We start from the raw sequence: 60,948 nt of genomic DNA on the forward strand, positions 1-60,948 counted from the left end.
GACATAGTTCTCCAGGGTCATCAGCAGGTGAATCTCCTTGGGAAAACACTCGTCACTTGTCACTGCCCTGCCCAGAGACTGACACTGCCTTTAGGATTCAGCCCAACTGTCAGCCTGGTGTTTAGTGCCCCATGAGTCAACTTCTACCCGCCTGGCCCCTCCCTCCTGGACTGTTGGTCTCCATGCCCAAGTCCATGACCACCACAGGCCTTCGGTGACACCCTTGGATTGTTGAGTTCCCATCAGCTCTTGCTTTGCCAAGCTCAACTCCCCTCAAATGCTACAGTGTCCCAGTAGCCCATCCCAGCAGTGAATACCCTGAGGCCTTTGTCTCTGAATCTCCCTGTAGCCAGCACAATGCTCAGAGCCTCAAGGATGCCTGTGAGCACTTGCCTTAGGGAATGGGTGACAGACATCAGCAGACCCAGGGATGGCTGGCCTTGGGCATGTGGTTGGTGGGTGGCTCACCATCCTCGGGGGGGTCTGCAGTCAGGCAGCAGCGTCCAGGCTGAGACCACTTACCCCCACAGGTTTTGCTGACAGGAAAGCCCTGCAGGAACTTTCAGGTGCTGGTGGCCTACAGCATGCTGCAGATGGTGCGTGAGCAGGCACTGCTGGAGAGCATGAGTGGTGACGCCATCCTCCTGGTGAGAGCACCCATGGGCCAGCACCTCCGGAGGCCCCGACACCCTAGGGTCATGGGGCACTGGTCTTCCATGCCACCCTTGCCCTTGTAGGAATAGTGAAGAGACCTGAGCATTGAGCACTGTCCTGAGGGCTTTTGCTGGACTAGCTGGTTTAGGCCTCTCAACAAGCCCAACACAGAGGCGCTGCGATGATCTTATCATCCCTAGTTAGCATGCAAGGATCCTGAGACCTTGAATGGTTTAACTTAGACTCTGCTGCCTTGTAGTTACCCTAGGCCCTGGGCCACTCCTGTGGCAGAAGGACTTAGAGGTTTCCAACACTTCTTAAAAAGTAGAAGTCTTTGAGAAAAAAAAATCCTAGATGTCACCCCAATTATAAACCAAGATCTCCTTAGAAGTGCCTGAGACATTGGAACCCCAGAACTCCCTAGAGCCCTGTTTGAAAGCTGTGTTGACCATTCCCCCGAATCGGGAAATTTCAGGTACTATTCCAGGCAGGTTGGGGGAAAGGTCAGGGGGCCCCTAACAACTACTATGAGGAGTGGCCTTCTTCCCTTGTGCCCAAGAGCACAGGGAGACATGTTTGCCTAGACACAAAGACACACGCACCCCACCCCTGTGCCTCCCTGCAGGCCTGCAACAAACTCATCGACCTTGATGCTGATGAGCTGATCTCTGCCGCCTGCATGGTTTACGCTGAGCTCATCCAAAAAGATGTAAGTTGCCCAATGATGTGTTCACCTCCTCCCCCTCCTCCCCATCCTCCTCCAAGAAGCCTTTTCTGACCTTCCAAACACATTCAGCCTCAGTCTGTGCTACATCCTCTGCCACCAACCCAAGGAAATTGCCCTGCATGGTCTTTTCTCTGTGCCCATGTGTAGCTCCACCTCCCTGGATAGACTGAACTCACCACCTCTATCAGCCATCCCCTGTGTCCATCCCTGTGGGTATGGGCACAGGCCTGGGCATCCAGGGGCTCAGGAGAAGGTCACTGACTGGATGAAATGAAGGAGCGTGACAGACCAATGTCTGTCTCCCTCACCCCTGCTGGAACTCTCCGCTTCTCCAGGTTCCTCAGCCATTGAAGAATTTCTTTCTCTGAGAATACCAACACCCCCAGTGGACAGGTGCCTTCAATGAATAGGACGAAGGTGGTTCTCTGGTCCTGAGGTCAGGATCAAGTCTGACAGGGTGTTGGGTAGGAAGCAGGTAATACAGTCATGATACAAACAGTCTTTGAGTAACGGTTTTTGGTGGTAATATGTCTCCTTTGACTTTAGGAGCTGGGGACACATGGGGTTGCACGATAAGAAGAAGATCTGATGGGTAGACCATTGTGAGGCTAGAGATGTGCTGGGATGAGATTGTGTGGGCCAGCAACGCGTCCCCCACTGAGGGTTTTCCAGGGCTGCAGTGGATCCATATCTGGAAGCAAATGGTTAAGGGTAATGCCAACCCTGAGACACTTCCAGGCACTTGTGGAGGACAATACTGCACATATCTCACAGAGATTAGCCTTCTTCTGGGACTCAGGTCCCAACAAGGCTGACCCCTGCCATTGCCCCCCACCCTGATCATTCCCAACACATCAATCAATCACACAACTAAGTTATTTTCCCAGGCTTCTTCACTGTCAGTGGAAAGACCAGCAGGCAATTTCCCTCCTTGTTTCAAATCCCCTTCATAACTGCACCTTCATTTCTCAGCCTGCACATGTCTCCTCAAGTATTTCTCAGCCTTACTCATTCTTCAGGAGAAAGCAGTCTGCCCTTGCCAGGCAGCCAGTCTCTACCTGGGGCAGAGGCATGTCCCACCTGCTCCCCTAGGCCATCCTATAACCCCAAGCCTCACAGCCCAACCTGTCCCATGCTCTGTCTGGCCACTCTGTGGGGTACCCTGAGGACAGACATGGAGACACGCCAGGAGGGGCTGAACCTGTAAAGGATCTAGGGCTAGCAGGATGCCCCCCAGCTGCTCAGCAACACACATACACACACACACACACACACACACACACACACACACACACATACTCAACTATGCCATGCCGAGGAGGGCTGCTGGATGAACAGGAGGGAGCCTTTGTTTTGCTGCGGACTCTGGTCACTGGGGGTAAGGCATAACCATCCTGATCACGCTCTAGTCAACCACCCCTCCCTCCTGCTCCCATCCTGTCACTTTCAGTGACTGTCATGTGAAAGATATTATGTCCCTAATTATTGTTTGGTCTCCTCAGGTGACACTCTTCCATTCATGGCTGGCTCTGAGTCTCTTAGCTGTTGTCTTTGCTGGGAGGTAGGGGGTGCCAAAGAAGGGGGCCCTGTCCCACCCATGACATCTTCTCTGCGGGATTAAAGAGCTAGCATTAGCTGGGTATGGGTAGCAGGACACATGGGTAAATTCATCTCTCTCTCTCTTAATTTATTTTGAGACAGGGTCTCACTAAATTGCTTAGGATCGGACTAAATTGAGAGGTTGTCCTTGAACTTGCAATCCTCCTGGGGCCTCCTCAGCCTCCTAAATGCTAGAATTACAGGTGTGTGCCACCACACCCAACGGTAAATTCATATCCTGTGTTTTCCTTAGCTTTGGGTTCCCATGACAGTGTCTTTAAATGAGGATTCCTACACAGAATGCAGTTCTTCAAGAATGAATCCATGTTTGCATTTTACCAAAGAACCAGGGAAGCAGAGTAAAAGACATCTTGCTAAACTAGCCTTGGCCTTGGGAAGAGAAGAGTCAATAGAAACATTAGATACACATTTTCTGATGGTTCTTTTACTTGGTGGCATTAGTTGACACGTAATTTTTGGTTGAAGTACATACACAGTGCCAAACATCTATTTAGTTCCAAACTAAAAAGACCCCAAGAACTCACTTCTAGAACAATGGTTTTCCAAGCCTGTTTTTAAAATCACTGGAACTCTATTGGTACATTTGTCTTTCTCAGGAGCCCTGTGGATAGTTTGGGTGGAGATTCCAGAGCCCTCTCCTCTGTGGTCCCCTGTTGAACCTCGAGTCCTTGTGGTACTTGTGGTATTGCCAAAGAACCTCTGGCCAACTAGGGAGCATGTTTGAAAATTTCTGTTAGGTCTTTAAAATGAGGTGGATTGAGTATGGACACTGAAACAATCCGGGTTCAGAAAAATCCCAGGTGAAAAAGTGATGAAGGAAAAGATCTGAGAAGAGCCAACGCATCTGCCCCACTCCCAGCCCAGCAGGTTGTAGACTAAGATCTCCCCTCAGCCTGTGCATAGCCTGAAGCCAGCATGGGTTTTTGCTTACTTAGTTTATCACTTGTATAGTCTGGTGTCATGTTTCTTTTAGTAAGGTCCAGTCAGGGACAGAACCGTGGGAAGCACTGGACTCCTAGAGCCTAAGTTTGCTTCATTATAAAGGTCTAGATAGTTTATTTTAACACACATTTATTGAGTACTGTCTGTTATGTTTATACTGCAGTAACAAAATGTCTTCAACTGAGTAATTCATAAACCAAAATTTCTTACTCGCGGTTCTTCAGGCTGGGAAGTCCAAAATCAAGGCACCAGCAGATTCAGTGTCTGGGGAGGGTTTGCTCTGCTTCGAAAGGGGATTGTTTCAGTATTCTCACATAGCAAAATAGGGGCAAGGTCAATCGCTTTATCCTCTTTTATAAAGTCATTAATTCCATTCAAGTGGGTGGGGCTCTCATGACAATCACCTCTACAGAGACCCATCTCTTAATATTATCACACTGAGTATTCCATCATAAGAATTTGAGGGGGACACCAACATTCAGACTGTAACCAGTACTAACTGAGCTTCCTGCTGTCCTCTCGCTGCATGTCCCATGTGGGTAAGGGAAAGGGTTCCTGTAGGAGGGATGGGCTGGCTGTGAAATAAAAGTTATGAAATTTATTTATCAGAAATAACGACAGAAGACAGAATTATCTTAAAGGCATGATCGATTGAGCTGCCCATAAGGGTCTGGCTATAACAAAGGAAGGAGCCCAAGGTTGGTTTATTTACAGCGGTATAGATCAAAAGGGGACTGGTAGGAGCTTCTTCAAGGAAAAAAAGATAGGGGTAGAGTTAAGCAAGCCATTTGTCTCTGAGGTCATTCCCACATCCAGGGCTTGCATTTGAATTTCAGCGGAGAACCAACACAGGATAGCCACATGACTCAGGCAGTTCCTGAGGCCAGATCCCCCTAACAGCTCAATCAAGCTTGGTTCACATACAAGCCATGGATGGCTCCCCGAACCGTCCAAGTATTGAGATTCAACAGTTTGGACAAAAAAGACACAAGTCAGGTGCAGTGACACAAGCTGTATTCCCAGCTATTCTGGAGGCTGAGGCAGGAGGATTGCAAGTTCAAAGCCAACCTCAGCAATTTAGCAAGGTCCTAAGCAACTGTCTCAAAATAAATAAATAAAAAGGGTTGGGGATGTGGTACAGAGGTTAAGCGCCTCTGGGTTTAATCCCTGGTACCAAAATAAATAAAAAGACACAAGCCCTGTTCCTGTGACACTTGAGATTTGAATGGGGACCAGTTATCACTGCAGTGATGGTCCTGGGGCTGCTCTTACTCTGTCCACCTTTTGACCTGCCCACAGCCTCACTAGAGGTCTGACATCTGACCCATGGTCCATACCCAGTCTGCTCTCTGGTTCTTCAAAGGGCAGACCCTCATCTCACAAGCCACCCTCTTCTTGGCAACTGAGGACTCACAAGTGGACTCACGAGGGCTGGACGATTGGGGGTAGGGCGCATGTTGCAGAGGCTCCATCCTACTCCCTTTATCCCTCGCTAAGCCTGTTAAGTTTCAGGAAGGACAAGATATAGCCATATCCACTACATCTTTTTTTGAAACCAAGTCCAGGTTGCTACATTGGACATTTTTTTTTTTTTTTTAACTTTCCTACTCCAGGATCAAGGTTGGGCTGAGGCTCTGGGGCTACAAGGAAATCAGCCTGCAGGGATGGGAATGAAGGAGCTGAGATTGTCTGGCAGTCCTGGCATGGGAGTGGCAGCAGCAGAGCCTGGGAGACTGGAACAGGCCACGCGTGTGATGGGGAGGTGGGGGCAGCACTGGCTCTGGGAGCTGCACGGAGTTTGCCTCCCTTCCCCGACCCTTCCCTTGCAGCGTCCTCTCTCAACCCGCTTCAGTGGCGGAGAGGTGGGGTGGAGCAAGACCTAGGCAGAGAGAAGGGATTTCCTGATTAGTGCCAAGGGCTGCCTTGCTTCAGGTCGGCCATCAGGCACCTGCCCAGAAGGGAGAAGATTGATTTCTGACACCTCAAACAAGAGCACTTTTCTCCACCTGTCCTTCCAGATGCTAGTGAGCCCATGGTGGGGAAGAGACCAGCAACTGAAAATGACAGGAGCTGGTGACTGGGGTAGGAGGGTAGAGTCTCCAGCAGTAGCTTTTAATCTGGGCTGTACCTGAGAAGCACCAGAGGAGCCTTTTAAAAATAACCAATGCCCAGGACCCACCAATTAAATCAGAATAGCTGGGGGTGGAGCTAGGCTGCTCGTATTTTTTAAAAGCTCCCCAGCTGGTTCTCAAGTGCAGTCATAGATAAGAACCCTTGAGGACAGAGCAAGGAGCTAATGGAAGGAGATTAGTGATCATCTCCTCTGACCTTCCTTCCAAACAGAGGGAATCCCAGGTCCACTTGGGATGGGAAGTGTTTTAATAAGCTATTTCATTGCTGTGACTAAAAGATCTGATCAGAATATTTGTAGAGGAGGAAAGTTTATTTGAGGGTTCATAGTTTCAGAAGTCTCTGTCCATAGAAGGCTGTTTCCATTCCTCACTCAAGGTGAGGCTGAACATCAAGGTGGGAGAGGGTGGTGGAGGGAAGCAGCTCACATCATGGTGATCAGGAAGCAGAGAGAGACTCCACTAGCCAGAAACAAAGATATACCCAAAGCCAAGGCCCAATTCCCACCTCCTCCAACTACACCCTACCACTTCAGTTACCACTCAGTTAATCCCATCAGGGGATTAATTCACTGATTGGTTTAAGACACTTACAACCCAATCATTTCTCCTCTGAACCTTCTTTCATTGTCTCACGTGAACTTTTAGGGAACACCTCACAACCAAACCATAATAGGGAGGCACTTTCCCAAGGTCTCACAGCAAGTGGACTTTTGTGCAGAAAGGACAGGAGTCGCTGTGCAGGGCAAAGAGAAGTAGAGCTGTCTCTGGAGGCACCCCCCCGCCCCTGCTAGTGCCTCCCCTGGACTGCATCAAAGTACCTGCTGCCATCTCCTGGTGGTTCTGGACTGCTCCCCGCAGGTCCCCACCTTAAAGCTTTCAACTGAATAGCTCTAGAATTAAGCATTCCAGGTTCTTTTCAGAACCAGCACATTAAAAAATCTTTAGGGATTAATAAGTGCACAAGTCTCAAAGGCCTGACCCTCACCTGCGGTGATATGCAAATGATACCCAAACACCCACAGTGCAGCATTCAGAAGATAGGAGCAAATGGAATGCAAATGTATGCGATCATTATGCAAACAAGGGCAGCCCCCAATTAGTGGCCGCCATCCTTCAACCAGACAGCAGCTGTCTCTTTAGGTATAAGTATGGAAGACAGGGAGGGCTGAATCCACTCCTGTCAAAAACATCTGAGGAAGGGTCAACTCTCAGGTCAAGAGAGGGATTGTTTGGACACCTGGCTTGCTGATGCTCTGCTCTGAGAAACCTGAGTGGAGGTATCTGTCAGCCATGCAGAGTGTTCTCTGACTGAGCTCCTTGTCCAAGGCCCAGGTTCAATGGTAAGCGCTGAGCTTTGGAGCAGAGAGAATGGTGGTGATAGGGATGGTGGAGGTGGTGGAGGTAATAGGAAAGATAATGGTGGAAATATGGAGTTGGAAATACAGTCCTCAATTTATGATGTTTCAATATACAATTTTTCAACTTCACAATGGTGCAAAAGTGATACACATTCAGTAGTAACTATGCTTTCAAGTTAGAATTTTGATCCCTCTCTGGCTTAGCCATACACAGTACCATACTCTCCTGTGATACGGGGCAGTGGCAGAGAGCTAGGGCTCCCAGTCAGTCATGGACTCTTGAGGGTTAACAACAAATACTCTGCAGTGCAGTGTAGCTAAGGTAAGATGCATGGTAGGTTACATTTATTAGATGCATTTTCAACTTAGGACATTTTCAATTTATGATGAATTTATCCAGATGGAACTCCATCATAATAAGTCAAGGAGAAGTTATATAGTTGAGAAGATGTCAAAGGTAGAGGTGGAGGTAGTGAAGTTTCTGGTAATGGTGGTGATGTGAACAAGAGATAATGGTGACAACGGGTGAAAATGGGCTTGAAGGAGACAGTTATCTTGGTAATGGCAGGGACAGTGCAACTTACCTCAGTAGTGTCATCCTGGTAGTGATGACAGTGATGGAGGAGGTGATATTGGTTGTGATGCTGTGGGTGAAGAGATGACAGAGCAATGTTAATACAGTCATTGTGAAAAGGATGCCAAAGAAGGGGTGAGAGTGGTAGAAGTCATGAGAAGGAAGAGATATATTTCATATATATTTCAGTATATATTAGTTCAGGGTTCTCCAAAGAGACAGAACCAATAGCAATGCATACAAATACATGAGAGGAGATTTATTAGGGGGATTGGCTCATATGATTATGGCAACTGAGAAGTCCCACAGCCCATCTGTAATCTGGAGACCCTGGGATGCTGATAATGTGGCTCAGTTCAGGTCCAAAATTCACAGAACTGGAGTAGTTGATGGTGTATCATTCCAAGGCTGAAAGTCCAAGAACCAGGAGGCTGCTGTTCTAAGTCCTGGGGCCCAAAGACCAGCAAGCCCGGAGTTCTGATGTCCAAAGGCAGCAGAAAAACAGTCTATCCCAGCTCCAAGAAGAGACCAATTTATCTTCTGTATTTGCTTTCTCTGGGTATCAACTAATTAGCTAGTGCCCATCCACTGAAGGTGGAGATCTTTCTCACCTTGTCCACTCAGACTTACATGCTAATCTCCTCTGGAAACACCCTCACAGACACCCAATATTTTATAGGGTTCTAGGTATTCCTTAATGCAGTCAAGTTGACACCTACACTTAATTATCATGGTCAGAAAGACACTGCAGGAGTCAGATGCACCATTATTGTTTATCCTTTAGCCCATGAAGCAGTAGTTGAGGACCTCTCCAGAGCCTGTGACTTCCCACAATCCTAAGATCTAACCCCTAGAATGACTTGCTGCCTCCATCCTATGGAACCTGTATTTTCACATTGTGTACTGCAGAGGGCGCTCCTCTACACTTACACAGAACTCCGCTGGAAGGTGGGGCTGCCCCAGGGAGGAGGCACCCTGCCCAGGTTGTGAGAGTCACTGGGCAATCTCTGTGCTCTGGCTGGGGTGGAGGGGATGAAGGCAAGAAGCCCAACTGTCTGGGCAGGAGCTGTTTTAGGAGACAGGGAGAAAGATTCTGTTCATGACTCTCAGGGATTCCAAGCCTTCCATTCTGGTTGGGAAGGAAGTTTGGGGCTTGGGGAGCCCTGGGGAACCCCTGGAAGTACCTCTTGGCAGCCCCAGAGTCCCGCAGGCAGGTGTGTTGAAGACCATGCCCTTGCCTCCACATCCCCTTTCTTGGCTCAGCTCGGATTCCTCCCCTAACACATACACACAGGTCCAGCATGATTCACTGTGAGTGGCAATAATCACCCAAATAATTTGTGTGATTAGTGGCCCAAATGATGGCCTGTATTTACCCAGGGTGGCCTAAGGAGAGCAAGGCCCTCAGCTGAGTCATCTCTCACTATGGTAATGAGGGTGGCTGGGGAGGGTATGTCCTGGGGTCTCCTCACTGAGCCCACTGGTCATCGCCCACACATACCATGCACAAACATACCCAGGGAGCTGCTGTTCTCACCAGCTGGGGTTCTGCTTGGAGGCACTGGGAACAGCTACTCCTTAGCCATGCCCTCTGGCCACAGGGCAACCATGGGACCAGTGCTGGTCACTGGCCATGGTCAAGGTTCTATGGGGGCTGGAGTCAGAGGCCACCTCTGCATCTCTAGTCAATTTCTAAACATGACCTGCTTCACAGTGTGAAAAGCCATCCAAGGACCTCTCCTATGTCGTCCTACACCCAAGAGCAGTAATGTTCAATAGAAATAAAATGTGAGGTCACCAGGGTGTTTCTAAATATTCGAATAGCCACGTGAAAAAAGTAAAAGCAGCTGAAAAAATATTTAACCCATATATCCATAATATAATTGTTTCAACATGTAATCAATATAAAATATTAATGAGATTTTTACAAATTGGGGTGGGGGCTGCCACTGCCAGTCTTTTCTCTGGGCCAGGCTGCCACCTACACCACTGCTCACCGCTGCTACCTTCTCCCAGAGGTCTTTTCTGTAGAAGCAGCTATTGCCGGCCTGCTGCTGTAGCCCAGAGGTCTTTTCCCTGGGCATGGCTGCTGCCTACACTGCTGCTGCTGAGGTCCCTGTCGTTGACACTGCTGCTGGTCTGAGGTCGTCTGGAGGTGTTCTCTCTGGGTGATGCTGCTCCCGCAGCCAGAGCTACTGCCCCTGCTGCCGCTGCTGATGCCACTGTCCCACTGTAACTGCTGCTGACCTGCCACCCACTGCCACTGACTCCCACCAATATCACTGCCACTACTGCCCAGAGGTCTGCTGCCAGGGAGACTCCAGGTTTGGTAGCATGTGGCCACATCCATCTTGGGACACTGACCAGGACCTGGGGGACCGGGGTGCCAGCAGGTTTGCCATCATCACCATCCCAGGTATAGCCACCTCTGTCTGGGGACTCCAGCCAGGACCTGGAGGTCTAGTGTTAGGGTGCCTACAGCTTTGGCTGCACCTGGGATCTTGCTACTGGGAGTGCTGGTGGCTGCCATCTTGCTGCTGCTTCTCGGGTCACTTCTTTATGTGAGATATCCCTGGTGGTCTCTCTGCAAATTGGAGCAGCAGTGAGATTTTGGGACTGCAATGTGGCCAAGGCTGGGGTATCTGAAGCCCAGATCCGTGGGATAGTGATTAGGTCTGCAAGGGGCAGTCTGGGCCTAGCAATCCCATGGAAAGTCAGAAATAGGGCTGAAAAACTTTTGAACAATGACAGAGTTCACTCTTCCTGTGGATTTCTACTTCTAGCTCTCTCTTCCTCCCTTATGAACATCACGTCCTACACTACTTCTGTTCTCTCATTGTCCATCATTTGAAATTGTAAACCCTTTCAATTTTCTGTCTATATTGTAGACTGTGATTGAACTCATCGTTTCTCTTTATTGCAAGAAAGCAATAGATGCCTTAGTGGGAGTTATTAGGTTTAAGGCTATATATTCTTTACACTGGATGCTATTGATATTGGTCTCCCCCTTAAAGGCAAGGTATTAGAAACCTGGAGGAACAATAAAAGTTTACAGAGTAGAATCTATATTGCCTCAGATCCATACCAGTAGATGTGAAAACACACAAATAACACGAAAAAACGAGAACAAAATGCCTCATACTAACCAAGATGCTCCAATAATAGAACCCACCGACAACACAGTAGAAGAAATGTCTGAGAAAGAGTTTAGAATGCACATAGTTAAACTGAGCTATGAAGTAAAGGATGGTATAAAGAATGAAATCAAAGAGAAAGTATGGGAAGTAAAAGATCACTTTAATAAAGAATTAGAGATTCTAAGGAAAAAAAACAAGCAGAAATCCTTGAAATGAAGAAATCAATAAACCAAATTATAAATTCAGTGGAAAGCATCACCAACAGACTAGCCCACTTGGAAGACAGAACCTATGGCAATGAAGCCCACTTGGAAGACAGAACCTTTGGCAATGAAGACAAAATATAATCTTGAAACTAAGGTTGACCATGCAGAGAAGATGGTAAGAATCCATGAACAGAACTTCCAAGAATTGTGGAATAACATGAAAGACCAAACTTAAGAGTTATCAGGATAGATGAAGGAGCAAAGATACAAACCAAAGGAATGCACAATCTTTTCAATGACATAATATCAGAAAACTTCCCAAATCTAAAGAATGAAATGGAAAATCAACTACAAGAGGCTTACAGAACCCCAAATGTACAAAATTACAGCAGATCCACACCAAAGTACATTATAATGAGAATGACTAAAATACAGACCAAGGATAAAATCTTAAAGGCCGTGAGAGGGAAAAAAAAAATTATGTATAGGGGGAAACCAATTTAGATCTCAACTGATTTCTCAACCCAGACCCTCAAAGCTAAAAGGTCCTGGAATAATATATTTCAAGCTCTGAAAGAAAATGGATGCCAACCAAGAATTTTATATCCAGCAAAATTAAGTTTCAGATTTGAAGATGAAAGAAAAACCTTCCATGATAAACAAAAATTCTTCTAGGCTGTACAGCTGAGGCATAAAGTTGGTTGTATACTATGTTCTGTATAAGTTTGTCTTACCATTTCTCTCCTAAGAGCTCTTTTTAAATGTGGTTTGTTATTGTAGCACTTTTTACAACAAAACTATACTCGAACAGTTCCACACTATACACACTGTATGAAATTGTCCTCTAAATGGGTTTCTTATTTCTATGTGAAATTTTATATCCGACAGTGTCATATAAATAAAGATTAAATTCTACGCTTTTAAAAATAAAAAAATGCTTTTGATAATATGTTTTCAAAATCTGGTATAATACTTTATGCTTTTAGCATGTCTTAATTGGGACCAGCCACATTTCAAATGCTTAGTAGCTGCATGTGACTCCTCTTGGACAGTCACTTGTGCTTGTTATCTTCCGGCAGCCAGTGCTCACTCGTCTGCACAGACTGCCTGCAGGCTGATGGGTCTCCCAGGAGTCCTGCAGTAGCTTTGTTTGAGTGGGTCTCTCTACCTGAGATCTCAGCCCTTAGTTCTTCCAGTGAGGAATTTTCTGGAACCTCCTGGGGAATCAGCCAGTTCCAGGCCCTAGCTCACAGCAGGATGGGCAGTCGGTTACTACATGATGGGAGAGAGGGCTTTCCAGCTCACAGAAAGTTGCCATCTGGCACAGCCAAAGGTCTGCACAAAGAAGTAGGCCAAGGGTGTTGGGGTGGATGGTCAAGATTCCTGGGGCTCCCTCTGTGTTTCTCTTGGAGGGTCTAAGCAGCTCCCACAGAGGGATTTATAGGATTCATTGCTTTTAGAGATAGGACTCTGAATCAGAGGTGGACTTGCTTCTTACTCCCATACACCCCTTGCCACCCCTTCTGTTCTCTGGACACCAGGGTATGAGGACTGAGCTGCAAACCCTGAGCTCCTACAATGCCAGCTCATAATTCCCAGACCTCTGAGAAATGACACAGGGCTTTTATGAACATTAAATAAGGCTGCTCCCTCTGGGAAGATGGTGCCTTTGTGCCAAGCAGAAAGTGCCCAGTGTGGGCTGGATTTCAGTACCCACTTCCCCTCGCTGAAGGACCAGCACACAGACTATATAGCCATACACAGAAGTTCTGCATAATTCCCAGGGTTGAGGTCAAGTCACACTTGAAAACCATAAAGCATCAGTGATGAGACCTTTGTATGAGACACCCCCACTTCCTGTTTCCTCCTCCTCCCCTGACAGAGGCCCAGAGCTCACAGGGGGCTGAATGAAGGACACAAGGCAGGGGCAAACTTGTTGGGCTCAGGGTTTCAGAGAAGAAGACCAGGTCCAGGTACAAAACCTGGGTACAGGTCATCTGTCCTAGGGACCAGTAAATATAGCTCTTAGAGAGGCAGGACAGAGACTAGAGTCTTGTTTTCTAAAAGAAAAATTTTAAAAGACCACTAAGTCCAGAGTGACCTGCTCAAGATCACATAACCAACAGGTAATGGTGGGTGATGGGAAGAAAAGTCAGTGGTCAGTGCTGCATAGGGGCACCAGGCAGGCAGGGGAGTCCTGGCCCTGACCTTGGGCAGTCATTTCACCTTTCTAAGTATTAGTTTTCTAATCCATAAAATGAAAATAATAGCTAGGGCTATTCCTAGAACTAAAGACAGCAGTGTGTGGAAAGTACTTATTGATAATTGTAGAAACTGGAATGAAAACCTAAATTTCTTGCTCAGGAAGCGATGTGGGTACATCACAGAGATCCATGAGGGGGAAACCTAGGATGCTAGAGAGTTGTCAAAATGCTAGGCCTATTGACCAAAGGAAGAAGGCTCAGGGAGAGGCACCTCTGTGGTTCTGAGGGATGCTGAGCTGTAGCACTGGACCCCTTTCAGGACCAGGCTGAGAGTCCTGCCGAGAGCTCAAGGCCTGGTTCCTCCCCATGAGCTGCCCTAGGCCAAAGGGCATCCAAGCCCTCAGCCCCTGCTCAGGAAGCCTATCCAATGATCGTGTGGGTGCATAGGCTAGATTCTCTCTCCTCAATCTGGAGGCAACTCTGTAGGCCACCGCAGCCCCAGGGCTCCACAGGAAATTGATTGCAACTACATAGCTGTCCAGCTGCCCAAGTGCCCACCCTGCTCCTTTACTCCCTACAGGTGAGGGGCACTCCCCAAGAGCACTCCCCACTCAGATTCTTGGGTGCAAATCTTCATTGCAAGCTTCTTCCCAGATCTGTTAGTTTTCTCTGGCTGATGTAACAAATTGCCACTTGATAGTTTACAACAGCATGTATTTATTTTCTTATGGTTCTGGAGGCTAGAAGTCTGAAATCAATTTCACTGGGCTAAGGTTAAGGTGTTGACTGGGCTGGTTCTTTCTGGAAGTTCTTGGGGAGAATCTACTTCCTTGCCTTTTCTGGCTCTGGATATTGCCTGCCCTCCTCAGCCCAGTGCCCCTTTTTCCATCACCCCAACCTCTTGTTGCCTCTGTCATATCTCCTGTTTTCTTCTTTGACCTTCTTGTCTCCCTCTGTATGAGGGCTCTTGTGATTACCTTTAGGACTCCAGGGTAATTTTCCCATTTTAAGATCCCTGACAAACACATCTGCAAAATCCCCTTTGCCATGTAAGGTAACAGGCTCTGGGGATTAGGAGGTGAGGAGGGGGCTGTCATTCCCTCTACTACACCAAGGAACTCAATCGAGCAGTTGGCTATCGACAGTGGGCCTCATCTCCCGCCAAGTGTCTTCTGTTGATACCTCCACCAAGAGGCAGGCTCATTCCATCAAGGACAGTAGGCTGGGTCTGGGCATGCAAACCTACTCTGGAGCCAATGAGCACCCTAGTCCTGAGCAAGTGTGATGTCAGCTTTTAGGAAGGCTTAAGCTGGAAAGCTTCTAGGTCCAGGGATGCCTGGCCCCTCTTCTCCACCTAAAGGCTCTGCTACTCCAAAAGGCTTCCCCACCTAGCTGGAATAGCTGCCTCCTCCCTGGCCTTGCTCACTGCCCGCCCCCCAACCCCTCCACTCAGGGGCACACCCCACAGCCTGCTGTGTGCATCTGTTCTTGCATGTCTACATCTCCCCTAAACTATGAGATTAGGTCTTTCTCATTTTCCTACTCCCTGTGATGCCTAGCATGGGGTCTGCTCCCCTGGAGAGCAGGGCCTTGTCTGCCTCCAATCAATCAAACACTTGCAGAATTGGGTCATGCCAAGCAGATCCACAACTCTGGAGGAGCAAGATGGAAGAGCAAGGTGGCAGCTGAGTGCTCTGGCTGCTCTCTCTGAATCAGTGCAGAATGGGTTGCCCAGGGGGCCCATCTTTGCTCCACCAATCCAGGTCTGGCAGCAGGTGGAGCGACATGCTGCTACTCCTGCAGGGTCACCTGCTTGCTCTCCCCTGCTCAAGGTGACACCATAATCAGTTCTCAGTTTGCCTTTTTCCAGCCCCAGGTTCCCACAGTTCTGTTCTCCTTGCTTTTCACAATAGTCTGTAGTCGCTGTCTCCTTCTCTCCCATTCTCCCCATAACTCCCTTCTCTCTGGCTCCTGCCCTTTTATGCCACTGCAACTGCCCTTCCCAGAGCCACAGACAATACACTGCTGCTCAATCCAGAGGACACCACTCAGTCCCTACCATAGCAGGCTCTCTGCTGTTCCTACCCTGGCACCTATGCCCTCTGGTTTCTTGGGTCTCTCTTTATGAGGGCATTCTCTGGCCTTGGACTGATCTTGGCCCCCATGTGAGTTTTGACTGGTATGTCAAGGATATTAACACCCAGGATCAACCCTCAATGGGAGGCAGGGGAGCTGGTGGGTAAATACCTGCTTCTCACCCCTTGATGGGACAACTCTGGCCTATTCAGCAGAGTCAGGGGTCCAGAGGCAGCAAGCCTGGCTGTCCATAGAAGTAGCCTGCGCATCAGCAAACTTACCTGTGGCCTCTTCCCTCTCTCTTTCCTGCTCCCTCACAGGTTTCCTGGGATCATCTCCCAAGCAAATGGCTTCACCCAAATCTTCATCAAAGGGCTTGTTTTCAGGAAAACCAAACAAAGCAACACATCAGATCCAGTTCTTTACTCATCACCTATAAGATCAGGTTCCTTCACTCACGATTCACGGTCCTCCATGGCCCTGTCCCTTCTGCCTCTTCAACACCACCTCCCGCTTTTCCAGCCTCAGCCATAGATTCAGGCGACACTGAATTGCCTATCGTTACTGTGCCCTCAGTCCCCAACAAAAGTGAGGGCCCCTCTACACCCTGGCTCTGCCCTCTGCCTCCCTCCCACCCTCTCTACTTCTGCTCTAAGACAGCCCTGGTGTTTCATCTAGGAAGCCTATTTTCTTAGGTATGGCACTCAGTCCTTGGGCTTCCTGCCCCACCCTAGGTGAGCATTGCTATAAAGTCAGCTACAAAGAATAACCAACTACATTGGAGTGGGGTGTTGACCCAGAGCCTAGCCTGATGGGCCACAGTGTGCTGCTCTGTGGCTGGCCCTGTGGGTAGTCACTGGACTACGGAGCAGATTTCGTAGGCCCTGCAGGCTCCATAGGCAGGCAGGAGGCCTTTCCCTTGTCCAGGAGGGTGCTGAACTCAGCTTGTACTGGCTCAAGAGAATCAAATCTCTTCCCAGTCCAGTGTCCAGTGTCATCATGCTGATAGTCTGAAATCAGCTACCTGAGTGTACTTACACCATGGAAACTGGCAAATGCTAAAAAATCAGAGGTTTTGTTTCTTTAGAATTACTATGGTAGGAGCATTTACATCATGGAAATTAGCAATCTGTACAAACTGGAGCTTTTAATTTTTCCTCAGAGGGCCACATGGCCTTCATCACCCAACCCAACACACACACACCAATTTCTTGCTCCCAGTATGATGAGCCCCTGAGCATGTTTGTGGGTTTGCAGCATTTGTTCCAGGTCCCATCTATGAGGCTGTCTCAAGGAAGACAGCGGATTCAGCAGACTTGGGGGAAGACCAGGTGCTGGGCCTTTCCCTGGCCTCTGTTCCTCATCCAGGTAGTGTGGTCTGGAAGGAAGTGTACCTGCCTGAATATCAGAAGAACTCAATTGTCTCTGAAAGTTAGTCAAGGAAACCCAGGTTGGGCAAGGGAGGGGGTCCGCTTTTTCTCACCTGTGACATGGATGGGGCAGGCTTGGCTGATCCCTGGGCACAAGTTTAGTGTCCTTTTTGAGAGTCTAAGTTACTCAGATGCAGAAAGCCAAGAAGTTTATTGTGCTACTTCTACTTATAAAAAAGTTTTGTTGTTATGGGTTTATAATGCTCCAGGGCCTACTCAGGAGTCCTGGTTGCTGGTGGCTCTCTGTGCTATTAGGAAGCAATCCCATCCCTGCCCTCAATCCCATCTTTGGTTGGGTCTGTAAGTGAAGAAAAGGACTGGGGTAGGTCAGTTAAGCAGAGGAAGAGCTGAGGAGGTGGGAGAGAGAAATGTCCCAGAAGAACTTCAATTGTCCTGTCATGATCTTCTCCATCTCCCTGCCCAAACTGTCAGTAAACTTGACTTTGCTTCTGATCTCTGTGAGTGGGTGGAATTTGGAGTGGGGACAGTGGTGGCAGTTTGAAGAGAAAGATGAGGGACTGGCCCCACTGGTTACACATGGAGGGGACAAAGTGTGTTGAGGAGGAAGGTGGGGTCAGCTGGGGCAGAACCACAGACCTCCAGGGTGGATGGGTAGGCACCAGAAAGGCAGGCCCTTGCCTCCCTGTTCCTCTGGGGATTGGCTTGGTTGGGCAAACCAGGACCAAGTGACTTTATCTCCCATCATGAGGAAGAAGAGGGATGTTCTGATCCCATGAGGAGGAGAAACTGAGGTAGAGTAATTTGGAGGGACAAATCCAACCCCTAACGTCACAAAATGGCAGTGCTGAGAAATTGTCCTTTGGATCTAAGCTTTGCCAAGTGTTGGGCTACAGGGTCTTGGTGCCCCCAAGGTTAAAATGACTCACAGGCCAAGCTTCTGGTATGTGGAGAGGAGACCCTCAGACCTGGAAGAGTTTCTGCCCCATCAGCCTGGTGATATGATCAGGATTTTCCTTCATCAAAAGACCCACCAACCACTGTTTCATACAAAACTAGCTGCAGAGACCTAGCTCTGAGGGCAAGGACCCCAGGACCAGGGCGGACAACTGGACTTGCTCTCGCTCCTCCCTCCCACTCTGGGCCCTCACTCCCTACCAGCTAACTAGCCCACAGCAAACAGCTAAATATAGTCTCCTATTCTCTCACTCCTAGGAATCAGCCACAAACTGTCCATCAGCATTAATTTCTCTGCTCAGTCATTCCCGTTATGAGCAGCTGCTGCTCCTGGAACTCCCCTGGGCCGCTCTCAATCCCATCTTTGGTGGGGTCTGCAAGTGAGGAAAATGAGAGGTCAGCTTTAGAAGGTGAGAAACTGGCATGAACTTTGGACTCAGATTAGCATTCAAATCTTAATTTTGCCACTTCCTACTGTGACCCAGGCAAGTTACTGAACCTCCTTATGCCTCGTCCTCATCTATACAATGGGGCTAATATTACCTAGCTCACAGGACTGCTAGGATGGTCAACCAGGATAATAAATATAAAGTTTCTCACCACAGCCTCATGTAGAGGAAGGACTAGTAGATAACTGTTCGTTCCCTTTGTAGAAAATCATTCTGTGCCCATCCTACAGTAGAACAGAAACTATAATTACAATGCCAGCCCTGGAAGTGACTTTATTAAGATCTATAAAAATGAGTGGTTTGTTACAGATAGTATCTGTCCCTATGCCCTGATTCCTGATCTTCCTTTTTGTCGCTCTGGGACTGTCAGATGTGCTTCCTAGGGGAAACAGATAATTCGCACAACACACACACACACACACACACACACACACACACACACACAGCCAAACAAACTCAGATATTGTCAGCTAATATGTGTAACAGATACATGAACACACACAAAGGTATACCTACTCATACAAACACACAAGCACCAGATATTCACCATCGCAGATGTGTACTCACACAGTCACAGACACACCTAAGCAAGCACAAACTCACATGCAGATGCATACACCAGAGGTGAACTAAACTACTGATGTAAAAAGCTCTGCAGGCTCATAGACACAGACAGACGCATAATCACAGACACACAGGCTGCCATGAGCATTCACACACACACACACACACACACACGAGGACACGTGCACATTTTCTGGCTCAGGGTGCAGGCACACAGACCCATTGGCTGACTGAGGCCCAAGAGATGGAGGAATGGGCCGGAAGCTGATAGCCCTGTTGCAAGGCCTGGCTCTCAGCTCTCCCATCACGCCTGGGCCCTGGTATGTGAAGAGGCTTTGGCACCCTCTGCTGACCACAGTGGTGCCTGCAGCCCACATAGAACCTAGCAAAAGAGTTGGTTTGGCAAGCCCAGGGAAGCCTGGGGAAGAGAGTAGGTGGAAGGAAAAAAAACAGAGGGAGATGAGAAATGAAGGGAGAAGAGAAAAAAAGAACCCGGGTCCTTTCAGTCCCCAAAGACGCCAGGATAGAAGATTCGGCTATGTGGCCACTCCCCAACCACAGCAGCTGCTTACAGCAGTCATCTCCCCAGGAGCTTACAATGACCTCTGAAAACCTCCAGTGCACAGCTACTAGTAGTATAAAAGGTGCAGACTCCCCCCCACCCCGGGGTTCCTCAGGCTCTGGCTGCAACGCTTTAAGTCTACATGACAGAAGCACACACTGAGCCAGGTTCCTTTTCTACCTCCCCTGGAAGGGTCAAGGCTCAGTCAGACCTTCCATCCTGGAGGCAGGAGAGTTCGGTGTTGAAGTGCATGGACTTGGAGCCAAGCGTTCCCTGATGCACTTCACCAGCGGTGTGACCTCAGCTTCCTTTCTTTTGCAGTGCTGGGGATTGAACCCAGGGGTGCTCTACCACTGAGCGACATTCCCAACACTTTTTATTTTACTTTGATACAGGGTCTCTCTAAGTTGCCCAGACTGACCTTGAACTTGGGATTCTCTGACCTCAGCTTCCCAAGTAGTTAACAGGTATGTGCCACCACACCTGGCTGTGATCTTGGGTTCCTAACCTCTCCAAACCTCTGCATCCTCATCTGCAAAACAGAGGGATTAATACAGTTGCCATCAGAATGAAATAAAAATTCATGTGGATCACAGCCCTGGACCTGGCACGTAGTAAGCACATAATAAATGCTGGTTATCATTATGACTGTTGGCAAGGCTGTTACCCTTGCCATGGGCTTCATGAGAGGTAAAGGACATAGTTTCATCAGAGCTTCTGCAGCTGGCAGCATCCTGGGAGGTAGAGGAAGGGCAGGGTGGTCAGAATCCCATCTTTGCAGAGGGCCACAGGAGCCTCACCAGGTTCTTGTATTTGTTTCTTGCTATAGTCAGTTCTGCAGACAGTCACAGTCCTGCAGGGAGCAACAGTCATGATTGCCTGGCCCTCCTTCTCCTGGGCAGCCCCTCCTGGCTCATCTCCAGGGCTCCCCTCTCATTTCCTCAGGTGAGGCTCCTCTCTTGGGCCAAGCTGAAGGTCCAGGGCTGTGCATATGGCTTGAACTCCATCAGGACGCCCCCTCCTTTGGTGCTTTTAGACTTATGGCCTCTGACAATCATTTCTCTCCCATGACAGAACCTCTGGGTTGCTCAGAGGCTGTCAGTGATCTGTCTTATGGACTAAACTAGTCTGCAAGGAGAAGTCCGAACGAGGCTGGCTATAGCAGGAAGCAAAAGCAAGAACCTGGTGAGGCTCACAAATCCCTGGTTCCAATGTATCTGATGCCCACCTGTATCACACACCCCCAGGCTCCATTATTGGACTTTTACTTAGATTCTGTGTAATGCTCCAGGATTCTTCCAACAAATTCCTATTTTTGTGTAAGCTAGTATGAGTCAGGTTTCTGTCATTTGTAACCAAAAGTATGAGGACTTGCTCCTCAAGCCATTGTCCCCTCCATCATCTTCACCAGCATGTCCTCATCTCATGTTTTTGCACATTCTCAGCCCCTAAGATGTTCCATGGCTCTGTTTTCCTCTTTTGCTTTGAAGAAAGATTTTTCAAGTGTAACATATCTATTGTAGAGCCTCAATTTGTTGGCTATAAATGTGAAATTGTTTTTTAATGACCCCTCCCAATGGTGCTGTGTTCAAATCCCTGCTCCTGCTGGGCGATGGGGATCCTAATGATATTGTGGTTACATACCACCATTCTGATGTCTCTTTCATCTACTGGAAATCTCCTCTCAGGCACCAAGACTCCTGCTCATCCCCTACCTCCATCCGCATCTCTGCTCAGACTAGAGCTGTGACTCCCAGTGGCATGGCCCAGAGGCCCAGGGCATCCTGCCCTAGACTCATCCTTCCTCTGCCCCTTCTAGGCCTCTCTGGGACTGGAGAGGGGGGCTAGAGTGGGATGTGGAAGCAATGCTCCCCTGGCTGTCAAGCTTCTCTGGCTGTCCTGCCCCATGCTTTCTGCCCAGTGACTTTGTGGAGAGCCTGTGCATTCTCCCAAGGCCTGGAGGGAGTTCGCTCAGGGTCTCACCAGTCTGTCCACTTGAGTCCAGCTACCTCACTCAACACTCTCACTCTGCCCAGCCACCTGTTCCCCAGTCCTTTCCCCTACTCAGGCAGCTCAGAGGTGCATCATGGAGTCTACAGACTATGGGGGAGGGGGAAGGTGACAGGCTTGTCTCCCCTTATAAAAAATTCCCTGTGGCTTCAGGGAGGAAATCGCCCCCACCCCATGAAGAGGGGAGCAAGCAGCCTCTGCCAGAGACACTGAGCTGCCCTTTCCATATGGCAAACGACTGCTCCCCACCCCTATTTCCCTGCTAGTCCCTCTCTGAGGTGCTACCATCACCTTCAGGCAGCCCTCTGAATGCAGAGTCCCTCAGGCTCTCCTGACTTCTATACTTAGCTTTGGGTCTCACCTGCAATTCCAGAACAGGAGAGAGTCCCACAGGACATCTTGTTATGCTACAAAAGCCTCCTCCCTCCCAGATCCCGGTGAACTGATCAAAAGCCTATCAAGCAGGGAAGACTGAGTGGGCCCAGAAGCCAGGGAAGGCACGTTCCTGAGTCAGCAGTGCTGGAGATCCCTTATGAAATGTGCATGATCCAAATTGAAGGGACACTTGAAGGTGGATTCACAAATTCCAGTTTCTGAGACAGCAGAATAATACCATGAAGAGTCACTAGAATATACTGCCCTCAGATTAGGAGGCCAGTTTGTGAGATGTGGGGTCACAGAGAGTTCATCATTTGGAAACCCCTCTTTAGTGCTGTGGATTTTCTGTGTTTGGAAGGAGCTGACTGGGAGGCCTGAGAGAGGGAACCACATGGTTGCTTTGCCAAGTAGATAACTAGGGAGGCAGAGGGCAGAAGGGTTCCTCCCTGAGTCAGGTTCTCCCAGAGATCACATCCTTCCTTCCCTGACAGGAAGGGCTTAAGTCATGTCTTAGATACATCAGTCACCTAGAGTAACAGCCTGACAACTCCAAACACAGGGCATATAGAGCTGCCCCTGCTGCAGAGGTGAGGTCCCCTGCTGGGCTGTCCCAGCTACCTCCCACCTTTTCTCCGAGCTGGTGATGGCCCTCGAAGGCTCTAGCAACAGTGAGACAAGAACAGGACAATGCTTGAGAAAGTGCACACTCACACATGTATGTGCTGTGGCAGGTCAACTACAGCGGTAAGTAGGGAAGATGCGTGTCACATACGTCAACAGTCATCTGCTGATAACCAGTACATCAGCCTAAAATGTGACAGGACAATTGGCAAAAACATCCAAGTGGATGGTAAGCTAAAGAAAATTCATTATTATACCATCATTATTATTGTAAAATAATAATTATTATTAAATAGTCTGATGATAAAATAATAAAATTTTATTAAACACTCATTTTTTAAAATGAGTACACAGAAAACCAACCACATACATGCACACATAGCCCTGCATGCACATACGTACACTTGCAAACACACATGCCTTTGAAAACATTCTGCATCATGAATGAGAGCCAGTGTATCCCTTAAAGGGCAGAGAGAAATAATTTGAAAAAGATTTATCACAGAAACATAAATAACTTTCAGACCACATCTGCTTTGTGTTCAATTTGTTTAATGAAATCATGAATGCTAAGAAACGAGAGTTGAAAAACAAGATGGAAAGACTAAAATGAGAAGCAGGTAGAGATATAAAACAAACTATATAAAAGAAAGGAAGACTGACTGGGGGTAGTGGCATGCTCCTATAATCCCAGTGACTCAGGAGATTGAGGCAGAAGGATCACAAGTCAGCCTCAGCAACTTAGGCCCTAAGCAAGTAAGTGAGAGCCTGTCACAAAATAAAAACTAAAAAAGGCTGGGGATGTTGTTCAGTGGTTAGGGGCTCCTGAGTTCAATTCTCAGTACAGAGAGAGAGGGGTGGGAGAGAGATTGTAGAGAAACTAAAAAGGTAGCAGAATTTTAACTTGCATTAAGATGTAAAGCACAGAACTGAAACTACAAAAAATTGAATCAGGAAATGTGGAACACAGATATGAGAAATTCTCTGGGAATGCAGAGGAAAAGCCCAAAGGGATAAAAACAAAACAAAACCACAGAGAACCCAGTAGGTATTTGGGCCTAAAGAAGACAAAGAAAGAATCAAGAAGCAAGGAGAAGAAAATATTCCTGAGTTGATGAAAAGACAGAGTGTACATTATTTAAGGGGTTCCTTGTTATCTAAACCAAATAAACAAAAAGAAATGGACACAGACCAGGTGCAGTGGCACACACCAGCAATCCCAGCAACTCGGGAGCTGAGCCAGGAGGATCACAAGTTGGAGGCCAACCTGGGCAATTGAGGAAGACCCTGTCTCAAAATAAAATTTAAAAAGGCAGGGCATGGTGGTGCACCCCTCTAATCCCAGCGGCTTGGGAGGCTGAGGCAGGAGGATCACAAGTTCAAAGATAGCCCCAGCAATTTAGCAAGACTCTAAGCAACTTAGTCAAACCTTGACTCAGAATAAAAAATTTAAAAAGGGCTGGGGGTTTGGCTCAGTGGTTAAGTACCCCTGGGTTCAATCCCTGGAAGAGGAAGAGAAGAGGAGGAGGGGAGGAGGAGGAGGAGGAGGAGGAGGAGGAGGAGGAGGAGGAAAGGAAGAAGAAGAAGGAGAAGAAATAACTCTTTAAGTACCTATGGAGAAGGCAAGAGGGAAATATCTACAAGAATCCTACAATGTCTAATTTGAAGACGGTTCTACTGAATATTAAGTATTTATGCTGGGGGTGGGTTCTGTGATCAATTAAACTTGGAGAAAGCTAAATTTAGCAAAACAAGACAAAAGTCTACACTGAAGTTTTCTCAGGATTTTTGAAGTGTTCATGCATATTGTTAAATTGGCAGTATAAGTGAGCATCATCTTCCAAACTTAGTTGACTATGAAACTCTTTTCCATAGATTACGTGGTACTACTGGTACTCAGTGGAATATACTTTGGAAGCCACTCTTCTTTGGAATTTCGAAAAAACACTGTTGTGACCTAAAATGTTAACAATTTTCCAGGTGAATTCATTCATGAAGACAAGTAAAAAAGACTTTTCTACATGCCAGAACTTAAGATATTTGCTAGAAATGGCTCTACCTTTCATGGGAAGGGGAGATACATCTATATCTATATCTATATATCTATATCTATATATGTATCTTTATCTGTATCTATACTATATCTATATCTAAATCTATATCTACTCAGAGAGGTACTCTTAGAAATCAAGAATCTACCCGAACAGCAAGATGGCAGAATAAAGGAGGTCACTTTCCTTGCTGCTCTGCAGGTCGAAGCCAAGAAAGGCAACTTCTACACAAGAATGCTTGTACCAATTTGCAGACCAACCAGCAACATACTCTACCTGCCGCTTCATCCCTGGCACCCATATGGACTGCAAAGATGTCACTCTTCCGTTCAGAAGTTGTGAAGTTTCAGAGCCCAGCTGCTGAATCCCTGGAAATCTCCATCTGTGCATCTCCTCCTTCCCTGCCCATGTCTCTGTCCCCTCCCCAGCCTGGAGATCACAGCTGGTTTGCTGACTTAACACCCCACAGAGACCAGGTGGCCATAGGTCTCCAGCATCACTTCCCAGGGACAAGATCCTCTGTGCAAGGTCCAGCTGCTGCCACTCCTTCTGCGTGAAACCCACAGCCACATCCCCTGAACAACAGTGACCATTGGGACATGATCCTTCCCTGCTGTCCAGGGCAGGCAGACACCTTCCGTGGGAGGACCCGCTTTGGCCTCTGAGCCCCTCTGGAGGAGAAGAAAGCTGGTCAGTGCAGAAAGGAAGAAGCTGTCTCAGTTACGAAGACTGGCCCTAAGCCTTGGCCAAGACACAGTTCACACTGTCACCTAGGTGGTCCCTGCACACATTTCCAGGGACAGTGGGCTCTGACGAGTAGCACCAAGTGGAACCGTCCATGGGAACCAGGACTAAGGAGGAACAATGACTTGCTGAAGATTTGTCCGGGTGGACAAATCTGATAGAGGGAGAAATTCCAGGGAAGCCTAGTCATGCAGTGTCCCACCAGGATCTCCACCAGGTTCTCACCATAAACACACTAGAGGAAAAATGCCCTCCTGTTTCTGACAGTGTGGAGAAGAGAACTATGCTGAGTTGAATAGCTCCATAATCTTGTGACTGGTTGATACTGGCTCTGCGACTAGAGGTGGGTAACACCCTATTACCACTACTGGACTCAAAGACCATGTAACTGTCGTGTATGCAAACAGTTTGTAGACTATTTGATGATCATCCAAATACATGCACATGTGATAAAAAAAAAAAAAAAAAAGGAAAGCAAGAATCCAAATAAGTAAAATCAATGCAGAAAAATCATTGTATAAAAGATCTGGAAGTAAACATTTTAAAATTGTTAAGCAGCGCTGGGGTTGTGACTCAGTGGTAGAGCCCTCGCCTAGCACGTGTGAAGCATTGGGTTTGATCCTCAGCACCACAAAAAAATAAATAAATAAATAAAATAAAGGTATTATTTCCATCTACAACCAAAAACTTTTTTTTTTTTTTTTAAATCTGTTAAGCATATGCTTTGGGGTGTATCTGTCAGGGTCTAGTCAGGAGGCAGGAAGCACACCATCCAGCAATAATGGGGAGCTTTACCGTCCCTAGGGCTTCTCCATAACACCCCAGAAGGACTGAGTTGGGAGGGCTTCCAAATAGCCAGACATGTGGAGGTTCTGGGAAGGTGTCTAGGGAGGGGGTCCTAGATCTATAGCCAGGTTGGCTAGAAGTTCTGGGGCCCCTAAATTTCAATGGGTTTAGATGTGGGGGTGGTCTCGTGGGACAGAGCTGTCAACTTGTGGGATCTGATACTACTAAGTACAGAGTGCTTGGCGAACTTGGCCAAACTGAATTAGAGCTACTGCAGAACTGATTGTTGGTTGTGTGTTTAGGAAAATGTCACACATTTGTTCACAGAGGTGTTCTGTATTGTGGGAGCTTAGTAGGAGAAACTGAGTTGTTTACCTCTGCATATCCTAAGTATTGTCTTTCCCGAAAAACTAAGAAAATAAACACAAAATAATAAGAGTAGTCAGTTATAAAACAGAAAAGTTAATAGCTTTCTCATTTCCTAATACATGATTGTTAGAAAACATGATTTTAAAGAGGCTGTAGCCAGGTGAGGTGGAACACACCTATAATTCCAGTGATTCAGAAAGTTGAGGCAGGAGGATCACAAGTTTGTGGTCAGCTTCAGCAACCCAGGGAGGCCCTAAACAACTTAGCGAGACCCTGTCTCAAAAAAAAAAAGAAAAGTGCTGGGGATGTTACTGGATTTAATCCTACTACAAAAGAAAAAGAAAAAGAAGGCTGTATTTGTTATTTATTGCTGTGTAACAAGTTACCCTGAAACTTAGTTTTTTAGACCAACAAGATCCAATATCTCACATATTCTGTGGGTCAGGGATCCAGGGAGGGCATAGCTGGGTCTTTGACTCAGAGTCTGTCACAAAACTACAACAAAGCTGTCAGCCAAGGCTTAACTGGGAATGATTTGCTCTCAAGTTCAGTCACTTGGGTGTTGGCTGGATTGTTTCTCTCCACTTGAAGACTGAGGACCTGAACTCCTCGCTGGTTATTAGCAGGAGGCCACCTCTGTTCCTTGCCATGTCGGCTACCCATAAGGTAGTTGACATTGTAGCAGCTGGCTTCATCAGAGCAGTCAAGTGAGAGGACCCCAGAGAGAGACTGACCATCCTTTACAACCTAATCTCAAAAGTAACGGCCCATCCCTTTTGCTATATTCTGCCCATTAGAAACCCACACACAAGCAAGGGTGTTGGAGGGATTACATAAGAGGGCGACTTCCTGAAGGCAGGGCTCAGAAGCTGCCTATTGCATTTGTTTGGCTATGTTGGGGGGAAAAAAGGTCTAGAGTTCATTTTAAGAAATCTTAAAGGGTCTGGGGTGGTAGAGCACTTGCTAGCACGTGAGTTTGATTCTCAGCACCACATATAAATAAATTAATTAATTAAATGAAGGTCCATTGATAACAACGACAACAAAAGACTCTTAAAGATTACATAGGTAACAACAGCAAAGAACAATTTCTAAAAAGAAATTATTAATTCTAATTCAAGAGTCAATCATTGGAACTGTGGATGTAGCTCAGTGGTAGAGCACTTAACTAGCAGGTGTATGGTCCTGAGGTCATTCCCCACCATCACAAAACAACAACAAAAGAAAGCCACAATTATTAAAGCAGGGTAATCAATGCTAGTGTAAGAATGATCAGAATAGCAAGCCCAGTCAAACATACAAAAATATTTGATTATGATAAATGGCCTTTCAGATCATTGAGAAATGATAAATTTATTTATGATTCATGTTGAGATCATTGCTTAATTTGTTTTAAAGTTATGTTCCTCCTGCACCACAGATGAAGATAAAACAAAGAATTAAGTATTTAAAAAAAAAAGAAATGAAATCATAAAATCATAGAAGACAGTTTAACTGAAAATACACATTCTTAGCAAAAGCAAAGGTTATACAACAAAGAAGTCTGAGGTCCTGAAGGAAAGATTAATAATGTGATAGCTTAAAAATCATGCGCTTTGGCACATCAAGAAAGCATCAAAAAGACTGATGCAAAGACAGATTACTTGCATAATGTGTGATAAAGAGTGATACATGAAAAACTGCTAAATATACTACATCTTACAAATCAATACTAAAATGATGAATAGTAACGACAGAAAATATTCAAGGAATATGAACAGGAAATTCATTATTCATCTATTTGTTCAACAAATATTTGTTGAGTACCTCTTATGTGCCAGACAGAAGGTTCTAGGTTCTTGTGACATAGCTGTAAATAAGACAAAGGTCCCTGCCTTCAGGGAGCTCACATTCTAAAGGAGAAAGACAATAGACAAGTAAAATATGAGGTCTTTTAGAAGGTGATACACACCATTTATTTAAAAAAAATAAAATCAGGAGTAGGTGGGCAGCTCATGGGTGGAAAGGTGAGTGAAATCTGGAACAGCAATTGAGGGTGTGGACCAGGCAGCCCTGGTGTTCTGGTAGGGCCTGAGGAAAGGCTGGTTGGTTGGAACAGCCAGAACAAGGGACCAAATGTAAGGACTCTGTAGGCCATGAGGAGGACTTCCTCTTCTATTCCAAGTGAGATGGGGCACCACTGCAGGGCTTTAAGCCCAAGAGAGAAATTTTGACTTATGTTTCAAAGAATCATTCTCTCTTGAGAATAGGTCGAAAGGCACAAAGGTAGAAGCAAGAAGGCCAATGGGGAGGTCAACAAACACAGGATGTGAGTTTCACTCTCACAGGTAACCAAGAAAAGGCAACTAAAAATGCATATTGTGGGTTCCACATCCAAAAATTCAACCAACTGCAGGTCAAAAATTTTTTAAAAGTTGCATCAGTACTGAATATGTACAGACATTTTTTACTTGTCATCGTTCCCTAAACAATGCGGAATAACCACTATTTACATAGCATTTGCATTGTATAGGTATGATAAATAATCTGGAGATGATTTAAAGAACACTGGAGGAGGCCAGGTGCCATGGTGCATGCCTATAATCCCAGCAGCTCAGGAGGCTGAGGCAGGAGGATCGGGAGTTCAAAGCCAGCCTCAGTAACTTAGTGAGGCCCTAAGTAACTCAGTGAGATCCTGTCTCTAAATTGAAAAAATAAATAAAAGAACACAGGAGGATGATGCAACTAGTACACTAGTTTATATAAGGAACTTATAAATCTGCAGATGATGGGGTAGGGGGACTAATCCCCTGTGGACACAAGGGCTAACTATTTGCTTTATGTTTAACCTAGCAACTATTTTTTTTCTTCCACATTTTTATTGGTGCATTATAGTTGTACATAATGATGGGATTTGTTGTTACATATTCGTATATTTGACACAATATAATGATATAGTATGGCCAATACCATTCCCCAGCACTTCCCTCTTTCCTCCATACCTCCCACCCCACCTCCTCTACTGATGTCCATTTGATAATCATGCCATCTGCCCCATCTTTCTTTTCCTTTTTCCTCTCTAGTTTCCATACATGAAAAAACACACCCACTTGACCTTCTGGGTTTGACTTATCTCACTTAACATAAACAGTCTCTAGTTCCATCCATTTTTCTGAAACGACATAATTTCATTTTTATTTATGACTGAATAAAACTCCATTGTGCATATAAGACCACATTTTCTTTATCCATTCATCTGTTCATGGACACCTGGTCTGGTTCCATAGTTTGGCTATTGTGTTAATGTTATTTAAAAAAAAAAAAAAACAGTGCCCTATACCGATAAAAATGACAGCACTCGGGGCAGGGAATGGGGATCCCCTTTCTGGGGGCAACTGGTTGTTTTGTGCCAAAGCCTTAAGAACATTAAAAACCTCTCACCAGAAGTCCAACTTCCCACAAATTAATCTACTGGACTAGCAATGGCTAGTGCTTACTGAGTGCTTAGATGCACCAGGCTCTGTACTAAGTGCACACCACATGCCACCTCATTTAAATCCTTATCATTCCCATTTTACAGAAAGAAAAAAGGCACAAGTCACATTGCTTACAAATGAGGAGGGCTAGAACCAGGCCTAGGCCCCAGGGCGCTGTTACCTAGCAGAGGTAGACACCAAGACTTCTAGTGCTGCTGTCCATGAGCAGCTGCTGCTTCTGCACGGTTGGGGTCCCCACACAGTGACACCATCACTTCTCCGATCCGATCTGAGGGTGATGTTCAAGAGTGCTCATTACAGCATCACCTGTGAGAGCTAAGACAGTACAAAGAAATCAGCACAATGGCTGTTCATTCAAGTATGACTTTTTCCAGACAATCAGTCATTTAAAATCTTGTCTCAGAAAGCTACTTTTGGATGTAGCCAGGTGCTGTGACAGGGAGTATCGCCTTAGAAGTTGCCAGCTGCTGTGATTGTTCTATTTCTCGATATAGACAGCGATTCCAGCAGTGTGTTCCCTTTGGGTTCATTCATCAAGCTGTACACTGAGGAGCTGTATATGTCTATATGTCATATGAACATTCTTTAAAATTTCCTTCAAATAAGTTGTCAGGTGCTTCTTCTCCTAGGGGAACATAAGTCTGTGAAGCAGGTCTACTGGGGTCAGGGAGCTGGTCCTGGGGATCTTTCTCAGTTTACTTACACTGATGGTCATCAATTGTTCTAACGGGAGTTTGCTACCAAACTTTCCTTGTCAGAGAAAGCCAGGTTCTTCTAATACTTCAGGAAGTATTGCACAGGAAATGCACAGGAAATGGCTGGCCACCTGGGCAGACAGAAATTAAGGTACCTGCCACCTCCCCACATCCATCTCAACCAGTAGGATGGGCTGAGTCAGAGCTGCTTACAGACTTCAGCTCTCAGAGCAGAACTGGAGATCTGTAGTTTCAAGACCCAGGTTCAGTTCTGGAAAAGATGAGGTACTGACAGGGGAGGGGCTGAGGCCCCACCTGCACCAGCCCTTCAGCTCCCAGCACAGGGCAGCCAGGGGGGAATCAAATGTTTGACCTCCTCTTTGAGAAGGTCAGAGCCCCTGTGATCGAGGTGAATTGGCACTTACCCTGACACCTGAAATGTTCCTCAGTGATCATTACAAGGGCCATAATAGGACATACGCCATTGTTTTTTAAATGAATATAAGGAAAAGAGCCATTAAAGAATTGTTTTTTTTTAATTCTGTATTCTCAATTTCCTAGAATGAAAATATTTCTTTTGTAATATGAAATAAAATGTTATACAAAAAAAACAGAAGGGAGAGATTGCTAATATCTCTTTCTCACATTGCTTCCTTCCTTTCCCAGACCCCAGCTGGGCAAAGCTAGTCTTCACTGAGGATTTCTGGAGATAGGTACGGGTGGGAGTCATATACGCTAAATCACAGGAAATACCACAAGTAAGAAGTTTTACTTTATCCAATCCTGTAGCACACAGTAGGAGCTTAACCCATACCCATGACCTCATCTCAACTCACCCAACAACTGCCTTCAAAGAAACCCTTTGAGTAGACTCCCCAGCTAACTTGTGTCCTGGAGGGTGCAGCCCAAGCACGTGGGCAGGCCAGCTGTCAGCAGAGTCCTTGCTTCTCCCAACACCCACCCCACCCTCACCCAAGACCACCCGCCCTTCTTCAGCTCCACTGCCGCCCTCCACCAGGGGGAAAGAAGCAAACTCCAGATGTCCTGCAGCAAGCAGAAAATGTCACCTCACGAAAGTAGAACAATGGTAGGGTCACCAGTGGACAGAGGTGATGGACGGATGAATGGACAGACAGACATTGAGACTGAGGATGCAATACCTCTCAAAGGTCAGTCAGAGGTCAGTGAAATGTCTGGCTTCACTCCACACAGGCGGTCACTTGTGTCACCCTGGGAGCTCTTGGGAACCTGACAGGTCTGATGACTCTAACTCCCATGGCCAGTACAAGGCCTGGCACTCAGCAGGAACCCAGGAATGTGCTGTCTGAGAGCATGAATAGACTAATGAGGGAATAATTGGGGGAAATATCAGCACCTGGAGACAGTGAGTGAGTGAGAGGGATGGGAAAGAACAGAAACGTGTGGAGACAGATGGAGACAGCAAGACACGGAAAGGGAGACGGAGACAACGAATGAATGAGAGGACGGGGGAGAGTACTAAACAATGTTTTCAAAACCAGAGAGCTCCAAATGAAAGTTAGAGAAGCAAAAACTAAAGTGGGACGGGGCAGAAAAGGCTTCCCTTAGCCTTGCCAAGGTTTTATCACTCAGAAACAGTGGGCTCCTTGCCTTCGTTTTCCTGCTAGCTCTGTGGGCATTTGTGGGGCTGTATCCTAAAGGCCTGGCACCCTGCTTGATTTTGCCAGCTCTCTCCCTGGCTCTGGGGATGCTATTGCTTCCTTCCCCTAATTGCTTGCTGGCCAAGATCCATCCTCAGCAGGCCCCAGCCAACAACCATGCAAAATCCCTCCACCACCCAAGGCAGATCCCTTTCCTCACTGGCTCCTCTTCCTGCAATAATGACCCACTCCTGCCTCTAATCACCTGGGCCCTGAGTCCGGAAGGAGATGGGAATGTCACCATTCAGCAAACCCCAGAGTCCAGGGAGAAGGTCAGAGGGGAAAAGTTCTGAAGGTGCTGAGAGGGCCTCCTGCCTTCATGGAATCTGTCCTCCATGCCCCAGCTGTTATCTCAACTCTGGTTTTTCCAACGTCCCCAGAACCCTAAGGTAGGGGTCCAGGAGGGCCAGGGAGGGGGTAGTGGCCAGGCCCCCAAATTCCCCTGGGTCCTAGAGAAGGTAGATTCCTCTACCCCCATCATCTGCCCCTCAAAAATACTCTGACCTCACCTCCCCCACTTCCTGCCTTCTCCAGGAGCTCCAATCCCAAAGAGAGACACTTCCAAACCAAAATGCCCCAGCCCCTTCCTCGGGCCCCCTCCACCACTGCCTTGGCTCTAGGGACCAAAGTTCCCCCTGCCTCCCCCACCATTGCGCCAGATGTGGCTGCGGGGGAGGGGTGGGCCCAGGGCCCAGCTGGCAGTGGTCACTCGGTGGTCCTCTCCCTGTGGAGTCAGCGCTTTCTGTGCCAGCTCGCCCTGCCTCCTCGCTCAGCACTTCCTCCAGCCCACTTTCCAGAGGCAGCAGCTGGGACCGCACAGTCGGCTGCTGGGACTGGGACTTCATTCCCAATTCAGCACAAATTCCATCAGCAGCCTCCCTGAGTTGCCCATTCAGGTGCCCATGCCTGCCCTCAGAAGTTTGTGACCATGGGGAACCCCACCAGGTGCAGTCTGGGAGTCAGAGGGCAGAAGTGACCCAGTGCCTGCCCTCACCCCTTCCCTTCAACCACAGAAAATTTTGACCCACACAGTCTACCTCCTGGTCCTTTTGTACAAAGCAGAGGGTCATCCATAGCTCTGATCCCTCTCTGTTCCCACAACCCTCTGCTGATGAGGCCCATGCTTCCTTGCTGTCTCATGGATTTATTCAAAACCATCTCAGGGTCACAGGACACTATCTGCTCCATGCCAGCAACACAGGCACAAAGTAGGTGCTTTAAAAAGGGTGCACTATCAAACTCAACTTTACATAACCAGCCCTCCAAGATCCTTGGAAACTGGTTTCTAGTGCCAGGATCTGGCAGAAAGCCTTAACCATATATCTAGGTCTTTAAAATGTGGGTGTGAATCCTAGCCTATAGGGACAGGGCTGAGAGAAAAGCTGCCCTCCCAAAGACAGCTGTCCCAGCCCAGCCCAGCGAGTCCAAGCCCTCATTTGACCCTGGTCTCTTTTAGACCCCCACACTGCAGGTTTCAACCTAAGGGTGTCAAGATACCTCCAGCTACAGAGGCAAGTTCTGCCCTACATGTGGAGAGGTAGAGGCAGGCAGGCAGGTGCTCCTGGGCTCCCAGAGTTGCTGGCCCTGGCCCAGCTGGGCCTGTCAGCCATTTGCAGGCCTAGACTGAAAACAGAAGGAGGCTGGACTCTTGGAGAAGGGAGGAGGGAAGAGGATGACCCTGCCCTGCACAAGCTTCACCCTGGGCAAAGGAGAATGAAGACCCATAAAAACAAGAAAGGCACAGAGGAAATGGCATGGGGGATCATGCTCCAGAAATAACCCCTCCCTTGTCTCACAAGTCAAGGGGAAAAGAAGAAAATAGTGGCCACATGATCTGGCAGTGTGCTGGGTACTTCTCATAATCCTCTCATTCTAGCCTTCCATGTCTGTCCCAAGAAAGGTATTATTTCCCCCAGGGTCAGAAGCAAGACTGAAGCTCTGAGAGCTTAACAGCTTCCCTGGGGAGTGGTCTGGTCAGGCCAGGCCCATTGCTCAAGCCATCCTGTGGACCCCAGTTCTCCTGCCTCAGCAGGGACGGCTGGCAGGGCCACAGTACTGGCCCAAGCTCTGTTCAGAGCAGAGTTTATTCAAACAGAGCCTAACAGGAAACTTGGCTCTTCTGACTCACTCTGATTCGACCTTATTAAGAAAAAAGAAAGAGGAGCTGGAGCCAGCTCCGGGTAGGGTTTCACGCCAAGAGTTGGCTCCCAGAGCAGAGACGGCTGAGTGGAATGGCCTGTGCCCTGATCTCCCCACACCAAAGCCCTGAGGAAGGCCCAGCCCCCATCTAGCTCACGGAGAGGGGTCCTGCCTTCTCCACTTTCTGCCAACAGGCTTCCCTACCTGGCAACCATTTTCTATTCTCCTTCAATTCCTCTTCTCTTCCCCTCCATGCCTGGGGGTACCCTGAGGCCTGTTTCCATTCCTCCTCCTCTTCTCTGCTGCCCATCTGGCTGGCGGGAGGGCCCTACAGGACCCCAGGGATTCCAGGCAGCGGAGGCCAACACTGCAGGGGGCAGGCATGAGGGAGGGAAGACTTAACCCTCCAGGTCCCGGCCCTCAGTGAGCCCAGGCCTCAGCATCTTGTTTCGAGTACTAGCTCCTTTCAGGAATCCGGTCTGGAGTCTGAGACCAAACCACATGCTGGGGAGCTAAGCGTTTGTGATCTCATGCCAGGAATGGTGTTAGAAGCTCCCCATCATCCTGGCTGGATTATGGGCATTTAATGTCCCAATTCATCTGAATCAAGCCTAAGTCCTGAAGAACAGAGCAATGGGCAAAAAATAAATTAATTAAATAAATAATAACGACAATACAAAACTGCCTGGCAAGGATGGAGGGGAGGGGTCCTTGTCCCAGAGGAGCGTCCACTCTGTCTCCTCCCAAGGTGAATTCCAGGAGTTTCCAAAATAGAGGGAGAATCTGCAGGGTCTTCCCACCTTGTTTATAAGCATAAGGGGGCAATTTCTTCTCTCCAGTTCCCAGGAACAAGGCTAGAGAGGGCAACCCAGGTGGAGCCTGAGAGCAGCATTCAAAGTGTGATTTCTTGGACACCAAAGAAAGAAGTTCAAACTTCTGGGACCCCTCCGCTCACAATCCCCAGTGGTAACAAAGAATCTACAAGAATCTACCAAAGCGTGTGTGTGTGTGTGTGTGTGTGTGTGTGTGTGTGTGTGTGTGTGTAAGGAATAGGATTTATTCAAGTGTAAAGTATAGAAACAGAACTCTTGCACAGGCAAAAGGGGACTCCCAGGGGGACTGCCCTCCCAAAGCACTTTTAGACACCATGTAGGCTAATCCTCCATAGAAGCAGCAACTAGATCAGAGAAGGGACTTACCCAAGATCTCAGCCACAGTCCTCCTGAATCCCCCTTCTTGTTGTTCAATACTTACAGGCTTCTCTGCCTCACCAAGACCCCATCCTATAGCAGAGACACCTGCTGGGTTTCGTTTTCCTTCTATATACATTCAGGTTATTCCTGGGCTATACAAAATCAAAAGACACAAGACAGAAACCACTCAGGGTGTGCAAGAGTTAGTCTCTCCCATGAGTTCACAAGTACTATTGAGAACAGGCTCACACACCACACTACAGACTGGAAAAATATGGCTGGAATGTGTGCCAAGAGAGAAAAGTTGAAGTTCCATCACCTTTATACTCAGGCCCAAGAGAAGAGGTGCCCCTGGGGTCCAGAATTAGAGGGTGGGCCCTGTTCAGCATCTCCCCAAGGAGGTTCATCAACAAGAAGGATGTCTCCTAATACTGGCTTTGGAGAACAAGGGTAAAAGGCAGACAGGAGTTCTGGAGAGAGGCAAAACCAGTAAGTAAGGTAGAGAACATGGATGCCATGCCCAAAGCAGAGTGGTGCTGACACACAGTCCTTTCCTGCGTGCCAGAGACCCACTTACCAGGCCTGAGTCCCCAGAGGGCACCCCCGCCCCGACCCTCACTCCCTGCCTCACTCCCTTCCTCAGAGGCAGGTCTGTGGTTTGGATGGGAGCTCAGGGGACCACGGGAGTACTGCAGCTGTGGGACAGGCCACATAGCTAAAACCCGGCGGGCCATAGGGCCCCGCGGAGGAGGCCCCAGCAGGCGGACCAGGCGCCCGAAACCTCCCGTCGCTCCCAGCCTGTTGCTTATTCATTCAGAGTGGGAAAGCGCCAGCCCAGCGGCCAGCCAGTGTGGGGTTGGCCATGTAAGGCCCCCAGGCGGTCCTGCTCGCTCGTGCCCTGCGGAGAGCCTCGTGCAGCCCTGGGCACCGCCCCTGCCCTGCCCTGACCCCTTGGCCTCGAAATGGTGTCATCGGAGGAGTCGTCCCGCTCGGGACAAGGCCAGGATGGACAAAGCTAGAGCTGGGGCAGGCAAGGAACCGTCCTGTCCTCGAGGCCGTGGGAAGAGAAGTACGCACGGGGGGCCACTCCTGAGATCCTCTCTGACCACCGACCCTCTGCAGAGGGGCCACCATGGCTCTGGTCCAAGCCGGCTGGCAGCTGGGGGCCCTGGTGTGGGGCGCCTGCCTGTGCATCCTGGTGCACGGGCAGCAGGCACCGCCGGGGCAAGGTTCGGACCCTGGGCGCTGGAGGCAGCTGATTCAGTGGGAGAACAACGGGCAGGTGTACAGCCTGCTCAACTCGGGTTCAGAGTATGTGCCCGCCGGGCCTCAGCGCGCGGAGAGTAGCTCCCGGGTGCTGCTGGCGGGCGCACCCCAGGCCCCGCAGCGGCGCAGCCAGGGGGGCCTCCGGCGTCGGCAGGCGCCCTCTCTGCCTCTGCCTGGACGCGTGGGCTCAGACACTGTGCGCGGACAAGCGCGGCACCCATTCGGTTTCGGCCAGGTGCCCGACAACTGGCGCGAGGTGGCCGTCGGGGACAGCACCGGCATGGCCCGGGCCCGCACCTCCGTCTCCCAGCAACGGCACGGGGGCTCCGCCTCCTCGGTCTCGGCCTCGGCCTTCGCCACCACCTACCGCCAGCCGCCCTCTTATCCGCAGCAGTTTCCCTACCCGCAGGCGCCCTTCGTCAGCCAGTACGAGAACTACGACCCCGCGTCGCGGACCTACGACCAGGGCTACGTGTACTACCGCAGTGCGGGCGGTGGCATGGGTGCAGGGGCAGCGGCCGTGGCCTCGGCGGGGGTCATCTACCCCTTCCAGCCCCGAGCGCGCTACGAGGAGTACGGCGGTGGCGGCGAGGAGCAGCCGGAGTATCCCGCCCAGGGCTTCTACCCGGCCCCGGAGAGGCCCTATGCACCGCAGCTGCAGCCGCAGCCACAACCACAGCCGCAGCCCCCCGACGGCCTGGACCGCCGCTACTCGCACAGCCTGTACAACGAGGGCACTGCGGGCTTCGAGCAGGCCTACCCCGACCCCAGCCCCGATGTGGCGCAGACCCCCGGCGGCGGCGGCACCGCCTATGGCGGCGACCCCCGCCTCGGCTGGTATCCACCCTACGCCAACATGCCACCCGAGGCCTATGTACCGCCGCGCTCTGTGGAGCCGCAGCCACCCTTCCGTGTGCTGGAGCCTCCCTACCTGCCAGTGCGCAGCTCCGACGCGCCCCCGCCGGGTGGGGAGCGGAACGGCGCACAGCAGGGCCGCCTTAGCGTGGGCAGCGTGTACAGACCTAACCAGAACGGTCGTGGTGAGTATAGTACCTGCGCGCCCGCGGCCTAAGGCTTCTCTGCCCGACCTCATGGTCTACTGCTCCAGGCGGCCAGACCCCTTCTCCATCCCCTACCAGAGTCCTCCCCTGCGCTGCTGAGTGTGAACCCCACACCACACCTAGCTCCAGCCAGCCTGTTGTGCTTCACCTCCCAGCCTGCCCCTCATCCAGGCATCATCAGTCAGTGTCAGGAGTTAGCCAGGCAGGTCTAGGCTCTCACCGTGGCTTTGGAGATAAGGGATGGAAGCACCAGCCAGGCTTTTGGGCACTAGACCTACCTTGGGTCATCTGGGGACAAAAGGAAGGAGCCCTTTTTCCTAACTCTTTCTCATTCCAATCAGGCACCTCCTCCCATCACTGGAAATGCCCCTGTGCCAGCTCACAGGGAGAAGCCAGGAGCAGAGAACCCTTGGGGTTCTTCAGGGTCAGAAAGGCATTAATTGTGCCGCTTCCCCATAACTGGGCATGCGCGACCTTGCCCTGGCTAAGCTGATCTGAGGGGAGCCTTTGCCCCAGGTAGGAATTCAGGCAAGATGACTGAGAGCCCCCTGATGGGGAATCTGTGAAGTTGGCACGGGAGAGGCCAGTGAGGCACTGGCATGGGCACAAAATTTAAGGGGGCACCAAAAAACTTGGTAATTGAGATAAGTAATAATTAAAAGAATTTTTTAAAGAAAAAAAAAAAAAAAAAACACTTCCAATTTCACGACGAACAAGTATATCCAGATATTAAATAGAATCAATAATGGTGCCTTAGGGTGCCTGAGGCAAATTCAAACATCAACATGGGTCCTGTCTTTATATGAAATTTGGATATTTGCTCACAGATTTTTGTGCATTGATTTTGATTTTTTTTTTTTTATTATTGCATTAAATGTTACTTATCTTGGTTACTGGAGTTTTTTTGTTTTTGTTTTTGTTTTGGTGCCCACTTAAATTTTGTAGCCTAGGCCAGGGCCTCACTGGCCTCACCCTAGTCCAGCTATAAGGGAAGGTCCCAGAAGGCAACTGTAAGGAGGCCTCCTCTGGCTTTGTGGGGAGAAGGAGTGAAGATGTGGCCTATTCTTGGAAAGGCCAAGCCACTTACTGCACATAAGGGCACAAGGGTGGAGCCAGTCTTCCTGTGTCAGATGGGCAGACTCCACAAGTGCTCTTAGCAAACTGGGCTAGGGCTGGATGACCATGGGCCCATCCTCACTGTCCAAGTGTCCTCTTGCTACTCCTGTCCCTGTGGTGCTATCAGCTCTTTGGTCCATGAGACATATGCAGTCCACTCTGCCCTACCTCTTTCCGACTGCTGTTAGTGCCCTCTGTCCATGATTCTTTGCTCCTCATCACAGTTGCTGAACCATCCATGGCCCACGGTGGTGCTGGTGCCACAGCTGCAGTCTCCACTCCTCAGCCTCTGTCAGCATGAGAATGGTGCCCAGTGTCCAGCCAAGATGGCCTCAGTGAAGGGCTACTACTGAGGGTGCTGCTGGAGCCCAAAGCCAGGGAGACAAGTGTCTCCTGGATGTGCTCTTTCTCACATATCCAAGGTGCAGCACTTGAGTTGGTCACTGAACCCCACTTTTGAGAACTGCAGGAGCTCAGAATAAATCAGATGGGGGGCCTTTATGTAATGTGATGAAGAGTATATCCATCCATCCCTCCTGGTTGTCACCAGAAACTTGAAGCATCTTGCAACTGGCTATATTACAGCTATGCACCAACTGCTGCAAGAGCCCCTTAAAGGAGATGTTTACCTGTCAGGTGCTCCATCTTTGTGACAGCTATTCTTAGTTGTCTCAGTGTGAGGCTCAGCCAGAAGGGCCCCACCTCTGGGCAGAGGGGATAATTGAGACCTCAAATGCCACAATATTGGCAGAGCCAGGCTTGGGACTAGGCATCTGAACTTCAAGCCAATCAGTTTTCTAGGACCCCTCTTTGACCTATAGGCTATTAAGGAAACCAGTTGGTTCAAAGTAGGATGGGGCAGGGCAGGGCCATATCTGGAGAGGTGGTGATGGGTGCTGAGCAGGGCCTCTGGTCACTACCCCTGAGCCCCACAGTTCATTTTGGGTCAAAGACATTTCTCCCCTGAAGGTAGTGTCCTAGGTGTCAAGCTGAGCAGGCTGAGATGCATCCAGTCCAGGCTCTGTTCTGGGGCATGCACAGCAGAAGAGGCACCTCATTGTGATTAGGTGAGCACCAGCAGCAAGGGAGTATGGGAATCCAGAAGAGGGGCCTCCCCATTAAGGGGCTGGGGCTCAGGAAGAACTTCTCAGAGGATGAGGTGTCCTAGCATTGCCACATGGGACAGTTGTCAGCATCCTACAGGTGACCCCTCCCCTAATCATGAAGAAAATGGGATGTAGCGGGGGCATGTTTTGGGGGCTCACAAAGAAGCCAGCGTAGGAACATTAGTCTCCCCCATCATTGGTTCTTCCCTCCCCACCCTGCTAGGCTGAGACCGTGGAAAATCCCAGCCCAGAGAAGTCCAAGTCCTGTACTTGAGATCAGACCCCCAGGCCTGGTGTGGGAGCCCAGGGCGGATTCTCCGAGACTGACTTCATTCCTCCTGGCCACACACCCAGGGGTCTGAGGCCCGGCGCTGGCAGACTGTGTGTGTGTGTGGGCGTGGATGTGTCCTCACAACACCAAACACATGTGAGCACCGCCCACGTCCCTCCATGTGTGGTTGGTTTCCAAGTGCCTGTTCTGTGCCCATTTCTGCTTTGGTCGCCTGTACCCTCTTCCTTCCCACCCTGGTGCTGGGGCTACCCAGGGTTTCCTACAGTACCATTGTCTCCAACTCTGATACATGTAGCTGGAAAGGATGAAAGAAGGAAACGGAGGCTCCGAGAGGGTTACATCCTGAGCCAGTTCTCACAGCACATTCTCACAGAGAGGACTGGAGGGTGGCCGACTGCTTCCCAGGCCTGCTGTGTCCCGTGCACGGAGCCGGCTCCCACGTGGCCTTGTCCTGTACTGCTGTTGGGCCCTCCTTTTCAAACATCCTCCGCAGCTCCTGCCTCCCACCACCTCAGCTTCTCTGAGCTGGGGTCTTAGTTCGGAGATGACTCTCAACCCCAGAAGACCGTAGCTGTCCTCTAGGGCCTCCCCTTTCAACCTGGTCTCACTCACCAGCTCTGGCAACCCTGTGAAAGGAACATGGAGCAGGCTGCCCCAGTTGTCCTCCTGGGCCATCTCTGATGGCTGTGCTGGCCTTGCCTGGCATGTGTCCTTCATCCCTGTCCAATCAGAGGCCAGGAGGGAGCCATAGCTGCCTCCTTCCTGCTCCCCTGGTCTCAACTTCTCCCTCTCCAGACCACCCTGTATGTAGGGCACATGAACCCTTGTAGTGCTGACCAGTTTACTCATCGGCTGAAGAAGATTCTGTGACTCCCTAGGGCCATGAGGACAAGATCTCACTGCCTCAGTGTAGGCCTCTCCTTCCTCTCCTTTCCTTCTCCTTCCTTCTGGAGGCCTCTGTAGCTCATGTGGGATTGTATTGCTCCTGGGGTCACATGCCACATTTCCCTACCCATACCTAAGGGTGCTTCTAGGTAACTCCATTTCTCTGTCCAGCCTTCTGTGCCCAAGAGGCCAGACTGGGATCCCTGGTTCCTGAGAACAGCCCTGGATCTCTACCCCCACTTCCCCCCTGACTACTGAGCCCCTAGCTCACCTGGGCCTTCTGGGTTCCCTACCTCCTCCTCTACCAGGCTTGGAGTAAATTCAGAGAAGGATAGAACAGGCCTCCACTCAAAAATTCTAGAGTTACAGCACTAAGGTACAGATAATAACAAGCATCTTCTGACGAGCATCTTCTGATCTTAGTGGCTTAAATGTGCAATTTCATTCCTGCTCACAAGCCCCTAGTGATCATAGTGCTCCTGGTGCAGAAGCGATGACTGAGGCCTAAGGAGGCCATTCAGTGGCGTACAGCTGAGCTGGAATTCAAAGAGTCCAGGCCTACTCTCTGCAGTGCACTGAGGTGGCCCAGGAGGATATCATGCTCAGCCTGCCAGGCAGGGCAGGGTGTGAGCTGGGCCCCTCCACCGCCACTGCCTCTCTGGACCTCAGCTCTCCGTTCTGCCTCCAGGGGGAGAATTCTGCTTCCATTGACTGAACTTCCTACATTATCTCCTCTAATTCCCAGGTCCACACCAGGTACTGCTATTTGTCCCATTCTATAGCTAAAGTGATACGGGCTCCCTTGCTGACTTTTAACAGAGAAAACAGGATGAGAGTTTGCATGGCTCCCCATCTGGCATTCTTAACCATGCATCATTTAAATTTTGTTTCTGTGTACTATTGCTTATCTGGCACACTTCACTTATTCCCTCATTCATTTGATCATGAATTCCTTGTCAACAGATATTTGGCTACTATATTCTGGGCACAGTTGTAAGGTGAGACAGGACAGTGGACATGAAAAACTGGAGGTGAACAGTCTCTCCCCAGCGTGGGTTGGAGCAAGGCCTTGGCATCCTCATTCTAGGCTCCAAAACGTGTATAGCCCTGTCACTGCTCTTGGTGCTGTATGGTTGGAGTCCTTACAACAGCCCTAGAAGACAGTACCACTAGTATCCCCATTTTGTAGGTGAGAAAACTGAGGCCCTGAGAGGTTAAGTGGCTTTCTCTGGAGCCAGAGTCACAGTTCAGCATCCCTCCTTCCTTCCCTGAAGTTGTCTTAGTTGCTTCTACAGAAAGAAATGGAATCTTCGGGTTAAGAAAGTTACCAAGGGCCAGACAAATGAGCGGTGGAGAGAGGGGGGCCTGGGTGTCTGAACAAACACGGCATCTCAAGCAGCCTCTTTAGGAAGGAAGCCTCAAGTCAGACTTTCTGTCTCCTCTCTCATCATTCACTTGCAAGACACCTCCTCTGGCCTCAGCCTGGCCCATTTCTGTGGGCGGAGACAGCTCCTGCTTTAAATAATAGTAACAATAGTAGCAGCTGCCATTTATGGGACATTGTGCCAAGTATTTATCCTCTTTTCTTCTCATCTAATCCCCCCAACAGTCTTGTGAAATAGTGTTATCATTCCCATTTTACAGATGAAAAACCAGGCTCAGAGAGCCTTGAGAACTCACCCAAGGTCACAGGGCTAGGAGTGGTCAAGCTTGGACCTAAGGACCCCGACCCCTCCACTGGGCTGCACCACCCTCCCTCTGCTCTGCCCTTCAGAAAGAGTACTTTTTATACCCTGTGTCACCTGTCTCAGTGCTCATGGTCCCTCTTATATTCCTCCCCCGCCAAAATTTAGATTTTTGCCTTGTGTTTGCACACACCTCCCTCCTGGTCATGGTGGGGAGACAGCGTGGGAAGTCTTTAATGCCTTGCTGGACTTGGCCAGGGAGTTCTGGCCTCTTGTCCCCCCTCCTTCCTCTCTCCTGACCCCAGGGATCCCCATTTTAAGGTCCCCTGGTCTCAGAAGGGGCACCCCTCCCCAATAGCTCCCAGCCGGTGGCGTCCACCCTGCTTCCTTTCCAAGCCAAGAACACATGGAAATCTCCCCAGGGCAATGGCTCAAATGGGCAGGAGAGGAAGGGAACAGGGAGGAGGCGGAGGTCGGCTCAGGCAGCCCACACCTGCTTCCAATTCCTGTGCCCAGCATTCCTGTGGAGCAGCAGGACTGGGAGGTGGGGGATGGAAGGAGAGGCTCAGCCTTGTTCCCTCCGCTGGCCCTGACCTCACCACCTCCTCACCGCGGGCAGCTGGATCCAGGGGCCTTTGTGTGTGCAGTCTGGATTACAGAGTGAGAATAGGGCCTGGGTCTTTCTCCCCATTGGTAGTAAGCACCCTGGAAACTGGGCATTTCACAAATACCTGGAAATGTGGGTGGGGAGGGGCTCAGAATGTCAGGGCAGGAAGGGATAGAGGCCTTTGCCATCAAAACTTTGATAGATAGCCCATCCTTCCCCATGCTTGTGGGCCAACTGGAAACATGGGTCTTCCAAGCCCACAGCAAATCCTTTTTCAAAAGAAAGGACTTTTGCAATCAATTGCAGTCTCTGTCTGAGACTGAGGCCCGGCTTACATGGCAGATGATACCAGACCCTTTGGAGGTGCAGGCATGTGCTCTCTGAGGGCATGCAGGTACCAGACCTTGAGCTGGGTGCAGGGAATTCAGGAATGCCCCAGGCCTGTCCCTGCCCTTGCCAAGGTCTGAGCCCACTAGCAAGAGATCAGCCTCCTTGGATACAGAGTGACCCAAGCCCTTCATTGTGTCCAGCTCCCAGCTCCTGCTATTTATGTGTGGGATAAGCTTAGTTGCTGGGTACAGGCAAAGGGTAGTGCCACCCCCCCCCCTTCCCCTGACCTCAGGGGCTCTTGTCTGACTGAGAGGGCAGATATCCTCTCCTGAGGAAATATAGCCATTCAATAAGTATTTGTTAGTGCCTTACTATGCACTGGGTACTGCTTTAGAACTGGGTATTCATTAGTGAAAAGAAAGACAAAATTCTTGCTCTTATGGATCTGTATTTTATGTATAAACATAATAAACAGGTAAGTAGTAGAACTTGATAGATGCCATGGAGGTAAGTAAGAAGATCAGAGTAGGGGGAAGGTTGCCTAGGTGGTCAGAGTGACATCGGAGCAAAGACTTGAAGGAGGTATATGAGTGAAGCCTGCAGCTGTCTGCAGGAAGAGCATTCCAGAGGTGCAAACCTCCAGTGCAAAGGCCCTAAGGCAGGAATTCTCTGGATTTTCAAGTGTGTTCCAGTGTGGTTAGGACAAAGTGGAATAAAATTAGAGGCATAAAAGGAAGAGGTAACAGGGCCCAGACCACACAGGGGTTTGGGGGTCACTGTGAGGCTTTTACTCTCAGTGCACTATGGAGCCACTGCAGAATTTGACTGGGCAGTGCCATTTAAACAGGGGTCCAATGGCTATGCTGGGAGTGGGCAGGCAGCGGTCAGGTCTACAGATTGAGAGTAGCCTCCCAGGGGCCCAGGCACAGTGGGAACAATGGGGGTAGTGGGAGATCAGATTCAGGGTATATTTTGGAGATGGAGCTCATGGGATTTCCTGATGGATTGATGTGGGTTGTGACAGAAAGTGAAGGGCCAGGGATAGTACAATGGTGTGTGGTCTCTGCAGCTGGAAGGATGACCTGAGCTGAGATGGGAAGCTGCAGAAGGAACTGGGTTTGTAAGAAAGATGAAGATTTCAGATCACTGAGAAAGATCTCCAGGGACAGGGAGAGAACCTGAGGGAACTGAATGAAGCAAGAGGAGAAGTGAGGGTCAGGACGGCTTGGAGGGCAGGGGCTGGGTCACACTGGGAAGAGATGTGAGTGATGTGTGCAAAGAGGTGGCAGCAGAGCCAGAGGAGAAGGTGCTGAGCCCCCAAGAGTGACATTGTCCCTTCTCTCGCTTGGCCCAGCCTGCTTCCCTGGCAGCCCTTTCAGTTGAACACACACTGATCCCCTCCACATCCCCTCCACTCCACTTGGTGGCCCTGCTGCACACAGGGGCAGGGCCATACCTGCTGCTGGACTGTCTCCCAGTCGGTGGGGGGTGGCAGACAAGTGCTATAAGAAGGTGGAGGACGGCGGCAGACGAGGGGAGGTCAGGATTGACAAGGTGGGCTTTGGTTCCGTAGCATGAGAGAGAGAGGGAGAGAGAGAGAAAGAGAGGTTGTGTAGCAGGGAATTCCTGAACCAGGGCACAGTGGGTAGAACCAGGCTAAGGAGCTGCCTCCTGATCCTTAGGGTCAAGGCCAGGTAAAGGCCAGACCACAGAAGGTCTTAGCTGCCACCCTGAAACATCCAGATTTGATTCTGTAGGCAGTTGAGAGCCATTGAAGGTTCTAGGCCTGACGTTATAGCGTCATAACCCATTGGCCCAGATAGGGATGGTCCCTTCATGCTGGGGCAAAGTGGATTCTCCTAGGCAGCTGTGGCACCTCTGGGCTGGTGTGGACAACTCAGTGTTCTGATTATTAGATGATCATTTCCTAGGTTTCAGAGCTGCCAGCTCTGCCCTGCAAGCCCACTTCTGGCTCATCTTTATTCAATGCTGTGCTCGGTAGAGCTTTCTGCTTTCCCCCCACCTAGGGGCTCCTCTAGAGTCTGGCTACACTAGTCAAAACATCCCGCTCAGCACATATTTCACAACCGACTGATCGGTTCCTGCTGGACTTTGTTTATCCTCCAGCCCTGGGCTCAAGAGATTAGGGCTCCTTTGCATTCCCCCTCCCGTCATCTGCTCCTGGGGAGCTAGCGGCCTAGTGAAGACAGATTTCAGAGAGGAGGTTGATTGAACCCACGGAAAAGGGGAAGCCAAGAGGGAAGCAGGTGAGGCGTGGGCAGTGACAGGCTTGTAGCCACAGGGCCCTCCCTGCTGAGCAGTGGAGAACAGATTTCTAATGAAGCAGGAAGGATTTAGGTCAGACAGTGGGAGAATTTCCTGACCGATGAAGTATGGGCTGTGGAGGTCATGAGAGGTCCCGGGCTCTTGCCCAAGGCTAGGGAATGGACTGAATAACTCTGAAAAAGTATTTTAATCTCCAAGTGTTTATGGATCCATCCAACCTGTGCTCAAGGGCCAGTTAGTCCAATCTCCCCATCATTCAGATAGGGAAACTGAGCCTAAGAAAGGGTAAGGGACCTTGGCAATGGGAAGATTGGATAGGTGACCCTGAACACAGGCAGGACAAGGTAGTGAACTTACCTCTGGGATCTTACCCAGGAGAGGGCCTCAACTGGATCCCACCAGGGAAGACACTGAGCCCTCCAGCAGTGCCAGACCCAGCCTGGGCAGAAGGGCAGGGTGGGTTTGTCCTGGGGACACTGGCCCCAAGAGTCAGCATGGTGGGTCCTCTGGGTCCTAGGTCACCTGCAGAGGAAGCTGCAGGGGCAAGCTAGAATGCAGAGTGCTGGGCCTTTACCCTTGGCTCAGAGTCTTCACTGCCTCTGCCCACTGGGGCCAGATAACATTCCCCAGACCAGTGGCTAGCTACCTATGGAATGGCCTTAGGACCCAGTCATCTCCTATCCTGCCCCTCCCCAGCTGAGCAACCTGGCTTTGACCATCCCAAGGATCTTTGCTGCCCTCCAACCCAGTGTCCCCACCATCCTTGCCTGGGCTATCGGCAGTACGAATCCTTATGGCCAGCACATTCTTTCTGGGGAAGAGTGTTCAGGGAGGGCTAGCACAGGGCTCCAGGCCATAAGTGAGGTGGGGGGCAATCTGAAATGGATAAAACGCAGGTGTGCAGAAGTGAGGCCTAGGAAGGGACCCTGTCAGTCCAAGGCCACATGGAAAGTTTACAGCAGGGGAGGCTTAGTCTCCCTCCTGGCTGCAGAAGGCAGCACACCGATGGTGACCAGGACCTCCCTGGGGAGCTTGAGAGAGACCATCTGCCCAGCTTTCTGATCAGCCTTCAGTGGTGCTGGGGGCTTAGGAGGAAGCTGAGCAAGGCAGAAGGTGACCCAGGGTTAAGAAGAGTGAGATCTGTCCTCCCAGCCCGAGAGGCACATGCCAAGCTGCTCACTGTGGCATGAGTGCGAGCAGAGGGTCAGAGGCTGCCTGGGAGTTCCTCCCGGACACTGACTAGATGGGACATGGAGAGGCACTCTGGGGCTCCTGTTTAGCAATGACAGGCCATGAACCTTCTTGAAAGACCTCAAAAGTTTACCTTGACTTCAAAACCAAGAAAGCATGGGCTCTGTGAGACCTTATAATACTTTATAGACTTTAAAAATACATGCCCATCTCAAATGCACTGCTGCCACTGGTGCTCGGGGGCATGTCTGAGGGTCGGGATGAGGGTGAAGGCTAAAATCAATAAGACGAGAGAAGCCTTGCATGGGTGGACCATGGACTGCTCAGTTTGCTCTGAACTGAGAACTATGACTAATTTAGTTCTCTACATTTATAAATACAGGAGTCTCAGGGAAAAGATCCCACCAGAACCCACATTTTTGGAATCTCCAGTTCCAGGCCAAAGGGTTGGATGACTGTGTATGCTGGAAAAGACATCCCAGCCCCTCCTCAGAATTGCACCCTGATGACTGATGACTCCCCCTCTGATTGGAGCAGGCAAAGGCCCTCCCCCTCCCCACACTTCTATTAAGTGTGCCCTTCCTGGGATGAGGGCTGATCACACTCTGATTATAACTTCATATTGACCATCCTGCCTGGAGGGCATGGTTGTACCCCACAAGCCAGCAACTGCAGACTGTCCCCCCAGCCCTACACCCACCAGCGTCACTCAAGTCTTCACTTATCCCCTTCCAACATCAACCCTTTCCCCCCAGCACCCCCTGCCCCGCCACCTCACGCCCAAGCCTAAGCCTGAAGGCCTGCCTTCTGATGGAATGTCCCTTGGGAGAGCAGCAGGGAGAAGGAGGCATTGTTTCCTCCTGGAAAAACATACCAGCAGAGGGAGGTGGCCTGTTGTTCCCTGGGACCTCGGCAGGGGATCTGAGAGTGAGGTGGGAGGACTCAGTCTGAATTCCCAGGGCAATGAGGGTATGACAGGGGTAGGGGACTTAGCCAGGATGGGGGAGCTTAGGGGAGGGAGTCACAGGAAGAACTGGTGGTGGTCAGAAAGAAAAGGATAAGATAATGGTTAGAGTAATTTTGTTAGGTACTAGAAAGGGCATATCATTAAAAAGCAGATCAATGGTTACCTGGAGTGGCAGAGAGGGAGGATTTCCTTGGAAAGGAACGATAGAGATGGTGGTGGCAGTTCCTAACTTTATAGGGATAGTGGGTACAGAGCATAAACATTTGCTAGAACTTACCAAACTATGCTCCTAAAATCTGTGTATTTGACTGTATAGCTTATACCTTTTAAAACATTCATTTTTATAGAAGGAAAAATAATAAGAGTCCTGGGAGAGGGTCAGGACTCAGGAGCTCCTCCTTGGGCTGCCCTGACTCACTGTGTGACTATAGGCAAATTCATTGCCCTCTCTGAGCCTGTTTCCTCTACATTTCCAAAAGCATCATGTGTGCCCTGGTATCTTGGGGTTACAGATGGAGCACACTTATGGAGCCACATATTGAGCCACTAATCATTAAAGAAGCTTGCCTGACAGGCCAAGTCAGTAATCCCCAAAGCCATGGTTCCTGAACACTGTGGATTGTCACTGAGGCCCTGCCCTCAGGGAGCCCTTAGTCTGGAGGGGAGGAAACACAGTTGAATTTGATTACATCTAATTATAGATCAATACCATGGATAGTGAAAGGATAAATGTGTGTGACCTGGAATATCACTGCCAATCAGGGAAGACTTCCTGGAGCAGGAGGCCTCTGCTTGAGCCTGTGTTTGCTCAAAAGTAGGAGAAAGAGAATGACCTTCTATAGCCAGGGTTAAGGCTCAGACTGTGGCCAACATCCCTGAGCTGTATGTCCTTGGTCTCTTCCAGAATCCCCACATGTAATATTGTACAGGTGTCCCTCCCCTACCACTCTGACCCTTTCCACAAACCTACCCACTCTGTTTTAATCAGAAAGGATAGATGATGATATAAACAAACAAACAAACAAATAACTAAAAGAAAGGATAGATGATGTTAAAGCAAATTCCTTTTTAAGTTTTTTTTTTTTTTTTTTTTTTTTCTTTTTCTTTCTTTTTTAAAATACAGAGCTTTAGCCCATCATCTGTGGACAGAGATGGAGGACAGTAAGACTGACATTCAGAGTTGTGGATGGATACCAGGTCTCAGTGTGTGACCAGGGCCCAGTCTCAATGTGTGGCCAGAGTTAAGGCTCAGTGTATCTCCAGGGTCAGGCCTTGGAGATCAGGATCAGAGCTCAGCCTAAAACCAGGATCAGAGTTCAGTGTGTGACCAGAGGCAGGGCTCCATGTGTGGCCAGTCAGGGGTTAGCCTATGACCATGGGCCGGGCTCAACTGGAGACTGACACAACAGGCCCCAAGTACCCCTGGCGGCCTCTTAGTGTGTCTCTCCCAACATCCCCGAATTGTATAGCCAGCTTATGAAATGGCCTGGAGAGGAAGGGTCAGGCCAGAAAAGTTTTGTGGAGCCATCTGTGCAGTATTTATTGAAACCGGGCCTGGGGTGGGGGCGGCAGACTGTCTGGTGCTGAATGCTGGGTCCCATGAGACTTCAGCCTAAGTTGCCCCACCCCTGTCTATTGCTGAGGCACTGGATGATAGAGAAGGGAATCGTCCCTCTCTCTCTCTCACCCTTCCTCCAGAAGCTTCCAGGAACCAGAGGGTAAGAACCAGCTCCCAGCTGGTTTGAGGGCCTAAGGGTCCCTTGGGAAATGACTGCAAACATTCCAGGGGGCTCAAGTAAGAGGACCTAGACTGGCCAAGAAGTCCCCCATTAGCCAGGAGCCACCTCATCCTCACCCACCCTGTACTCCAAATTTCCTTTCCATTCCAAGTAGGTGACATCACACTGGCTGCCTAGACCAGGCTCCCCTAGGAGGCCCAGGCCCCAGGGGGAGCAGGAATAGGGCCTGGGAGCCCCAGGTTTGTGTGTGCATGCAAGGAGACACCTCTGTCAAAGCCTTAGAGGACTTCCCTTTCTTGGCCTTATTGTCTGAGACTAAGAACTAAGGAGAGGGTTTTGGCAGCAAGAAAGGGGACTAAGAACTCCCCCGCCCCCATGACTAAAGTCCCCTTCCTTGTCTGCCTTTCCACTTCAAGCCCAAGCACAGAGGGCTTAAAGAAACCAAGAGGAACTTACAGCCTCTTGTCATCACTAGCCTGACAGAGTCCCTGAGGCCTGAGAGAAGGGACTGGAGGCCCCACTCCCCTTTTAAGCCAGTGGCCGAACTAGAATAGAGTGCAGGACTCTAGGAATAACCCACTGACCACCTCCCCCCACCCCACACCCCATCACTCCTAATATCAAGATCATTTCTTCACTGGGCACAGTGGCGCACACCTGCAGTCCCAGCACTCAGGAGGCTGAGGCAGGAGGATCCTGGGTTCGAAACCAGTCTCAGCAATTTAGAGAGGCTCTAAGCAACTTAGTGAGACCCTGTCTCTAAATAAAATATAAAAAGGACTGGGGATGTGGCTTAGTGGTTGAGTGCCCCTGGGTTCAATCCCCAGTATCAAAAAACAAAACATAACAAAAGATCATATTTTCTAGCTGGACACAGTGGTGCTCACCTGTAATCCCAGCTACTCAGGAGGCTGAGGCAAGAGAATTATAAGGCCAGCCTGAAATATCTCAAAATAAAATTTTTAAAAGGACTGGGATGTAGCTTAGTTGTAGAGCACTTGCCCAGCATTTACAGGGCTCTGGATTCAACCCCAGGACAGGAAGGAAAAAAAAAAACTATTCTGTATTCCACTGCCAGGTGGGGTCTGGACACCTGAGTTTGGTTTCCACTTATTCCTAATAATAACTGGATTAACTGGGACTAATCCATGCACAGCGGGCGGGCGAGGTGGAAGGGACAGGCGCAGGAAGCACATACCCTTGGCTCTGGGGCAGCCTGGGAAAGGAGTGGTCACAGGCTGGAAGAGGGAGGGAGCTGGGGCACTCCTTGAGGTTGTACACCAGATGTTTAAACAGGGGAGGGTGTGGGCAGGTCTGGGGGGTTGATGGCCAGAAGTGGTAGCAGGTGAAGGGGAGACAGGAAGAGGGGCCGTGCCAGGAGGGAAGCATCCTGGAGTGGCTCAGAATTCTGCCTGGTCAGCAGCTTGCTCTGGGGAACTGTTTTCCTTCCCGCCCATCCCTTCCTGCCCACAACCTGCTGCCAGCCAACATCCACCTGGTTTTGCCCAAGAGCCTTCTGGGGCCCTCTTTGGGCCAGAAGCCCAGGGCAGTTCTGGTGGCTCACAAAGGACGCTGGCTGCAAATGCGAGAGAAGCAGAGAGCATTGGGGGCTGGTGTCTGAGGCCTGGGGAATAAGGACATGGAAGGAGTGCTTCTGTCAGGAAATTACTTGGTTCATTCAGTCCTGCCTCCAGGCCTTTGCTCATGCCAGGCCATTCCCCCTGCCAAGAACACCTTTCCCCTTTCTTATGCTCCAAATTCCACCCTGTCTCCCAGTTCTTGCCTGTGTCCCAGTTCTTCCAGGAGATCTCAGTGGCTCTCAAAACACAGAACTCCAGGGGTGACCTCCTGCTGCCCAAATTCCCTGATCCCACTCCTGGGCCCAGGACCCTCTGCCCAGGGAGAATGGCAACTAGTGTTTGGGGTCGGGTAGGTGCCTGGGCATTAGCAGTGGGCAGCCTGACCCTCTCAATGCCATGTTCTTTCTCCCTCCCTCTCTCCCACTGCCTACTCCAGGTCTCCCTGACTTGGTCCCGGACCCCAACTATGTACAGGCATCCACTTATGTGCAGAGAGCCCACCTGTACTCCCTGCGCTGTGCAGCAGAAGAGAAGTGTCTGGCCAGGTAAGGAGACAAAGAAGAACTATTGAACCTCAGGACAGTCCCTGGGAATCACCCATAACCAGTACTCACACTAAGCTGCTGACAACCCTCATGACCCTGACCAAGTGCCTGAGCCTCTAGGGACCTTGTCATCTATATCTGTGAGCCTTACCTGCTGCAAGTATTCAGGCTGGGAAGGGAACGAGCAGATGTCCAATCTGCCTGTGCATCACTATTCAAAAAACTTTGCTTTTCCTGGGCATGTTGACCATTGTGTGTTGCCCCATTAGGAAAGTGAGGTACAATGAAAGCAACTAAAACCATTCAGATCTGAGCTGCCCTGTGAGAAGGTTCCCTAGGAGAGCCATGTTTCCATGCTCACACAGGACCCAGGGAAGTCCTGTAGGGTGGATGGGCCTGCAAGGAGGAATGCAGGATTATGGAGCAATGACAACAGAGGACACTTGTGTCCCATGGCTGGCCCAGGCTTTCTCTGCCTGGTCACAGCAGGGGCAGAGGGCATAAACCTGTTATGCATTGTACTGGAGAGACGCAAAGGAGCCCAGGCAGTGAGCTTGGCCAATTCTGCATTATTCAAGAATGATTCTGCCTCCTGCAAAACTTGCTTCTAAATTAACAATCCATATCCTGCTCAACTGTGTGTTTGGGGGACATCTCTCTGTGTTAAATGAACTAAAGATGACACTGATTGCTTTTGTTGACATCCATGTTGAAGCACCTGTTTTTCTTTAATTACTCGCTTTGACATTTGAACTCTTTGCTTTTTTTACTATCTAGGAAATCCTTTGGAATCTCAATATTATCTCATTTCTAGAACTTCTAGTTCACTGCCACTCAGAGTAGCTGACCACAAACAGTTATCCATCTGTGACAGGATGAAGAGTTTACCCCAGAACATAACTCAGTTTATTGCTTTCTTTGAGAAAGACTTGCATGAAAAGAAAAGGTGTCAGATGAACTAACCAGGGTGATTCGTAGTGTAGTTGATTTACATTAGGTGTAAGTTCCTTTTCTTATTACAGATTCACATCAAACAGTGCACAAATTGACCCTGGTCCCAGGACCACACAGTCAGCCTGCTCATTCAGGTCTTGTCTTTGTCATTCAGTTGTCCTTGGGAAGAGGGCATAATGTTTCTGCTATCATTCCCCTCAGCGACGAGGAACTTATAACCTCAGTGCAGTCCCTGCTGTTCCAAAGGGTTTTAGTCAAAGCCAAACTTCAGGGTGCCCAGACCTGAGCTCCCAGATAGGAAGGAAGAGGCAGCCTGCCTTCTGTCCTGAAAAACCTCCTCATCTAGTCAGAGTGTGTCACCTTGCCTGTGCCCCAGTGGCAGCAGAAGCAGGGTGAGGACTGGGGCTAGCAAGATCAGAGGAAGGAAACTTTGCTGTGCTGAGACACCCAGGGAAGCTGGGTGCAGAATTAGAGACCCAGAAAACCCTGCAGGGCTGGAGCCCCAACGCGGACGGGCCCTCCAAGACGTCTGCGGTGTGGGCTGTAGACTTGGGCCAGGTCATGATGCAGGCCGGACCCAAAGCAGGAGAGGGATGTGCTCCAAGTCTCGCTGTGAGCTTGCGGCCAAGCTGGGCCTAGAACCTAGACTGTGATGGTTTCCCACGGTGTGCTGAGCTGAACAGAAGGGCAGGATTTAACCGAACACAGAGAAGGAGGATGTTTTGTTTCAACCCAGACACAGATGGATTCCAAGCCTCCCCCAGACAAGGCCGAGGGCCTTAGGTTCTGGCAGACAGAGTCTGAGCTGCCTGCTGTCCAGACATACTCTCAGAGAGAGCTAATCCCTACAACTGGCCACCTCTCGCCTCTGGCCTTACAACCCAGACCTTAGTGAGTGCCAGGGAAGCGCCCCTGAGGCCAGCCAGGACAGCTGTCAGCAGTCAGCTGCAGGGAGGGGAGCCGGCTGCCTGCCTTCTTGTTCCTGTTGCCTCTATGTGCACGTGTGTGCGTGAGTGTGCGTATGCGTGTGTGTGTGTGTGTGTATGTGTGCGCGCATGTGTGTGTCTCCTTTCACTGCTGCCCTCTCTCCTCTCTCTTCCTACAAAGCCAGCCTTCTTTGGGAATTTGAGGTAGCAAGTGACCAGACCCATGCTCCCTGAAGGGAAGAGGGCAGGTTGCTAGCCCTGAAGCCAGCCCTCAAGGAAAGGTAGCCCCATTATCCCTGAACAAGCACAGCATGCATGTGGCGTGAGGGTATGCTGCAAGTGAGACCTCAGGGGCTGTTCAGATTCCTCTAAGTGTGGCATCCAAGCTCCCTGTGCAGGGGACTTGAGGTGGCCTAGGGGCCTGGGTAAGCATTGCAATTCTGAGCCGAATGAATAGCATGGGCAAAGGATGAATTGGGGAAAGAGGAAGCAGACTCGAAGCCAGCTCCCTGGGTGTGTGGGAGTAGGACCATACATGGAACTGGGAAAGTGCAGAGAATTTGACGCCTGGAGTTCGAACCTGATATCTAGGCTCACACTGGAGATAGGGTATTCTTGGATCACCAGTTAGGGATCTGTCCAGAGGAGGGAAGACGTATAAGAATCTCTTGGGTAGGGTTGCTTATTTCTAAATGACCCCAGGGACTGTCCGCAGCTGAGTCACCTACAGGCATGAGGAACCCTCAGAAGCTCATTGCCAGGCCCAATGCCACTTTAGAAGGACCACATGGGCAGCTTCTAGCCACACAATGGAGGCCAGACAGGAGGAGACAGGAGGAGACAGCCAGGCCTTTGTGGAGTTGGGAGGGAGAGGCCAGGGTCTCTCTACAGTTAAGGGTCCAATGCCAGTATCTTTAGAGGCTAGTGGTGGGATGGGAGGACCAGTGGTCAAGGGCTAGGGGCAGGGCCTGATGCAGCCATTCTGGGTTTTGGTGTCACTATGCCCCAGTCCCACTCCTGTCTCTCCACTTGTCCCCACAGCACAGCCTATGCCCCTGAAGCCACTGACTATGACCTGCGGGTGCTGCTACGCTTCCCCCAGCGTGTGAAGAACCAGGGCACAGCAGACTTCCTCCCCAACCGGCCACGGCATACCTGGGAGTGGCACAGCTGCCACCAGTGAGTGAGCAGGATTTACCAGCCTCTCCCACCTCCTCTGGGCCAGGGGCCTTGTTGCCTGAGCTCCGTGCAGGTGACCATTGGAGGATCCCCTGGGAGGTGTTTCCGGCCACGAATCCATTACTGGGCAAGAGGAGCCTTAGCCAGACTGGGCTGGAAGATGGCCATAAAATGATTGGTCTTGGTAGGGGATGGAAATGTCTAGAGTACAGGGCCTTGCCCAAAGGTAGTCAGTACAGGAAGGAGCCCAAAAAGGAAGTGAGGAACCTTGAGGAGGCATTATACTAGGGTGACCTGACTAGGTGGTGAGCACCAGAGTGGGATTCCGGGTGACAGAAGAGCCCAGACTGGTCAGGAGACTATACCACTGCAGGTCATCTGACCCATCTCAGGAGGGGACAGGATGGGAGATCCTCTCCTCTCCCTTCCCTCTCCTCCTCTCCCCTGCCCCCAGACACTACCACAGCATGGACGAGTTCAGCCACTACGACCTGCTGGATGCAGCCACGGGCAAGAAAGTGGCTGAGGGCCACAAAGCCAGCTTCTGCCTGGAGGACAGCACCTGTGACTTTGGCAACCTCAAGCGCTATGCGTGCACCTCTCACACGCAGGTTGGGCCAGGGCAGCTGGGTGGCAGCATAGGAACACAGGCATTGGGCTATCTTTCCATCAGTCCATCCTTATGGCCACAGAATGTCTGCTGTCATGTCTATCTTTTCATCCATTCCTTCACCCATGTCTGCCAAGCATCCTCCCCACTCCATTTCATTCCTCCCTCTGGCTTCTGTACCTCTGTCTTCTCTGTGTCTATCTGTCCAGTGGCCTCAGGTTAAGGGGCAGACCCACCACGGACCAGGGTCCAGGGAGAAGCCAGAGAAAGGAGGCTCCTGACTATTGCATGTGGGCAGGGGGTGACTCTAAAGGACAAGCAGCACCACAGCCTCTCCTCTGGTCCCTTTCCCAGGGCCTGAGCCCAGGCTGCTATGATACCTACAATGCAGACATCGACTGCCAATGGATCGACATAACTGATGTGCAGCCTGGGAACTACATCCTCAAGGTGAGCCCTTTGGTCTCCTACATTCCTTCCAACCTGGTGGCCATGCTCAGTGTCCCCAACTTCAACTCCTGGACATGTTCCCTCTTCCCTAGCTGCCAGTCACATCTAGGCCATCACCCGAGGTTTTATGATTCCCATCTGAGGGCCTAGGTCTCAGGCAGACATCTAAAGCTCCTCTTTCTCTAAAGACCCCAAGGAACCTTCAACCCAGCTTCAGTGATACTAGGGAAGTGATGATGCCATCCCCCCAAGGTGACAAAGTGCCAATGATATATTCCCTGGTCTGCAGGCAGGGTGCAGGTTTTGTACAGCCTGGGAGAGATGAGAGGGCTCCTGTGATCAAGAGGCCCTTCCAGCAGCAACCCCTCCTACTCCGGGGAGTGATGGGCACTCACTCCATTATCCCTTCCCTTAGTTGGGGGGACAAGTAGAAAAGCATGCTAAGGATGCACAGCCCAACTTGATACATCCAGGCAGGCTGCGCAGGACCACTCTGTCAGGTCCTCACTGGAGAAGCCACATCTCAGCCTACTCTGTGCAGATACTAAGTGAGACTGGGGGTCACTCTGCCAGTTCACTTGGACCCACTTCATGCAGAAGTTCGGTACGGGGAGACAGTGGGGTCAGGCTTGCAGGAAGACAGGCTGGGAGAGAGGCTGCATCCAGAAAGCAAGAGCCAGAAGCAACTCACTGCAGCGCCATCCTGAGCTCCTCACAGGGGGCTCCATGTACGTGAGCCCTGCCAGGCTTCTCCCCAGGCTGGGATTGTCTGGGGTACTCTTCTCCATCTGTCATTCAGCTACTCATCAACGTGAATGAAGGCCTGTGTTCATTCATACACTGGGTATACAGCATAGCAATACCCAGTTCCTGCCCATAAGGACCATGCTAGGATTTAAAAGTAATTCTACTGTATCTGTTCTTCAGTGTTCTGCAAATAATATGGGTCTCCACCCCAACAAACCCAACATGTCAGTGTTATATCCCAGTAACTCCTTTCCAGATAAAATCACAAGTCACGTTCAGACCATCATCTCAATGAATGTCAGGTTCCTTAGGCTCCAAGGCAGGAGATGCCACCCGGCATCAGACTGGCCCCCGATGGGTTATCTGCACAAGGATGAATGACTGTGAGTCTTGGAGTTAGTGGGCCAGACATTGACTGTTCAGCCCCTCATTACTGAATCCTCTGAGGCAGGACCTGGCCTCTCTGACCCTAAAAGGCCCTGTGCAGGGTTCACCTGGCCCAGGTTCTGGCCCTGGGGAAGCTTCCTTCTTCTAATAAAAAGGGGATCAGATGATGTTTTCTTGAACTGCTGACTGCCTCTTCTTTCCTCTCCATGTCTTTCTAAGTACCTCTGTCTCCCAGTCTCTTGATGTCACCTGGTCTTTCTCCATCCCTGTCTCCCTCTGTCGTCTCCGTGTCTATCTGTCCACCATTTTCCTTGGTGATCAGGTGAAGTGCAGCCTCCTTGACTAGGTTCCTTTCTCCCTTTTCTCCTCTCCAGGTGCACGTGAACCCAAAGTACATTGTTCTGGAGTCTGACTTCACCAACAACGTGGTGAGATGCAACATCCACTACACTGGGCGCTATGTTTCTACAACAAACTGCAAAATTGTCCAGTACGTGCTCACCCAGCACCCTTCCTGCCCCAGCCCCTTTCCTGCCTGGGGAGCAGGCAGAGCCACCTGAAATTCCTAAGACACCCACACTTGGGTTCACCAAACATAGCTATGGCTAAGCTCAGCAGGAAGTGCCTAGACCATGCCAGTGTTCCAAGCTGAGTGTTCATGGTGGGGCTCAGGCTGGGGGGTGCTGATCTGGGGCCCAGTGATGTGGCTCCCTAAAATTTCCTAAGTGGAAACCAGCAGAAGGAAGAGTGGTTCAGTGGAAGTGCAAGACAAGTGGAATTGCAGAGAATTCTGTGACTTCTGTGTCCTTGGATAATTCAGTTTTCCCCTCTGAGCTACTTTTCTTAAGGATAAACAGGTACCTCCCACATAAGCTTGGGATGATGACTTACAGGCCTGACATCTGCATGTTCGAGAGCCCAGCACATAGAGGCACTCAGTGAATGGCAGCTGTGACCATTAAACAGGCCCAGATTAGAAGTAATTCTGGTTAAAATGGACCATTGTCTGTCTCTAAGTCCCCATTGTGGAGGAAGTTAATAAAATCTGGGCCCAGGCTTTGTCACCTGGCTGATGGGCAGAATCCTTTGCTCCTGTTGTTCCAGGCTGGCTCTCTTCAGTGTCTTTCGTGATTCCTCACACGAAGCACTTGGCATAGGTACCCTCTGCTTACGAGCTCACAAAGATCCCCACCCCACTTCCATTAAAAAAAGAAAAAAGTAGTCCTGGAACTTTCAGCTTTAATCCATCAAGTGGGGACAGGTGATAGAGATTTCAAGGCCCAGAGAAACATTTTGCCCCCGAAATGTATGCTCATTAGTGGATGGTAGGTAGGAAAGGTAAGGCCTGTGCGTTCAATGTGTGATCACAGTCAGTGCCTAGAAAGTGGGCTCAGTGTATGACTAGGATCAGGGCTCAGTCTGTGACCAGGGTCAAGGCTCAGTCTGGTGCCACGGTCAGGGCTCAGTATGTCACCAGGGTTCCATCTATGGCCAAGGTCAGGGTTCATTTAGAAACAGCTCTTTCACCCTTGGCTGCTACCACTAACCTGTTTACAACCTTGCAGCCCCACCCCCTTGCCACACACATGCCATACCATGAATATTAAAAATGGGAACAGCAGCCACTAGTTCAATAATGAGTAGAATCAGGTCACAATTACCCAGGGAACAGAGGGTATTTGAAATCACTGACTCCTGCTCCAGCACTAGCAATTTGGTGTTTTTGCAGAACTGAGTTTCCAGCACCTTCCTGCTTCTGGAGGCCTATCTCAATCAGCCATTCCACATTCAGAGACTAACAGTGGCAGAGGGTTTCTGGAAAGCAACTCTAGGGAGCTTGAAAGGAAGGAAAGCTGTTAAGGGCTAAGGAGGACAGGGAGCCTGCCTCACCCTCTATGGGATTTGGGACAGTATCCCAAGTCCCAGGGGCACCTTGAGCACCAAGAGGGCCCTCAGAAGGCAGATGAAGGAGCAACCGGGCCTCCCTTCTGCTCCCCCCGGGATCCTGCGGGCTGCAGAGGCCGAAGCCCTTCCTTCCGAAGGCTCTTTACATAAGTGCTTGGAAAGACCCAGGTCTTATTAGAGCGTCCCCGTGACCCTGACCACAGGCGGCTGCTGGGCCAGCCTGCACAGGAAGCCGGATGGAGCATTCCCAGAAAGGCCAAGGGACTGACGCCTGTGGGTTTCCATCATGTTTCTGAAGAGGAAAAAGGAGGTTTTTTTTTTTTTTTTTTTTTTTTTTTTAAAGGACTAGGTTAGAAAAAAACAGCCAGAAAGTATTTCCAGACAGTAGCAGCTCTCCTGACACAGCCTAGAAAACAATCTGGACTTGGGGTGAGGGCCGGGGGTATGCTGAGCCTATGCCCTGGGTGGGTGGGAATCCATGAAACCCCTTCTTTTGGACCTGGGCTCAGGACTTAGCCCTTTTCCCTTGAGTCCAAATTCCTGAGGGAGCCTGTTCCTTCTCTACCTCATGGGGTCTGGAGTGGGGAAGGGAAGCCCCAGCTGGAGAGGCCTGGGGGCTCCACATTGCAGCCACCATTGACCTGCTCTCTTTCTTCCTCTAGATCCTGATCTTCAAGAGGGACAGACAGACAACCTCTCTTCTTCCAAAGCAGGCCCTGCTCCCCAGGCAGCCTCTTGCCGAGGAGCCCAGCCCCACAACCGACAGGCAGGGGTAGCTGGACGCCAGGGGCATCCCTTCCTGCCGGCCTCAGGGAGCAAACGTGGACCAAACCACAGGGATTCCGGATGCCAGGCCCCATTTTGTACCTAACTCTTCTCTACAACATTATTTTGTCGGTTGTTGGTTTTTATTTTTTATATCTTGGCCATACCACAGAGCAAGATTGCCCAGGTCCGGGCTGAATAAAACAAGGTTTTTCTACTCCTGGACTCCGCATGTGGCTTGCTGGTCAGTGTGGCCACCACTGGATTGGCTCCAGGGCTGTCCTCAGGCTTTATCCTTCCCCTGGCAAAATGTGGAAACAGCACCAACCTGACAGGTACCCAGAGTCTGAGGGTGTCAAGCGCATAGCGGAAACCCTGTGGGGTTAAGCCCAAGACCACTTCCTGGGAAAAGGAGCCTATCCCACTGGGTGAGGGCCCCAGCAGTTCTTGGGTGGCTCCAACCCCCTGGGCCCTGCTGTGATGCCCACCCCTTCATCTGCCCTCATACCCCCTCAGCCCTAGCCTCCCTCCCAAGGGTGCTCTCTCTCAGTCACTCTCCACCAGCCACTTATTCCCTTGTACTTGCCCAGCTGCTGAATGTCAGGCTTGGGGCTGGGGCACACACAGGAGAATCACAGTTCTACCTCCAGGGCACACAACCACATGGGGACTGGGTGC

The 60,948-nt window shown here is 50.0% G+C and overlaps 2 protein-coding genes and 1 long non-coding RNA gene across 8 annotated transcripts in view; 2 read left to right on the top strand and 1 right to left on the bottom strand.

Moving 5' to 3' along the window:
* TBC1D21 (TBC1 domain family member 21) overlaps nt 1-1,749 on the top strand; it is a gene marked incomplete at both ends in the record, with an annotated part of 9,199 nt that extends 7,450 nt beyond the window's left edge. For both annotated transcript variants that reach the window (XM_079126231.1, XM_079126232.1), the window contains 3 exons: nt 531-647; nt 1,280-1,363; nt 1,717-1,749. In XM_079126231.1, coding sequence (XP_078982357.1) covers nt 531-647; nt 1,280-1,363; nt 1,717-1,749 — 234 coding nt within the window. The remainder of the gene's footprint in view (nt 1-530; nt 648-1,279; nt 1,364-1,716) is intronic.
* A 14,960-nt stretch (nt 1,750-16,709) lies between these two features.
* LOC306655097 lies at nt 16,710-45,411 on the bottom strand. Of its 5 annotated transcripts, none has more exons than XR_013762196.1 (5): nt 38,297-45,411; nt 35,698-36,161; nt 30,146-30,300; nt 19,972-20,082; nt 16,710-18,349 (listed from the first exon to the last, which is right to left on the bottom strand). It is a non-coding gene; the product is annotated as an uncharacterized lncRNA (long non-coding RNA). The 5 variants fall into 5 exon arrangements; XR_013762197.1 differs by lacking the exon at nt 38,297-45,411 and having other exon boundaries at nt 35,698-35,843; nt 36,011-36,353; XR_013762199.1 differs by lacking the exon at nt 38,297-45,411 and having other exon boundaries at nt 16,710-17,028; nt 17,114-18,349; nt 35,698-36,353.
* Nucleotides 36,511-60,487, top strand: LOXL1 (lysyl oxidase like 1). Its single transcript, XM_079129355.1, has 7 exons — nt 36,511-37,997; nt 52,239-52,347; nt 55,269-55,406; nt 55,861-56,017; nt 56,371-56,466; nt 57,975-58,090; nt 60,168-60,487. Exons 1-7 carry the CDS (start codon nt 36,824-36,826, stop codon nt 60,172-60,174), a joined length of 1,797 nt encoding a protein of 598 aa, XP_078985481.1. The 5' UTR covers nt 36,511-36,823; the 3' UTR covers nt 60,175-60,487.
* Nucleotides 60,488-60,948: the final 461 nt, after the last annotated feature.

This window comes from Sciurus vulgaris (assembly GCF_902686455.1).
Source record: "Sciurus vulgaris genome assembly, chromosome: 2".
NCBI lineage: Eukaryota > Metazoa > Chordata > Mammalia > Rodentia > Sciuridae > Sciurus > Sciurus vulgaris.

Bases quoted from the DNA above. Each gene is read 5' to 3' on its own strand.
- LOXL1 (XM_079129355.1), top strand. From the start codon at position 36,824: ATGGCTCTGGTCCAAGCCGGCTGGCAGCTGGGGGCCCTGGTGTGGGGC. The intron at 56,018-56,370 runs GTTGGGCCAGGG...TCCCTTTCCCAG, and splicing joins CGTGCACCTCTCACACGCAG to GGCCTGAGCCCAGGCTGCTA. The intron at 56,467-57,974 runs GTGAGCCCTTTG...TCTCCTCTCCAG, and splicing joins CTGGGAACTACATCCTCAAG to GTGCACGTGAACCCAAAGTA.